This window comes from Heterodontus francisci, chromosome 36, assembly GCF_036365525.1.
Source record: "Heterodontus francisci isolate sHetFra1 chromosome 36, sHetFra1.hap1, whole genome shotgun sequence".
Taxonomy (NCBI): Eukaryota; Metazoa; Chordata; class Chondrichthyes; order Heterodontiformes; family Heterodontidae; genus Heterodontus; species Heterodontus francisci.
The window spans coordinates 24,950,855-25,011,802 of record NC_090406.1 but is presented as its reverse complement, the minus strand read 5'-3'; the positions used below and the strand labels follow the sequence as shown (position 1 = coordinate 25,011,802).

At 42.0% G+C, this 60,948-nt stretch overlaps 1 protein-coding gene across 3 annotated transcripts; it reads left to right on the top strand.

Moving 5' to 3' along the window:
* Positions 1-1,029: 1,029 nt before the first annotated feature.
* hmg20b (high mobility group 20B) lies at positions 1,030-31,458 on the top strand. 3 transcript variants are annotated; one of them, XM_068016371.1, is made up of 12 exons: positions 1,030-1,168; positions 1,345-1,479; positions 4,203-4,306; positions 4,535-4,586; positions 10,481-10,625; positions 13,122-13,331; positions 14,700-14,820; positions 17,139-17,176; positions 18,728-18,806; positions 20,951-21,166; positions 23,151-23,283; positions 23,420-27,472. In XM_068016371.1, the coding sequence occupies exons 4-12, from the start codon at positions 4,549-4,551 to the stop codon at positions 23,442-23,444; spliced, it is 1,005 nt and encodes a 334-aa protein (XP_067872472.1). In that variant the 5' UTR covers positions 1,030-1,168; positions 1,345-1,479; positions 4,203-4,306; positions 4,535-4,548; the 3' UTR covers positions 23,445-27,472. The 3 variants fall into 3 exon arrangements, with proteins under 3 accessions (XP_067872472.1, XP_067872471.1, XP_067872473.1); XM_068016370.1 differs by lacking the exon at positions 1,345-1,479; XM_068016372.1 differs by lacking the exons at positions 1,345-1,479; positions 23,420-27,472 and adding an exon at positions 29,934-31,458 and having other exon boundaries at positions 1,031-1,168.
* The last annotated feature ends 29,490 nt before the right edge of the window (positions 31,459-60,948 follow it).

The window sequence follows — 60,948 nt, the reverse complement described above, 5'->3', positions numbered from 1 at the left end:
TCTCTGTGACATTGTCCTATCAATACCTTCTCTTTTGTTATCTCTTGCCCCACCCCCACTTTAGTTGCTTAAAACCTTTTACATTTCTAATATCTGCCGGTTCTGATGGTCACTGACCTGAAACATTAACTCTGCTTCTCTCTCCACAGATGCTGCCAAACCTGCTGAGTATTTCCAGCATTTCTTGTTTGTGTGACATGAGGAAAGGCTCTTTTACGCAGAGTCTTTAACATCAGGAATGCATTGCCTGAGAGGGTAGTGGAGGCAGATTGAATTGTGGCTTTCAAATTGGAATTGGATTAAGCACCTGAAGGGGAAAATTTGCAGAGCTACGGGGAAGGGGCAGGGGAGTGGGACTAACTAAACTGCTCTTGCAGAGAGCTGGCATGGGCTTGAGGGGCCAAACGCCTCCTTCTGTGCTGTCACCATTCTATGATTCTATAGATATTAAATCTAAATACATTCTACAGCCAGATTTTCAGAACACAGAACATTAAGGGAGCAATAGAAATGGTTGAAACAAGAGCAGCTGACAAGAGAACAGATCAACATTTCAGTTGCAGCTATTGTAAAGGGCCCCCATTGCAAACACTAGCCTATATTTTCTTTCAAAACGTGACGAACCTGCTGTGCATGACTAGCATTTATTGCTTTAAATTATGAGTTGCAACAGAGGTATTTCATTAAAAGCCAAAATACCGCAGTTGCTGGAAACTGTTGTTCCTACAGTGGGAATGGCTGATATGATGCAATTACTTCCGATTAAATTTGCATTTGCTGCTCCACTTGCAGCCTCAGTACCATAATTACAGCAGAAAATGGGCGGGACAGTAGCCCAGGGCTATTTGCATGAAGCCTTCCTATTGGCCCGATATACAACCTAACCTGATAAGGGAATGGATTGTGACGTTTGTAAATGACACGCCGCTTAACCACTCACAGCGAGCGAAAGCCGCCCACAAATTTACATATTTAAATATTTAACGCCTCTGTAGCCAATGAGCACAGAGAGGGGTGGGGATTTCCGTGAGCAGAGTTGGTTGAGAGGAGCCTTCTTACACAAGAGGAGATATCGCGGTGGGGGCTGGAGATAGTAATTGTGTTTTGTTGGAAGAAAGGAAAATCTGCCATTTCCGTTTAACGGCGAGAAATTTTAAAATTAGAGCAGGTAATTTGAACAACGTCTATTTCCAGCAAGTTCTTAACGTTTTCACTGGCGAGGTGCGGTGATTATACTCCGCCAGATTGGATCTAAAATGAGGGGAGGAAATCTGCAAGTTGGGAAGGCTCCGATTTATTTTGTATTTTTCTATTTTTATTTTAAATGAATGTTTGTTTGTTTAGAAATTGCGGGTGGAATTTGCTGCGGCTTTGGGGACGGTGCAGAGAGAAAAAAAAATTAACGGCCAAGCTCGAGTCTGGGGCGGCTGAGAGCGCATGCGTGCGAGCGAGAGAGCGAGCTTGAGGAAGAATGGCAAAGTACAACAACAACTTACATTTATGTAGTACCTTTTTAACTTGGTAAAAACGTCCTATGGTGCTTCATAGGAGGGATGCTAAAATAACACTTGATATTGAGCCACAAAAGGCGACATTAGGGCAGATGACCATGCCAAAGAGGTAGGTTTTTAGCAAGTGTCTTAAAGGAAGAAAGTGAACCAGAGGTGGAGAAGTTAAGGGAGGGAATTCCAAAGCTTAGGGCCTTGGCAGCTGAATGTGTGGTACCCAGTGGTGTATCAGTTAAAATTGGGTTGCTGAGGAGGCCGGAATTGAAGCAGCGTAGTACTCTTGGAATGTTGTAGGGCTGGAAGGAGTTGCAGAGATCGGGAGGGCTGAGGTTGTGGTGGAATTTGGAAATGAGGATAAGGCTTTTAAAATTGAGGTGTTGTTGGACTGGGAGACTGTGTAGCTCATTGAGTGCAGGGGTGATGGGTGAATGGGACTTTGTTGACCGTATCCTAACCCACACTGAGTTTTGGATGACCTTAAGTTTATGGTGGGTGGAATATGGAAGGCTGGCTACGAGAGTGTTGGAATAGTTATTTCTGAACATGACAAAGACTTAGATGAGCAGAGCACAGCCTTTGTCACCCTGGAACTGCCCATCTTTGCTGGTAGTGGTTGTGGAGAGGGGAATGCTATAGGAAGAGATGTGCAAAACCATCAATCTGGAGGAGTTCTTGCAACCCTTAAGTTTTTTGCAATAATATATTCAGATTCAAAGTAACTTTCAAAAAAGAATTGGATAAGTACTTGGAAGAGGAAAAATTGCAGGGCTATGGTGAGAAAGCAGAACTAATTGGCCAGCTCTTTCAAAGAACTGGCATGGACTTAATGGGCCAAAATAACTCTTCTATGTAATATCTATGCTGATTCAGAATTTTGATTTTATTTGAAATTATTGTTTGTAATTTGGGAATTATTGTAAAGCATCTGCAGTTTTACATTAGAAGATTTATTTTTTAAAAGGTGTTAAACTGATTTAGAATCCTAGGGCTGAATTTTATAGGGGCCTTGGCGCCAGGAATAGTGGTGGGGGCACATGAAGATTGCTCTGGATAAAGCCTGCCAATAACCTCTACGCTGTCGAGGCCCATCCCGAATTTGGCAGCGGCGAGGCCTCATGGCAGCAACTCCCCAACCGCTCAGCGACGGGACCGCCATTTAAATATTCAAATTAATTTACGTACCTGACTTAATTGCAAGCCCGCTTCTGGTCCCGTTGCGATCTTTGTGCCGCAAGCCAGCAAACCTGCACCTTCCACTCCCCGTCTGGGGAATCGAGGCGTGATACTGGGTGGGGGGGGTGGGGAGGAGGTCAGTTTTTCTGTGTGGGTGTGGGGGAAATCAGCGATAGTCTTCCCATTTGTGGAGGGGATGGTGGGAAGGAGTTAAAGTTTATAGTTGATGCGCTTTGACAGGGCGGGGGGAAGGTCATTTGGGCTGGAGAGGACAAGTGTTTACTATTGTGGTTATTGAGGTGGGGGGGTGCAGTGAGAAAGGTGCAAAATACCAGTGTTAATCTTTTAAATAAATGTTTAATGGTCTTTTTAAAAATCCCAGAAGGGCTCACAGCCCTTTAAAAATGGTGTCAGCGCCTGCGCACAGACAGCTGACGCCATTACCAGTGACGGACAGGCCGCCCTCTCCTTCTGATCGGGGCGGGCGGCCTGCTCCGGCTATTTAAATGAGTCACCACACTTGTAAGCACGGTGGCTCTTTGGCATGCATCTCGGGTGTGCAGGCCGCCATTTTTCTCGGCCGCCGCAGCCTATAGAATCCAGCCCTTGGTGTGCAAAGCTGACCAGTTGGGTGAAAACTAGTGTTTAATTTTTGTCTGTTCAGTGTTAGTGTTTACTTGCGCTAAGTTTGTTATTTATAGCTCAGTGTAATTTAACTTGAGTGAAACTTCGAGTGCTGCTGTGTTCTGTTTAGTCTGCTTGGTGATTTTAGATCAATTACTCTAACCACAAAATATTGACAAGGCTAGTTTGCAGGCTTCTAACTCTGATCCAGGGACTTTCTTCCTTTGGGCTGATTGTGCAAGCTGAGCATTTTGATGTCTAGTGATACCAAATGGCCATTTGTTACACTAGTAAATAAAGCTACTTGACTATTGGGGGAACTTTGCAATATCATTCCTAAACTAAAATAGGGACTTAATTTAGTTTTAGTACTTGAATTCAACTTGACAGTTGTCATCCATCTTGCTTTTTCCCCCCAATTTTTTTCTTAATATTAACTGCATGAACTGTGTTGAAGGTTTTCTGTCATATGTTGAAAGTCAAATATTGTACACAGAAAGATAGTAGAATAACAAGATAAAAGTCAGGGAGTGAAAGCTATTAGTCTTAAAAACTGACCACCAGTCTGATTTTTGGCAGCAAGCAACTTTCGTTTATTTAATTTTTCTTTCTGAAGTAACTTTAAAATTGGCACACATCTTTTTGTGGATAGTGGCTTCAATTCAGCAAATAAAGCAACACTACTCCAGATCATAATTTCTTTTACATTTTTGCAAGCAAATAGTTTTTTAAAACATTGTTAACTTAATTGTGATACTTATGTGCTATTTATTTTACAACTTTCATTTTACAAAGTTAATATTTTTGACATCCAGTGGTCAGATTTCAGTATGGCTATTTGAGCTACCTTTTTCTTTTAATCCAGTACTATTCCTTCCTTGTCATCCATGTCTGCAGGAAGGCTGTTCTGTGATATGGAACTGACCCAGTCTCTTATGTAGCCAATCCATCTGGCAATATCTACTCTTCTGGTCACTGAATCAGCAGAAGTCTTATATGTAGTAAGTGCTATTTGTCACCTGCTCCAGTTTTTATATGCATTTCGCAGTCACAAAATTCAAGTAATTAATGTAAAAGATGCCATAATGACAATTATTTTTGCACAGTTAGAATATTAAATTGGCATCTAAGAAGGGAAAAAATTTCATATTTCTGATTACTTATTAGCAATTGTTACAGCGCTGATATGCAGGCTTTTTTTAATATTTAAATTTCTTAAATTGTCTTAGATTCTCCTACAACGATGTCACAAAATAATAAAGAATCTGTACTTATGGCTGGGTAAGTAGATCATTTACTTAACCACCCAACTTCCCGGCTCCTAATGCCAGCTGATATTATTAACAGTTCTCTCTCTCCTCGGGTACAGTTCTCGCCTTCATATCTGCCATCATCACTCCTCTCCTCAAAAAGCCAGCCCTTGATTCCTCTGTCCTTGCAAACTACTGCTCTGTTTCCAACCTCCCTTTCCTCTCAAGTCTTTGAAATGTGTTGTTGTCTTCCAAATATGGGCCCATCTTACTCAAAACTCCATTTTTGAATTCCTCCAATCAGATTTCCACTCTGCCACAGTACCAAAACAGTTCTTAACAAAGTCACAAATTACATTCTAGTTGACTGTGACGAAGGTAATCTTTCCTTCCTTTTCTTTCTTGACTTCTCTGCAGTCTTTAACATGGTTGACCATGAAATTTTACTCTTAACGCCTCACCACTGATATCTGGCTGGATGGGATCTCACATGCCTTATTGAATTCTTAGCTATCTAGTCACAGCCATAAAATCACCTGCAGAGGCTTCTCTTGCTGCTCCTGCCTGTTGCCTCCAGCGTCCCCCAAGGATCTATCCTTGGTCCCCTCTTTCCCATCTACATGCTACCCCTCTGTGACATCATCTGAAAACCGTGTCAAATTCCACTTGTATGGTGATGTTACCCAGCTGTACCTCACCTCTATCTCTCTTGTCCCCTTCACTGTCTTTTAAACTGTTAGACCGCTTATCTAACGTCCAGTATAGGATGAGCAGAAATTTCCCCTAACTAAAAATTGGGAAGCCAGAAGCCATTGTCTTTGGTGCTCATCACAAAGTCTATTCTCTTGTCACTGTCTCCATCCCTGTCCGTGGCAACTGCCTGAGGCTGAACCAGACAGTTCACAACTTTGGTGTCATATTTGCCCCCAAGTTCAGATTCCTATCGCAAATCCGCGTCATCACTAAGACTGCCTATTTCCAACTCTATGACATTGCCCGACTCCGCTCATGCCTCAGCTCATTGGTTATTGAAGCCTTCATCCATGCTTTTGTTACCTCCAGACTTGACTATTCCAACGCACTGCTGGCTGGCTTCCCTAATTATACTGTCTGCAAACTTGAGGTTATTCAAAACTATGCCTATGCCTTAACTCCCACCAGACCCCTGTCATGCAGCCCCCCCACCTGCCAAGAATGAAGCACATTAATTTTGTCATATGAACATTGATTTTGAGCTGTTGCTGGAGCGAGAAAGTGACTTGTTGAACAGATCAGCTGTGGCTGGAAAAAACATTTGCATACTAACAGACGGTGCTTGTGTAGACAAAGGACCATTTCCTGATGCATCCACAATGATCACTGGACAGTGAGGGGCTGGTGAAGCGCATTCCAGGGCCTGCTGGGGTGAAGCAATCCACAGGGACCAGGACTGTTGGACCAGCTGGTCACATGACTAACTTCCAGGATTTTTTGAACTAGCCACATTGAATTTGGGCAGAAAGACTGTTTGCTCCTGGACTGTGAAGATTTCTCCTGTTTGCTCCCATCTTTCTCACAATCCTCTGAATCCACTGAAGACACATGAACTCCAAGAGAGAAGTCTCCTACAGTGGACAAGGTTTAAGAAGAATGCTGGGCCCCACCGAAAAGCAAGATCTACCTACAATCAAGGATTGTACAGTGAGCTCGAAGAACCATAACAAAAACTCTTCAGATATTGCCTCAAACTCTTCCACTTTATTTTTCTTCTCTTTTCTGTCTTTATTTGCATGTGTGTATGCATGCTAGCATGGGTGTGTTGTGTATCTGTAAGTGTCAACCAAATTGGAGTTTTAGTATAAGTTTAATAAATTTCAACTTTTCTTTAAACCTAAGAAAACCTGTTTGTGCTGGTTTCTTTGCCTTATAATTGAAAAGCAGTGCACCAAGGGGGAGCTAAAAACACTGTTTAAAAATAAAACCCTGTTACGGTAATGCCAGGGAAGGCTGAGAGGGACCCCTAGACACGTTTCTCACCTGGTCGTAACACCCCACTAACCCATCTCTTGACCTACATTGGCTTTCGGTTAAGCAACACATCAATTTTAAAATTCTCATCCTAGCTTTCAAATCTTCCATGACTTTGCCCGCCTATCTCTCTGATCTCCTACAGCTTTCACCACCTCTTGAGATTTCTGTGCTCTGCCAGTTTTGGCCTCTTGAGCATTCCCAATTTTAATTGTGCCACCATTGGCAGCCTTGTCTTCAGCTACCAAGGCCCTCTCCCTCGCAAGACATTCCTTTAAAACCTACCTGTTTGACCAAGCTTTTGGTCTTCTGCCCTAATGTCTCCTTGTGTGGTTCAGTGTCAAATTTTGTTTGATAACGCTTGAGACATTTTATTATGTTTTAAAGATGCTATATAACTGCAAGTTTTAATGAATTTTTTGGCAAAAATGATGCAAAGTATATTTGAAAAGATGTTTATAATTAGCAATTTAAAAAAAACATTTGTTTTTTTCCAATTAAATGAGTTGCATTTATATCATGACTCAATATACACAAACATCCCAAAACACTTCAGAGATGCTTAATCTAAGTTAATCTGATGCTAAGCTAAAGAAGGAGATATTGGGATGGATGAATGAAAGCTTTCTTGAAGAGATGGATTTTAAAGGAAGAGGGAGATTGAGCAATAGAGCGATTTAGTTAAAGAATTCCACCCAAGTGGCTGAAGGTAAGGCTACTAATGGTGAGATGAATGGAGTTAGGGTTGAATAAAAGGCCACAGTTGGAGGAATGGTGAGTTCAGGGTGGGGTAATTGTAGGGCTGAAGGAGATTAGAGATAGGGAAGGGATTTAAGCACAAAGATGAGAATTTTAAATTTGAGTTGGTGGGGTTGGGGAGTGAAAGATAGGGGTGATGTGAAAACAGAACTTGATTGTGGGCAGCAGAGTTTTGGATGAGCTGAAGTTTACAGAAAATGAGAGGCCAGCCAAGAGAGCACAATAATAGTCAAATCGGGAGGTGAGAGAAGGTTTCAGTGACATTCATCTTGGGATTAAATAGAGCACCGAAGTGGCAAACAAATCAGTAAAAATGCCCTGGTATATAACTTTTTAAAAAGTTGTAAACAGTTAAGAAATCCAGTAATCATCTAATTAAGCGTTTGACTACAACAGGAAGGTTGGAAGTCTGATCTCAACTGGTTGTTACTTGAATTTGTTTACCTCAGGCCAGTTCTGTTGCAGTCTGTTCTGGCTTCCAATCGCAGTTGTAGAGTGTAGCAATCACAAACTACATGAAGTGAGACTACCTCTAGTGAGTAGCTGCAGATTAACTGTAGCCTGGAGGAGACAGCCTGGGAAATTATTAATGCTGCTTTTAATGTTTTTTTTTCTATCTACAACAGAATTGGCATTTAGATGCTTGTGAAAGGAACTCTTGTGTGTGCATTTGTGTTCACAATTCTGCGTAGAGCCGTCTGTCTCTAGGCAAAGAGAAACATAGGAAAGGTGGTTCTGTTGGCCCTGCTTCACTGAAGACGGGTACTGGTCTGAGACTGGTACCAGTTGAATTGTTCTCTTACAATAACAGCGACATGCATTTATATAGTGTCTATAAAGTAGTAAACATCCCAAGGTGCTTCACGGGAGTGTTACTGTGCCGCATGGAGATATTGGGATAGGTAACAAAAAGTCTGATCAGAGGTAGGTTTTAAGAGACAGTTTAAAGGAGGTTAGAGAGATTTAAGGGGCAAATTGCAGAGCTTAAGGCCTAGAAAGCTGAAGGCATGGCTGCCAATGGTGGGGGCGAAGAAAATTGGGGATGCGCAAGTGGTCAGAAATGGAGAAGTGTACAGATCTGAGTGTTGTAGGACTGGAGGTTACAGAGAGGGAGGGGTGAGGACACGGAGGGATTTGAAAACCAACATTAAAATTGAGGCACAGCCAATGTAGGTCAGTGAGCAGCTAGGACTTAGTGTAAGTTAGGATATGCATAGCAGAGTTTTGGTGAGCTCAATTTTATGGAGGGTGCAAGATGGGATGCTGGCCAGGAGAGCACTGGAATAATTGAATCTAGAGATAAAAAAAAGATATGCATGAGGGTTTCAGTAGCAGATAATCTGAGATTGGTGATGTCGTGGAGGTGGAAGTAGGCAGTTGTGGTGATGAAGAGGATAATGGATGGGGTCGGAATCTCAGCTGAAGGTCCGATAAGACGCTGCAATTGTGAACAGTCTGGTTCAGACTCGGACAGTGACCGGGGAAAGCTACGGAGTTTGTGGTGGGGGCGAAAGGCAACGATTTTGGTCTTCCCAATATTTAATTTGAGGAAATTTCTGTTCCTCCAGTACTAGATGTCAGACGAGCCACATGACAAATGCAAGGTTGTGGAGGGGTTGAAAGAGGTTGGTGGTGAGGTTGAAAACTGTCATTGGTATATGAGTGAAAACTGATATGTTTTTGGATGATGTTGCTAATCGTTTAGCATAGAAGTGCTGTGAGTATAGTATGAAGATTATCACTACTTTTCGAAAATATCCATCTGGTGCTGTAGCACTTTAAATCGTCTGATTTGATAAATCTGCAAAGTTTTTTTTGTTGCATATGTATACAGATTTGAAATAATTTCACATTTAGATTGTCTTTATTTTGTATTAAAATCTGAAGTTTAAGATTGATCGGTAGTTGCACTTGAATCCGTCAAAAGAAGGATAAAGTAATGTGTTTTGAACTGACCTCTGCACCATCACCTAAAATAAATGTCTCCCTTCTAAATTTTTGTGGGAAATGCTTCATACTGTGATTTTTAAAACCTAGTTCGCTGTTCAAAAGATTTGTTAATAGCTGTTTCTGTCACTTCAAGCCTTCTATTTTCTAAAATGCTGGTCATAGAGAGATACAGCACTGAAACAGGCCCTTTGGCCCTCTGAGTCTGTGCCGACCTACAACCACCCATTTATGCTAATCCTACATTAATCCCATATTCCCTACCACATCCCCACCATTCTCCTACCACCTACCTACACTAGGGGCAATTTACAATGGCCAATTTACCTGTCAATCTGCAAGTCTTTGGCTGTGGGAGGAAACCGGAGCACCCGGCGGAAACCCATGTGGTCACAGGGAGAACTTGCAAACTCCGCACAAGCAGTACCCAGAACCGAACCCGGGTCGCTGTGGTGTTAACCACTGCGCCACTGTGCCGCCCTACTGTGGTATTTTATAGTGTTCTATCCTTTTTTATTTTAAAAAAAAAATTAAAACCAAAAGCTAGCTTTTTTTTCCTCTCATGGTATCTCCACTGGTAGTTTACTTGAACTCAAGTGTTTATTTACATGTGGGTTACTATTAAACTCATGATGCCGTTTATCCTTATTTATAGCTGCCATTCTGAGTCAGTATTGCAATTTGTAATTCTATAAAATGTTATTTAAAAAAAAACCTTTTGCTGCTTCATTGAGTATTGTGTTGGGTAGAATGGGAAGTACTTTCTAACTGAGGAGAACCAACTGTGGAGGACTTAAAATTTGCATACAAAACTTCTAAGGCTTTGCATGTGTGTTTATTTATATGGAAAATAAACTTGCACTGAATACTTTATACATATAACCCTTAAGCAAATTCTAGTTCTGCAAATTGTTTTTAGAAGCTAGTCACTATGCTTGTTCTGAACTAAATTTGTTGGTTAGATTTTTGAAAATTAGCATTTGGATTGCATGATGTGATAACTCCTATCTGTTCCATTATACATGTATAGATAGAGCAATGGATTTTGGTTTAAAATAAATGTACATCACTTCACTGACACCAAATTGGATAAATCTTTTTGAAAATTAAAACTGGATCACTTCAGACGATATAATGCATTAGAGTGAGTTATATGGTGAGACATAGAATGATTAATGCAAAATAAATGCATTTATCATATTTATACTACAGGAGCCTTGCTTCAAAGGCCTTCAATCACAATGGAGTGTTACAGACTGTTATTAAACAAGAAGTTATTGAAAACTCCAAAAGTCAATCATCTCTCAAGCAATCTGACAAAAATATTGCTGGGGGTGCAAATAATGGTGAGGAAGAGGTAAGAAAATAGTATATGTTATGATTTTAAATTTTAGTCTAGTAATTCTGTCTGTCAAAATCTTGTCTGCCTAAAGTGTGTTTTTAAAAAAAAATTTGTTAATGGGATGTGGGCCAGCATTTATTGCCCCTCCCTAATTGCCCTTGAGAAGGTGGTGGTGAGTTGCCTTCTTGAACCACTACAGTCCATTTGGGGTAGGTATACCCCCAGTGCTGTTAGGAAGGGAGTTCCAGGATTTTGACCCAGCAACAGTGAAAGAACGGTGATATAGTTCCAAGTCAGGATGGTGTGTGGCTTGGAGGAGAACATGCAGGTGTTGAAGGTGGCGGATGGGGTGCCAGTCAAGCAGGCTGCTTTGTCCTGGATGGTGTCGAGCTTTTTGAGTGGTGTTGGAGCTGCACCCATCCAGGCAAGTGGAGAGTATTCCATAACACTCCTGACTCATGCCTTGTAGATGGTGGACAGGCATTGGGGTGGGGAGTTGGAGGTGAGTTACTCACTGCAAAATTCCCAGCCTCTGACCTGCTCTTGTAGCCACACTTTGTTTCTGGTCAGTGGTAACCTCCAGGATTTTGACAGTGGGGGATTCAGTGTTAGTAATGCCACTGAACATCAATGTTGGTTAGATTCTCTCTTGTTTGAGACAGTCATTGCCTGGCACTTGTGTGGCATGAATGTTATTTGCCACTTAAGACCAAGCCTGGATATTGTTCAGGTCCTGCTGCATATGGACATGGGCTGCTTCAGTATCTGAGGAGTCATGAATGGTGCTGAACGCTGCACAATCATCAGCGAACGTCCCCACTTCTGACTTTATGATGGAGGGATGGTCATTGAAGCAGCTGAAGATGGCTGGGCCTTGGACACTACCCTGAAGAATTCCTGCAGTGATGTCCTAGGATAGAGATGATTTGACCTCCAACGACCACTAGGTACGATTCCAACCAGCAGAGTTTTCCCCTGATTCCTGTTGATTCCAGCTTTGCTAGGGCTCCTTGATGCCATACTTGGTCAAATGCTGCCATGATGTCAAGGGCACTCACTCTCTCACTTCGCCTCTGGAGTTCAGCACTTTTGTCCATGTTTTGGACCAAGGCTGTAATGAGGTCAGCAGCTGAGTGGCCCTGGTGGAACCCAAACTGAGCATCAGTGAGCAGATTATTACTGAGCAATTGCTGCTTGATAGCTTGATGTGATGTATTGATATTGTGATGTGGTGGTTTCCATTTGACAGTGTACACAGGAACCTGAGACCAATGTGCCATCAATCTGCAAGTTTAAGTAATTGAAACCCATAATCATGTTTAATATAATTTCTGTTTGGAGACTGAATCAATCTCAAATTTACAATGCATATAGCTACTGCAATTGTTCTCTGCCCATTTGGCACCTGCCCCACTAAATGCTGTCCAAAGAAAATCACAACATACCCATCCATCTTGCATTCACTTGAGCAACCTTGTTTTTTTTTCCTGTCCTTGGTCTGATGCACCTTGCACACAGAAATAGAATCCCACCCGAGAGGTACAGGAAGCCAAAAAATGATGTTGGGACAGGGAAGAGAGAAGCCAAAAACAAGAGATTTTTTTTTTTCTAACCATGCAATTTGTGAGACGACAACATATCCTCTTGTCATCTAGCCCTTCCTCTAGGGTTGTTTTGTGCCTTCAATCTCGTATTGATGTAAATCATTTTTAAACTTTTATCTGCAAGGAGCACCTAGGAGATCCACTAGTTGTGAACGAGTATAATAGTCTTGGCTGCATGCTGCAATGTAAAACACATTTTGCAGTTGTAGATTAATTGAGTAATTTCCATTTCATGAAGCCGAGAATGTGAGTAGGAAAAGTAAAACATTAACACTAAGTATGAAGATACAAAATTCTAATTTGCTGAACTCAATCTGCTCAGACTTAGTAGAAGATTGTTGGGGCAATTAATCATCATGGTTTGTTCAATCATTGTTGGAGGATGTCAGTTATGTTGGAGAAATCTCTACTTGGGTGACGATTACTATTAATTTTAAAGTTGCCAAAAGTCAGAAAAACAAGCTAGATGTTGGCTGTAAATCAAGAAGGGATTTAGGCCAATTGAAGTTTATCTGACATCTCCACACTAATTGTCCTCCTCATCCTCAATTTCCCTAGTTTAGTACTGGTGGCCTTCATTGCTTAATATTTGCAAAAAAAAAATCTTTCTCCATGTAATCTTAAATATGGCTAATAAGGTGCATACCCCTAATTGTGTCTATAACATTAATGAATATAGAGTTGGATTCTTGAAGTGTGCATTCAGATTATATAAGCTACTGTAAGTGAGTTTGTATATCATATTGCTAGTATTTACAGAGGGTGGTGTATGAAGGCAAGCATTGACTGACCTAATCTCCCCTTGTATTCTAACTGAAGGGACAGTGCAGTGATTCTGGATGAATATCTGAATTCTTGTTCACAATTAGTCAGCTTTTCTTAACGTGCACTTGTCTTTGTTTTACAGCAGCGTGTAGTGAAAAAACGAGGTTGGCCGAAAGGAAAGAAAAGGAAGAAAGTTTTACCCAATGGTCCCAAAGCTCCTGTGACTGGATATGTCCGGTTCCTTAATGAGCGTCGAGAGCAAATTCGTACGCAGCACCCAGATCTACCCTTTCCAGAAATCACACGCATGCTCGGAAATGAATGGAGCAAACTTCCTACTTTAGAAAAACAGGTATGTGTTTTTATTTTATTTTCCATTTGTATGTAGACAGAAAAATAGTTGCTTGTTACTATGTTCTTCCATTGTTGGAATTGGGACAGGGAGTATTTTAAGTGGTAATGAGGAAAAGTGACCTGATCTTGGAGCCACAGTATTTATATAATGGACCAGAAACTTGACTGGGCCAATGATGACCCCCAGGATGTTGATGGTGGGGGATTCGGTGATGGTAATGCCATTAAGTGCCAAAAGGAGGTGGCTAGACGCACTCTTGTTGGAGATGATCATTGTGTGGCACAGATGTTACTTGCCACTCAGCAGTCCACGCCTGAATGTTGTCAAGAGTCTTGCTGCATGTGGCCTACTTAATTACCTGAGGAGTTACAAATGGAATTGAACACTGTGCAATCATCAGGGAACATCCCCCCCCCACTTCTGACATATCAATCATAATTCTTGTCTGTTTGTCTGTTTTTCTTGCTGTGCATTTTGCATGTCTTTATTTCTGGGAATCCTGCAGAGTGACTCCCTTGAGTCCCCAAGCCTTTACACTATCTGCAAAGAACAAGTCAGGAATGTGATGGGAAAACTCTCCACTTGACTGGATGACTGCAACTCCAACAGCACTCAAGATGCTTGACACTATCCAGGACAAAGCAGCTTGCTTGATTGACACCCCAGCCACGCTTTTTTCTCTACCTTTGTTTACTAAGGCACTCTACTTTCTTAATGTGTTCTCACTGCTCATCCTAGAAAAAGCTGGTAGCTGATGCTGCTTTTAATTCTGTGATCGGACTTTGCTGTCAGCAGGAGTTTCTGATTTATCAAGTAAAACTTTCATTTGCAGCACTGAGCAGTCTTGGAATGAAATGGAGCTGCAAACTAGGACCAACTGTAAGCAGCTCAGTGATTTTTCCAGGCGAGATCCCTAAGGGCACTAAATCATCTCTCAATACAAACTCCCACTTCAACAGCTGATTTTCTGTTGGTGATTAGTGTGTGTGTTTGCATATCCCTGCCTATGCCACTGAGGAAAATTATAGGTAGTGTGTATAAACATTATAGTTTCATTATTTTAATAGAAACTGAGACCATAAATTAAGTCATTTTCATTTATAATAATTCTTGAATAGAGAGTTTAACAGACTAGTAGTGAAATGTTCCAGTTGCTTTCATAAATGTACTGTTAATCAAGAAGCAACTGTTTACACTACTAAGTACCAGACAATACAAGTATCACACAAGAATATGTTTTAACTCTTTGCAGGGGGAAAAGCCTGGTGTGACGTATTAACTTGAACATGGTCAGAATGAATGATATGCAGACATAAGTTTAATGCTCATGTCATTGATTACTTTTTATTTGCTCTCGTCATTTAGCGTTATTTGGATGAAGCGGAGAAGGACAAGCAACAATACCTGAAAGAACTTAAAGAATTTCAGCAAACTGAGGCCTATAAGCTGAGTACGCAAAATATCCAGGAGAAGAAACTAAAGAAAGGTAAGATCCTGGATTGGAGTGCAGTGCCACCAATCAACATTGCTGAAACATACTCAACATCTTGATATTTAATTAACAATTTTCATACTTGCTCCCTCTTTTTTTTTAAACATGCTTGTTGTCCAAAAATAAGTTTCCATCAGTATTTAAAATGATTATTTCTGCCGTTTTCAGTGAATGGATGCCCTTTTACAACATTCTGCTCCAACTGGAGGATCAGTGTAGACTTCTAAAGCTGTTTCTGCAATTTTCAGATTTTAATTACTTTTTGCCCTGTCTTTATATAAAATTCTTTCATTATGTCCTGATCCACACATTTGTTGTAAATCTGGAACAAAGCAAAGCAGTAGAAGAATACTTTGAAATCTTGTACAAAGCGAATATTCTCATTTTTCCATGCATTAACATATTTCCATATTCTTCCTCCTCCATTTTATACTGTTTTGCGCTGGGTGCTGAGGAACTGCAGTTTTACTCTCATAGTCAACCATATCAAACATGGAGAGGAGGAGGTCAAGGAAACTCATTGTATGGCTATGGCAGTTGAAGGTAGTAGCCAGACTGAAGGGATTGAAACTTGGCAGTTTTAGGAGAGATGTGCATAGAGCTGAGAGGTACCAATATGTTAAAGGATCTTTTAAATGAAAGGGAGGTTCGAGCTGGCAGTAGTTAAAAAGGATGGATGGGTTGAGGGAGAGTTTTTTTTGAGGGAGGATGATGCCAGTGGATTTTTTTTGCAAGGGAATGGGATGGTGCCTGAAGAAAGGGAACTATTTGCAGAATTGCAATGCCAATAAGAATTGAAGCTGGGTGGCAGTTCGGGGGCAGGTAGCTGAGTAGTCAGATGTTGAATGGGAGCAGGAGATAAGTATCATGGACGACATGAACTGGGAGGGAATGAGGAGGAGGAATATGGGGGATCATGGCTATAGTGAAGGGGAGACTATGGGAGGGTTGGAGGCATGGAGTGGAAGAGAAAGTAGCAAAAGAAGTAACTGCATGGGAGATGAAAAAAGAAATTCTTGAGCAGGTGGGTGGTGTATTGAAGAAAAGGAATTGCAGAGGCAGTTAGTTATGGAAAAGAAGATCCTTCTCCTAAGATGTTCCTGGAGAACTAAGTTGTTTTGGCTATAGGGAGTGAACACAAAATATTTCTGAATTGCTTTTAGATTAACTTCTATTCAGTATTAACTATTTTCTGCAAAGTAAGCTGTGGTATTGGGAAACTCTGAACAGACTAAATTGCAAGTTCCATTGTTGCATTGGTGATTGAAAAATGTTACCGCAAGGAATATTTGTAACAGTATTGGCTCAAGTAGTGATGGGATAGAAAAGAGCCTCCTGCTAAGATCAGATCTGACAGTGGGATAACAAAACAGTTGGGTGAGCTCAGGAGTTAAGACTGAAGGGGAGAAATGTATGAGCGGATCTGAGTTGTGAGGCTGCATGTGGAATTTTCTTTATTTTGATATTATTATTGTTGCCCTTTACCGTCCATAAGCTTAAACTCATCCAAAATTCAGCTGCCCCTATCCTAACTTGCAGCAAATCCTGTTCATCATCCCTGTGCCCATTGAACTAGAGGCCTGCTTTAGGTCAGGAAAAAGAACGCGACCGAACCACAGCGAGCCCGACCCCGACCTGAGCCCACCACTACTCTGCCCGACCCGAGCCCGATCCGACCATCCCTTTACTTGCCTTCCTGACACCGAGCCTGCAAGAAGCTGCAGCGCATGCGTGAGACGTCATAGTGACGTTACTCGCTCACTGCACAGACTCTGTTTCGTCCTGGACTCCCAGCTCAGGTTTTTTTTTTTATTTACCAGTAGAGTACTTGCCGTGTGTGTCTGGGTCGGGTAGCAGGCGTCTACATTGACCTAAGTTAGCTCTTGGTCCAGCAACGCCTCTATTTAAAAAAATTTTCATGTTATTCTATATCTGTAACCTCTTCCAGCTCAACAATCCTCAGATCTCTGAACTTCTCCAATTCTAGTGTCTTCTGCATCCCTCATTTTTATTTTTTTAAATATATATAAATCGTTACACCATTTGCTACTGTGTTTTAACTGCCTAGGCCCTAAGCTGTTGAATTTCCTCCCTGAATCTCTACTTCTCTTCCTCCTTTTTTTAATACACTATTTAAAACCTACCTTTTTGACTAAGCTTTTGGTCAGCTGCCTTTAATATCATATGTGGTTTGGTGTCACATTTTGTTAATTCCCCCTGTGAAATACCTGGGAACATTCTAGTATTAATACAAGTTGTTATATGGGTTTTAATTTCAAAGCAACTAATCTATTTTTACTTTGTAATTTTAGAAGAGTTGTGGTCAGGAGCTAATGGACCAGTCCCTAAGGTGAGCTGTGAAAGTTCTTATTAACTCCATTTTGCAATGTTCCCTTAATCTAAGTTTTTAGAATTGTACTGTCCAAATGGTATGGAAGATACACAATATGTTACTCCATTCATTCTCTCTTGGAGGAGGGGGGGGGGGGGAAAACTCCATGTAACATGAATAGGTTTTGTTTTTAAAATATCAAGTGGAGGCTATTAGCAGGCAACTGTTACTACTTCATTTATGTTGAATGAATGGAGTGGTTCCCCCGCCCCCCGGCTATCCAGATGCGACGTGTCAACGGCCTATAACTCCCCATTTCCAGGTTGATTTTTGTTTTAAATTTATAGTCCTATTTACAATTGCTTATATGAGCTTTAATCGTATGAAGCATGAAATGTGAAACAATTTTTCAGATCATCAAATTTGACTTTCCAGTGGACTGTTCATAGCCTGCACTTATGTAATTTATCCAAACTACGATGTCACAAGTAAAGTTTCCTTTCCACAGGAATAAAACTATTAAATCTGTTCCTAACTATCCATGGATATTACTTAGATTTTTTTTTTTTGTATTCCTTGAGTGACATCCTGACTGCTTCCTCACTGCACTGGTCTTTTGATAGCATCTTGTTTAGAATTTGCCTAAACCCACTGGCAGACTGACATGCCAAAAATTCTCCAATTTATGAAGGACTGAGATCTAATGGATTTGGGCTTAAATGAACAATTATCTTGTACACTGTAGAACCCCTGTAATTTTGGAGCTCGTAAGGATATTGCCCAATGTGTAACTGCTTTCTTGATCCTTTCTTTGAAGATACTGGGGTGTGTGTATCTTTCCTGGCCCAGCTATCCTACAGATACAAGTGTAGTCTAACCAAAATCAATACAAGTTTAGCATAATTCTACTCCTTTAGAAATAAACCCTAGTGCTGGGTTTACTTTTGTTATTGGCCTCGTAAACTGTGTTGCAACTTTGATTTGTGTATTGGTACTCCCAGATCCCTTTTTTTTGGTTGCTCTGTTTACCCCATAGATTTATTACTTTCTAAGTGATCGACTCTATCTTTCTTACCAAAATGTAATACCTCAGACTTATCTATGTTGAAATTCATTTACTAAATACCTTTTTCTGCAAGTTTATTAATAACTTGTGATTTATTGTGGCCCTCCTCAGTGGTGACTATCTTTCCCAATTTGGTGTTGTCTGCAAATTTAAAGATTGATTGATTTAGACTTTGGAATCATTGATCTAAATTGTGAACAACAGTAGCTCCAGCACTGATCCTTGTGGGTCCCCAATTTCCACATCTGTCACTCTGAATAGCTATCTTTTATTCCTACTTCTGCTTTCTGTCTTTTCAGCTAGCCATCCATTTCTGCCTATTTTCACAACTCTGTGTGCTCTGACCTTACTCGTCAATCTATTATGTGGTACCTTTCTATTGCAGGCCTTTTGGATACTTAGATAAATTACTTCTACTACATTACCCTTGTCTACACTGTTAAATCTTCAAAGATTTAAATGAAGTTGGTCAGTGTTTCATGTGTCTATGTTTTGCAATTTAGACCACTGATGACTCGCCAGACAGGATTTCCATGTTTGACACCCCAATTTTTACAGAAGAGTTCCTTGACCAGACCAAAGGTATTCTGATACTATTTAACTTTCATGCTGTCTGCTCTTTTTGGAAGTTAAAAACAGTTTTGTTCTGTGGATCGATGCAATGCATGCTACAGTGCTGAGGCATGCAGACCAAGGTGATCTCTGGTTTGGTGTCTGATTTAGTTAGCCAGTCTCTGCTGTGACAGTGAGGTAATACAGTATCTCCTAGGAAGGGAACAGAAAAATCATCACAGTTCCCACTCTTGATTGCTAGAAGGGCCACTGAAAAACTTAGTAACAATGGTAAACGTTTGGAGCAATCTGCAAAACAAGGTAATTAAGACAAAACATTGGATTATTCAAAGTATTATTTAAGCATTTTATTTAAAATTGTTGAGGGGTGCTTAATGTATATACAGGATTGTGTTTCCTGACAGTCAAGTAGTATGCCAAAACCTATATTCCATGCTAATGAGTATGAAAAATGACATTGATTGAACTGCTGAATGGTTTCAGGAGCCAGTGGAGCTTCTGGCGGAAGTCAACTCCAAGTCGGGAGAGCAGCAAATTAGGGAAACAAAAGTTTTTCTCAGTAACTCAACATTAAGTAAATGTAGCAATTAAAATAAGTAATCCCAGCTGATAGGGTAATGCAAGTTACCAGAGCCCATGAGAGTTATTTAGCTGTTCACTTTGATTACTTTAGTCTCTTAGTGGCTCCTTTTTAATTATTTTGACATGAAGTGGTAACAATAGTGAGGTTACATTTTAAGAGCTATTGGTTCATCTTCATGAGGAAACAAGTTAGAATACTGAAATACTTTGAATTACTTTTGCATTAAAACAATTAATGACTGGTACCTAATTTCACCACCCTCACTCCCTGCAGCTTGTTCCTAGAACAGCTGTAGGAGGTTAGGCTGTATATCCTGAAGGGTAGGATGCTTAACAGAAGCTACTGTATGTAGTTGTATGATGGCTTTATGTTGGTAACTGAGCAGATGAATTGCCTATGAGCATCAAGTATTTTTCCCTGGGGGTGGGTGTATAATCCCATCTTTTTGATGCATTCTTTACAGGGCTCCCATACAGCAGCATTAGCGAGCTACTTTGTGAGCCATTGGGGTTATTTTGGATCGGGGATGTCCCTGGCGCATGTTTGCTTCCAAGCGTTGATATCTGTATAATTGGTCTGTTTTTAGATCAGATATTTGAGGCATGCTTTGGTTTTGAGTTTTGCTGAATTCTTCGAACAGTAAAATCTCATCAGGACCTAGAAGAATTAACGTCCACCCTTGATTGGTCTGCTCTGAAAAGGGACTGATCATGCTAATTTAAGAGTGTTAGTTCATGTTGCCACAGTGCATTAATCTTTGGTTAGCAGAATATAAATTCAGTGGCTGGGATTTTACCCTAAGCGGATGGGAGCTGGCCACCGACTGAAAAGTCAGTGGCGAACCCACTTCCGCCTTGCTTGAGGATCCGACCTGTATTTTGCAGGTCACCGGGCTTTAATTGGTGTGAGGCGGGACTTCCACCCGTTTGAGGTAGGAAGTCCCACCTAATAGAGCTGCCGACCAATCAGCAGGCCGGCAGCTTTCTGTCCCAGCAGCACCACCGGCAGTGGTGGCCACTGCTGGGACTGCACCCAGCAGCACAAAGAGGATGTCTGGAACCCCGGAACGCAGGTATGGTTTTTTTTTCCTTCGGCGGGGTGATTGATTGGGCCCTGGTGAGGTAAGGGTTGTTTTTTTTTTTTTGGGGGGGGGGGGGGGGCAGGGGTGGGCATCGGGAGTGGCCCTCTGTCGGGCTTTTCTCTGGTCTAGGATGCCCGCTTGCCGTGCGTAAAATCTGCGTGGAGGTGGCCACTTAAGGCCCTTGATTGGCCTGGGGTAGGCGGGCTGTTTTATGCTGCTGCTGCCCTGTGTAAATTGGGAGTGGGTCAGGAAGGGCCCCCGGAGCCTCCCACTCCATTTTACGCCACCCCACCCCCATCACCATCCCGCTCTTTGTTTGGGGGGGGGGGGGGGGGTGTAAAATTCAGCCCAGTGTTTTAAATGATTAGAATCTGTTCAACGTAGGCAAAATGTTGAGGAAACTATATTCTGACTATTCTGAACTTGTCACCTTTTTAACTCGTGGAGCTTGAAATGTAAATTTAGTTGAGTTTTTGTTTTTCTTTTAAGCTCGTGAATCAGAACTGAGAAAATTAAGGAAATCCAATGTGGAATTTGAAGAGCAGAATGTTATCTTACAAAAACACATAGAGAGTATGAATAATGCCAAAGAAAAACTAGAGCAGGAGTTGGCAATGGAAGAGAGACAAACACTGACACTGCAGCATCAGCTACAAGCTGTACGCCAGGCCCTGACTGCCAGCTTTGCCTCCATTCCCATTCCAGGTGAGAATAGGAAAAAGTTTAAAAGAAAATTGGACTTGGAAAAATTCAACTAGTTATTATCTTCAGGGTGTTCTGAATAACTGGTGCAGTTGGGAGTGTACTTTTGTATCTTCTTTTCCTCCTAACTTTTCTCTGGTCCGACACTCTCAAGATAGGCTCTTCCACCATTGTATTGTACTCGTCTGTGGGGGCCAGAGGTGGTGTTGGTGTAGAACAGTTTGGATTCTTGTCATTGCTTCCTCCTAAGCTATTGTCTTCCCTACTTACCATCGTCATATTCCAAGTGAAGGGACACAGGTGATACATTTTCAGACCTCTGACTGTTGGGTTCTGACTCTGTGTTGCAAAGTGTATGGGTTCATCTTGGTCACTACTCTTCCTCCAATTTCTCCCTGCTCTGCTTGAAGTTTTCCTGCTGTGATGGTGAGAATTGAAAGCTGAACCCGTAATACTGCTGTGCATCATATAATGGTGCTCCTATGTACTGCAGTGCCTCTTTTGGCAGTAATTTAAGCAGAAACATGTGGAGCTTTTAAGATTATGCTATTGACAGTGGGACTGCATTTTACTAAGTTTAAATTTTTGTCATTGAACAAAAATATCACTAGCTTTGAATATTCTGGTGCTGAGAATAAATTGCATATTGTACTCCAGTGTGATAAACTTGCTTAATTTCATTAAAATTGCCTGTTGTATAAATAACATGACCACAAAGTCTCTTGTCCCACTGTCATAGATGGACAATATGACCTGCTGACTATGTTCCATGATATTTATTTCTGTTATTAAACAGCCTGATAACTTTTGTGCAACTGCTTTACTTGTGAATTTAAAATGTTGATTTGGGCAGTGGAAAGAAATGTCTCCTAGTAAATTTGTAAAACAGATGAGGAGTAATTTTTAACTTGAGTGTCACTATGATCTCAAGATTCTATTAATAATTACATGTGTATGATGGTGGATGAGATTAGGAAGCTATGTTGCATAAAGGCACAGGAAAAGATCGGCTCATCTATTGACCCTGATCCATATGATCATGGCGCAATTAAGCATCACGATTCCCTTCACTGCCCACCAGCAGCTGCTTAATTTTCTGGGAGAGACAAAGAAAAAGACATAATATATTTAAAGAAAAGCCCTCTGACAATTCAGGGAAATAAGAAATCTGGGAAACCTCTTTTTCCACCCCCCCCACTGCATCCCCTCCAGTTGGAAAGCGATCAAAATGATTTCAAGGAGACCACTGACCATGAGGCATAAACCCCAACTACCTTTTTATATGCTATGACATCTGTCACAGCCAGGACCTCATCCACTCACTTGAATGCTTGCAGCCAATCCACACTCACTGCATAACCCGGCAACTTGATCCAAAGGTTGATGACCCTCTAATAACAAGCTTAACATCAAACCTATATGTGAGTTCCTTGGTTCACCCTATCCTATTTAATTCAAATTGTCTGTCCAGATGGTTACCGTCTAGTCTTTTTTAAAAAAAAAAAAATTATTTTAACAACTTCAATCAAATCTTCCCGAAATCCTACTTTTATCTAGTGTAAGAAGAAATGTATCACTGTAACTTCCTTATCTAACCCAGGATCTGACTTCCAATCCCACAGGATTCTATCTATTAAAGTAGCCTATTGTATCTTTCAGTGACTTTACGTGTCACTAGGATTTTGGTAAAGTGTAAGGGTGTGCATTGCTGACAGTGTAAATTACTTGTTTTGTTGCATATTTTTTTTTCTGCTCAAATGTATTTTTCACTTGATTTTAACAGTTCCAGAAATCATAACACCCATCATTCTATTTTAGTTTCATTGACAATGTTGTGGACTTTATATAATTTTTTTCTGTTTGGTATTAAATATGGAACACTGATTTTTAAAGAAAAAAATCAGAATGATTTGGGATATCTGCCCAAGAATCTGTTCCTGTTTTCATCCTCAGACCATCACATCCAGTACTGTCTCATTTCTCCTAGGCACTGGAGAAACGCCAACAGAAGGAACACTTGATACATACATGGCCAAACTCCACAATATCATCGGGAGCAGCCCCATAGAATATGAAAAACTAGTTGGAAGGGTGCAGGAGATCATCAGTCAGTTAGATAGGTAAGGTTTGACTAATTTAGATAAAACAAGGAAAACTGCTTTTTGTTTTTAATTCAAATCTTAAGCAACATTGGGCTTGGCTGAAAGCTAGATTTGACTTTTTTTGGTTTTTGCTAAATTAATTCATCTCCATCAGGCTGGTCGTAGCGCAAGATGTTTGACCTCCTCCTAGGATAGAGAGGGGAAGATTCTCCAAGGTTCCCAATCCTTATTGCCATATAACAACACCAACTAGAAGTTTACTTGGATGGATGTTGGGTGAGAAGAAGAATGGGCTCAGTTGTGGTGGCCCCTAAGCTCATACATTAATAGTATCTGAATCTTGAGTGCCTGTGGTGTCATACCTCAACAAGGATTTAATGCTTTCAGGTGAAAGACCATGGGATAAAATTGTTGAAGAAAAAAATCCTAACCAATCTTTGTATTGTAGGCGAATTTTTGAGTTTGATTAGTCATCATGAGGGGGAGATAAAGTTTTATCATTTTGGACTTCTAATGTATTCCTCCTGATTCAACCAAGAAGTAATAACCTGAAATTCCTTCCTCTCGAATTAAAAGTTGGCCAGATTTAAGGGAGGAGACTGTTGGCTTGTTTAGAGAAAATGGTTGAGGGGCTCTCTATCTTTAAAGGCTCTACCTTTCTTAAAGTTAAATTAAACAACTTGAAGACAAATTTGAGTTAAGAGACTTCATCTTTGTTGTCTTGTCAGTTCCTTGATTTGCTTAGATGTATAAAATTCCTATTTTTATCTCAAATTTAATATTCCAATACATTGTAAATTTTTAAAAGGAAGCTGCTTTCTGAACTGATTTATTTTTAATGGAGGAAGTGAGATTGCTGTGAGTTTAAAGAGATGGCTGGGTTTCTTAATGGATATATTAATTAAATCCTAATCAAATGTAATTTGTTTTAAGCTAATGCCTCATTTCGTTCAGGGGCAACTACCTGAACACTTCCAGTGAAGTGGCTGCATTCCTGTTATTTCCTCCATTTTTAATGCATTTGATTTTAGTGGTATTTGAGGTTCCTGTTGGACTATAGCAGGAGTCAACTGATGATTAGTCAACCAAGAAGTTTGACTTGTCCTATCACATCACAGACATAAGGACATCCCCCCCTCTGTCCTGTGACATGCTGCTTTCCGCCCAAAATGGAATTCAAATGAGGCCTGGCTGTTCCTATCGGCCAGGCCTCCGAAGACTCGTGTGAGGGATTGCCATCTGCTCTCACTGGAAGTTAATGCTCTTGAAATGTCAGATGCATATGCAGTTTGCACGTGCTGATTGAATACTTGGAAGATGTTCTGAGCTCAAGAGTTGGGTAATTTTCCAGACAAACAATTAAATTTATTGTATAACTGTGTATTTCTGATTTGTTGTATACATTTTGCTTCTATGTAATTAAAATTGTGCAAATAAATTTGGCCACCAGCTGTAGCCTGAATTATGTAGGCTGACTGTGAATTTTCCAGCTGAGATAGATGATGTGTGGTGAGCAGAATTGTTAGTGCAGGAGGCCATTCAGCCCATTGTGTTTGCACCGGCTGTCTGAAAGAGCAATTTACTCAGCTCCATTCCCCTGCCTTCTCCCCCATACCTCTGCTCATTCTTCCCTTATAACAGTCTAATTCCCTTTTGAATACTTCAATTGAACTTGCCTCCACCACACTCTCGAGCAGCACATTCCATTTCTTATCCACTCGCTGCATGAAAAAGTGTTTCCTCATGTCACTTTTTGTTTCTCTTAACAAATACTTTAAATCTGTGCCCTCTCGTTCTCGATCATTTCACGAGTGGGAACAGTTTCTCTCCATCTACTCTGTCCAGACCACTCATGATTTTGAATACCTCTATCAAATCACCTCTCAGCCTTCTGGATTTCTGACAAATCTTTGTATCCTCATTGGCGACAGGTGAAGTCTCAGAGGACTGGAGAATAGCCAATGTTGTTCCTTTGTTTAAGAAGGGTAGCAAGGATAATCCAAGAAATTATAGGCCGGTGAGCCTTACGTCAGTGGTAGGGAAATTATTAGAGAGGATTATTCGGGACAGGATTTACTCCCCTTTGGAAACAAACAAACTTATTAGCGAGAGGCAGCATGGTTTTGTGAAGGGGAGGTCGTGTCTCACTAACTTGATCGAGTTTTTTGAGGAAGTGACAAAGATGATTGATGAAGGAAGGGTAGTGGATGTTGTCTATATGGACTTCATTCAAGCCTTTGACAAGGTCCCTCATGGCAGATTGGTACAAAAGGTGAAGTTACACGGGATCAGAGGTGAGCTGGCAAGATGGATACAGAATTGGCTCTGTCAAAGAAGACAGAGGGTAACCGTGGAAGGGTGCTTTTCTGAATGGAGAGCTGTGACTAGTGGTGTTCCGCAGGGATCATTGCTGGGACCTTTGCTGTTTGTAGTATATATAAATGATTTGGAGGAAAATGTAGCTGGTCTGATTAGTAAGTTTGCGGACGACACAAAGGTTGATGGAGTTGTGGATAGTGATGAGGATACAGCAGGATATAGATCAGTTGGAGACTTGGGTGGAGAAATGGCAGATGGAGTTTAATCCGGACAAATGTAAGGTAATGCATTTTGGAAGGTCTAATACAGGTGGGAAGTATACAGTAAATGGCAGAACCCTCAGGAGTATTGACAGGCAGAGAGATCTGGGCGTACAGGTCCACTGGTCACTGAAAGTGGCAACACAGGTGGATAAGGTAGTCAAGAAGGCATACGGCATGCTTGCCTTCATCGGCTGGGACATAGAGTATAAAAATTGGCAAGTCATGCTGCAGCTGTACAGAACTTTAGTTAGGCCACACTTAGGATATTGTGTGCAATTCTGGTGGCCACACTACCAGAAGGACATGGAGGCTTTGGAGAGGATACAGAAGAGGTTTACCAGGATGTTGCCTGGTCTGGAGGGCATTAGCTATGAGGAGAGGTTGGATAAACTCTGATTGTTTTCACTGGAACGACGGAGGTAGAGGGGCGACATGATAGAGGTTTACAAAGTTATAAGCGGTATGGACAGAGTTGATAGTCAGAAGCTTTTTCCCAGGGTGGAAGAGTCAGCTACTAGGGGACATAGGTTTAAGGTGAGAGGGGCAAAGTTTAGAGGGGATGTGCGAGGCAAGTTCTTTACACAGAGGGTGGTGAGTGCCTGGAACTTGCTGCCGGGGGAGGTGATGGAAGCAGGCACGATAGCGACGTTTAAGAGGCATCTTGACAAATACATGAATAGGATGGGAATAGAGGGATACGGTCCCCGGAAGTGCAGAATGGTTTAGTTTCGGCAGGCATCAAGATCGGCACAGGCTTGGAGGGCTGAATGACCTGTTCCTGTGTTGTACTGTTCTTTCTTCTCTTATCCAAGGAAAACAGCCCTAACTTCTCCAATCTATCCTCATAACTGAAGTTCCTCATCCCTGGAACTAACCTCCAGTGCAAAATAACTAAAAGAATAAATTGTTAATTCTGTGTCACGCTACTCTCATTTACACCACATATAAGGATGCAAGTTCTGGGTCATGAGGAAATTGGTCTGCCTTTGAGAACTCCATCTTGCTGTGGACACAATTGAAAGTTCAGAGATCGCTTGAACCATAAAAACCTCTTTTCAAGTCTATAAGTAGGTGGTGATATTTGTCTTGTGTTAAATTCTAATTGAGTTGTCCTCGGCCTGAAGGAAAAATGTTGAAAATCCCTCAAAGGGTGTATATAAGGAAAATTAAAATATTTTTAGTTAGGAGTTTGTCATTGATTGTGGAATATCTAGACAGAGAAAAATTACTAGCCTCAAGCCATTTCGGTAATGTGCACTTTTTGTAGAAATTGTACTGTTATTAAACCTTGGCAATCCTATGTTGTATTTGTCTCTGCCATTCTTTCACTTAAAAGAGCCTGTCAGAAGAGAAATCATCTATCAAACTTTGGATCATCTCTAGCCTGTTGTAAATCTGGTGTCCATTCTTACACACAAGTGTGTCTGGATTCCTTGAAGCGATCTGAGAATTTGCATTGCAGCAAAATTTAGCATGTGTTGATCCATTGACCATTCTTCAGTTGCCTTGTTTGTCTTTCAACTCACTACATTAACCCTGATCTTGGAACATCACTTTTTAATGTACCTTTCGGAAATCTGCTGCATTGGTGAGCCTAATTATACACTTGTGTGCATCATGTGTATATCTTAATATATATAAAAAAAATGTTGTCTTCACATACTTCTAGTCAGCTTTTTTCCATTTTAAATTCTTATCTCCACGTTAAATATGTCACTCTGTAATTACATTCTCCATGGAGGTATTGCATTTTCACCACGAGCAGGAGCGTGTCGTTACCCCATGACCAGTTTACATTGAGTGGTTTCTATTTTGAGTGTAGACATAGCAAAGAAAAAAAAACAGGAGTTATAGCTTTATAATGGGGGCTTCTGTATGTCTTTATTTTCCCCCATCTTCTACTACCTGAGTAGAAGACTTTACTTGGTTTTAACTCCTTGGCTGGAATTTTATGCCCCCCCCCCCCCCCCCCCCCCAAATGAACGGGCTGGTCAGAGTTGTGTAAAATTGATTGGGGGGGGGTGCTGTTCCCAACCACTCTGCAATTTTACATGCGGTGGTGGCCATGAGAAACGGCCTGCCCGTCTCGGGCCATTCAAGGCCCTTAAGTGGAATTAACTGGCACTTACGGGCCTCCTCCCACCATGCAGGTATTTTACCTCTGGTGGCCTTCTTGTGGGCTGGGAGGGCCCTCCTGATCAGGTACCCTGTGCCCCACAGAGGGCTGCCCCCGAAGACTCAACCGCCCCAACACACTACACTCTCCCGCCTCCCTCTGTGGTACTGCTGGGACTAAGAGCTGCTGGCACTCTGCTTTGACCGGCAGCTCCATTTGGCAGGATCTCCTGCCTGAAGGAGGTGGAAGTGCCAACCAAGATCAATTAGCGGCACGGGGAACGAAAAATCCCAGCCTCGCTCCCCAGGCCTGGTGTAGGAAGGATCGACATCGACTTTTCGGTTGGTGGACGGGGCCTCCCACCCAGCAAATAATTCCGGCCCTTATGTGCAGTGACACAAAGATTTTACATATGGCTTGTACATCCTGAAGCAGTTTACTCATCACAAATTGATACCACTTCTAAAACAGGATATGCTTTGGCTCACCATGAGTGGCATCACAAGATATTAAAATCCTTATAGGTGCGTGCTACCTGTTTAGCACCCATAATTCCTTTTTTGTCATGATATTTTCATCATACTTAAATTAATAAATTCACCCTGAAACCACCCAGCATGCAATTTGCTTCAGTGCTGTAATTTACTTTGGGACGTCCTGGGGCTATGAAAAGTGATATTAGTGCAGGTCTTTTTTTCTTTCCCCAAGGTAAATGGTGCTGAGCTTTACAGCTATAGTCACCTGAGCCCTTTGGAGCAGTGTTTACATTTTTGGTAAAATCTTTTTGGCCCTCAGTTGGCATCCTGCATGTTCCTCTGCTATTACCATCAGCCTCTCATCAGCTCTATTGTTTCCTCCTCTTTCCATCTTTGATCTATCATATCTCTTCAGCACCCAATCCATTTCTCCCCGACCAATCCCTTCATACATCCATCTGTACACGCACATAACTCCATCCTTTTTAAAATAGCAACTTGTACATTATACCTCAACATCCTGCCTTGACAAACCAACTTTCACTCACTTGCTGCAATAAACACAACTACCTGCCCAGCACACAAACTGACACTTGCAGGAACATAGACATAACAAAGTTGTAGAATTGTATGCACAAAAATCCCATGCAAATTTTATTGAATGTGTAAGTTATTTAAACATTTACTCATTAAATATATATAAATCCACACCATACTATAGCATCAACATAGTCTCACTCAAAGGCTAGCAAAATTACTGCTGCAACTGAAGTTAATGGTCTGAGGTTGATTTAGGGCAGTGTAGTGGGATTCTGACTTTGTATCTAATCTTGAAGTGATTGCTGACACTTGGGGCTGAATTTTCTTGGTGCTGCACATCGTGGTGGCCTTCAGGCGTGGAAGTGCCGCCGCTGAGCTCCTGCGATATTTCGCACGGGGGCTCATTTAAATAGAGGGGGTGGAGTGGCCACCTCTGATGACAGAGGCGGCAGCAGTGACTGGCGCCATTTTTAAAGGGCTTTAATGGCGTTCCGAAGGCGCGCGAGTTGTGGCGGGCGGCTGTAATATCGGTGTGGGACGGCTGCTAGGACCAGGTAAGTTGATTTACATATTTTTAAATTAATTGTAATATTTAAATGAAGGCCACGCTGCAAATGGCGGGGGGGTGGTGGGGGCCGCTGCGAGGCCTCGCCGCTGCTGGTAAAATGTGCGGGGCCTTGGCATTGGAGGTCGTGGCAGGCTGCTCCCTCATGTATTTTATGGGCCCTCCGCCATGACCCCCGATGTCGAGGGTCTGGTAAAATTCAGCCCCAGAAGTCTAATGAGGAAATTTGCTCACAGCTGCTCAACAACTCCCCAAAATAGAAATCTTTTTTTCCTGAATTTTCCTTAAATTTACGTTGAGAATAATATTTGACTCATTTAGACAGAAATGGTTTGGTATTTTGAAATTTGATTTGAAACTGTTTTATTTTCTTAAATTTTGCTTTCCAGTGATAAGCTATGAACATGAGAAGAAAAATCCTCAAAACTGCTAAATGACCATATCCATGGTTTTTGATCAGAGACGGGCTGCAACTTGTGGAACTCGGATTTAAATAGCTAATTTCCACCGCAAACTGTTGGGAAATTATGCACAATGTTAACTTGTTAGTCTGTGTGTGACTGTTGCACACATTTGGTGCACTGGTTTTGATTAATCCTATGATCTGCTGGGATGTCAGTGATTTGAAACATACTGCTCTGTCTTGTATGCACGTTTTATAATGTTTGAATACCTTTTAATGTATGGTAAACTAGGATATATGAATTGAATTATGTACAAAAATAGAAACCTTAGGCTATCCTAGCTATGGGGTTTAGATTATATATATATATATATATATATATATGAATTATTTTCTCTGATTCTTACTGAATAGTTTGGTATTTTGTACAACCATAAACATAAGCATTTCATTTTTACATGATGCACTAGTAGTGATCTTGCTGTTTCAGTTTAAGTTTTCTGACACTATATTTTCAATGAAATTCATTACTTTCCAGTGCAAAAATTGCTAGACAAAAAAGATTAGTGTCAGCAAACATTTACAATATTTAACCCCCGTAAAAATAATATATTCTGGAAGACAACATAAGATAAAAGGATTGAATTGAAGGTGTATTTTGGGGATCTGTGATATGGTGAACAATTAGAATTTCTACCACATTTTACTAATTAAGATTACATTGCACAAATTAATTGGGGAGGGGCAACGTATAGTATAGGACATAGGGAATATGCTTGTTTAATGAGAACAGTGCAGCTGCAGAATTTCTTCATACATTTGGTACAAAAATGCTGCAGTTTTTTTTTAGAAGCTTTATACATAGTTTGTAAATTGTCTACAATTTGTGTTCTGCAATAATCAGAATTGATCCACTAATATTGGCATTATATTATATTCAAATCAAATTCTGAAAATTGCTTTTAAGGTGACATTTGGAAGAGATTCATGGTGGAAGGTGAACAGAATTATTTTTCATGTATAATCTTTTGTTGGTAGTTGGAACTTATAACGGATTCTTCTCTTAGCAAAGCCACATTGAATATTGCTGTTCATCTATCCCTGATAAGAATTGTACGATAAAATCAGTGTTCTGGAATAACAATATTCTCGTTACATCTGTTCTGTTTACTTTAAAATGACCAATTTTCCTTTTCATAAGTTTTTTTCCCCTCCCCAACTTCTAATCTGTTAACTTTAACAGCTCACCTGGGATACTGAGGCAGGAAAGCTAACTCACTTCTGGCACTGGTACAACTATAGAAAGTTCTTTGTAATGAACCAGAGGATCTATTCTCTTCCTCCACTACTGTCCCTGCACAGTTTTATTTTTGAAACTACACCAGTTACTCTTGTCCTGCACTGTGAACTATAAATTAGGTGATATACTGTACTGTTCATTCCTGTGTTGCATTTATATTCATGTAAAAAGCAAGTTGAAATAAACGCTGCTGAACTGAGCTATGCTGTCAGATCACTTGTGATCACTTTTTGACCTGAAGAGGTATTCATAACACTTTGACAAATTTCTGCTGGCATCCTATATTAGTGTCCAGAATAATGTTTGTGTGCACTGTTATATAATACAAAATAATGCTAATTGTACATGGGGAAGGTTAGATACTTGGTAAAGGACCCTGCATTTATACTGCTTTGCTTCCACTGCTCTTTAATCAGGTGTTACGACTGCAGCGGGAGCAATACACTGTCAATTCAGTCCAGTCACTCCAGAAATTGCAGCATATGATTTAAAGTTTCCACCCAACCAGAAAACAGCCAAATTAAACACTCTAGTAACTCCAGAATGAAACTCATCAAACCAGGTATCTTTAGACAACAACAAATTAACTATTAAAATTAAATCTTAAATGCTATTAAGATAAACCTATGTCTAAAGACCTTTATAACTTCTTATTTTAATCGACTCTCCCATTCACACACATACTCAAAAATAACAGTAGTTAACCAGTTTTTGAAAAGTGCTGTTTTTAAAATTTAGCTGTCTCAAGAATAAATAAAATAAGTAAGTCTTTGTGGATTACGTTCTTGGTGGATGAGGTATTCTAATGTGGAAGTAGTCAAAGCGCAGTCGAAGTCTTCACGTGGATTTGATGCGGTAGACAATTCTTAATACCATTCAACTCTTTGGCTGCAGTAGGCATCAACAGTTTATTCAGCAATACAAACGGTCTCTTGAAAAAGGCAGCTTTCTTTTCTTCAGACAATTAACTTGGCCCCGTAGCTCCTTGTAAAATTTCTGCTGAGAGAGATTAAACCGCTCCTTTCTCTTCAGTATGCCTCTCAGGTGAGTTTGGTTTCAGCTGGTTTTTGCCAGTTTTACACAGTTAAGTGGAAACATTGTACCATGGGACCCCTCCTGCTGTCGCCTAGATAACAAAAATGCAGCTGCTGGCACACTGTGCCTTAGAAATTCTAGAACTTTCTCTTCCTTAAAGGTGCACTGTTTTTAACAGGGTCTTAAAGGCACACACTGTTTTTTAATCTGGGGAGGAAATAAATACAAGTCCGTGACACAGGTAAAGTATAGCTCTGTTCACCAACCTCCAAGTAAAGCCTGGCTCGGGTATAAAATTAAAACCTAACCCGACAACAGTCAACCCGAATCCGACCTGGGCCTGAGTTCTTCAAATTTTTCTCATGCCCAGCCTGACCCAAAAATATCAAATATGTTAGTATAGAAAAATAATTGCGTCAAAATGTAGATTAAAACGAAAACAATACAAAACAAAACCTGTTTTGACCACAGCCAACCTGAACCAACTCGAGCCCGGATGCTGGACACAGAATATAGGCCCGACCAGGACCTGACACATAGTCAACTTTGGTTGGGAAGCCAGGGTTTACCTCCAAGCACCAATGAAAAGTTAAAAATGAGAAAAAAAAACAACTATTGACATCATGGGTGCGTACAGTAAATTAGGAAGGCAGGTCAATTAAATGGGTTTTGTTATGCCAGTGTGTTTTGTTGAAAATGTTCTTTAATCCACTGACTCAAGATCTGAATTTGTATTTTTTTTAAAAAGACAAGCTGCCAGCAAAGTTGTCATTTCAGCTTAAGATGATCACCTAGTTTGCTACACTGTATCTTACATTGCAAAGGATTGTGAGGAGGGAGACAAAATGTCTGTTAATTCCCCAGCAAGAACCAAGACCCAGGAAGTTTAAAGGAACTGTTTTTTTTTGCAAGAGTGAAATACTGTTATGTTTTGAATCACTGTTATGTGACCAGCCCTCCCTATCTGTGGTTTTAAGCTGGTGTTTTCTCTGCAGCAGAGGAGAAGCAACTGGATTTTGACATGAGCAGACCCTGAGTGGGGGTCTCTGTTTTTGTGTGTCTCTCCATTCCAGCTTGAAAGCTTTCAAATCCTGCCTGTTGACCGACCACCTTTGCATACTCCAATGACAATCAGAAATCCCGTTGGAGGAAATTATTCGCATCGCTGTCTCCAAGGGCCTCACCGAACCAGTCATCTACTTCAAACCAAAAGCCTCAGGACCAGTGAAGTCAGTGAATCAGCAAACGCCACATAAATTGTACCTTTTGTTTATGGTCTCTAACTCAACCAATCTACCTTTCCCCACTCTGTAACCTATTTGTGTGTAGGTAAACCACTAGTGTGAGCGAACGTTGGCCCATTTATTAGTTCAGTTTAGGTATAATAAAAGTTAACCTCTTGTTAACTCAAGAAACCCTGTCCAATTGGTTCTTATCACAGCAAGTAAGTAATCAAACACCTACTGAATTGGCCAATACATCCACTTTAATAAAGAATTAAACCTGTTTTGGTCTCACAAGGTGAGAGAAAAGAGGGAAGCCCTTCAACCTTTCCTCACCTGACTGTAACAGTTCAGAGAACATCTGTTTCTGCTTCTAAATGTCTTGTTTCTTTAGGTTTAGTTGTGAATTAGTTTTTGATGTTACAAGAGTGACTTTCTCTTTCTCACTTTTCCAATCTTGGCAAGGAAGGTGAAAATTCATGAGACATTTTTAAACATTTTCTTCCCCTGTTACTGTGACTTTCTCTGTCGCCAGTCCCCATTTCTCTTTTGAAGGTGTGTCTTCTAGAATGCATGCAGGTGTGCTCCTACAAGGACTGATTCCTAATCGAGGAGCGTTCAAACCAATTGTAGCACTCGGCTGCCACCCTGACTGAAATTAGCACAACACCCGAGTAGGGGTGCCAAATTTTGCAAAGACCAAAACCGGAGAGGTTATAATAGATGTGCAGGGAGTTGAATTGTGGTTTGAGTTGTAACTTTTTTGCTACTGATTTTTAAATACAAAAAACCTGACTAACTTTTATAACTAATGCCATAATAGCATAGATGCATTTAAGGGGAAGCCAGATAAGTACATGAGGGAGAAAGGGATGCTGATAGGGATGGGAGGAGACGTGGAGAGTTAATGTCAGCATAGACTGTTCCTGTGCTATGAATTCTGCAACACATCTGGAATCAAATCTGGAGTCTTCTGTTTCAGTGCAGCACAGTGGTATCTTGACACACTGAGAACTTAAAATAATGTAAATGTTGCAGTTGGAAGATGGCCTTGCAAATCAATTTGCAAAAAAGTGTTTAGGTAAATTAACAGTGGGAGTAAATAAAGGAAAATAGATTTTTTTTTGGCTAATGACAGGATGTGTTTTAAGCAAATATTTGCCAAAAAGGAATTGACTTTTGAAGATGACCCCATGCTGGGTCCATAATCAAAAAAATAAGAGGACAAAAGTAACACAATAATCATGGGGGACGTTAATCTTCATATAGACTGGACAAATCAAATTGGGAAAAAGATTGGAGGATAGATTTATGGAATGTGTTGGACTGCTTCTATTTCATCTCGTTACTTCAAACACTGGAGTACACATATATGCAGTTATACCAATGTTGAATCAGGTCTTTAATGAGATGTCACACTTCACAATCCAGTATAAATGTTCACGTACATCACCCTTCATGATTCAGGGATGAGTATTCAGGTCTTTATTGAGCTCAAACCTCACAATCCAGTATGAATGCTTGAGTACATCACACTTTACAATTCCAATATGAGTACAGCATAGAGTTTGTGTTTTACCACAACTGTTGGTGCTCCCTTTGCCTTTGTTCCATGACATCTGTCATTTAATCTCCCCTGCCCTTTTAAAAAAATTAATTCATGGGATGTGGGTGTCGCTGGCCAGGCCAGCATTTATTGCCCATCCCTAATTGTGCTTGCGCAGGTGGTGGTGAGCTGCCTTCTTGAACCACTGCAGTCCATGTGGGGTAGGTACACCCACAGTGCTGTTAGTAAGGGAGTTCCAGGATTTTGCCCCAGCGACAGTGAAGGAACGGCGATATAGTTCCTAGTCAGGATGGTGTGTGACTTGAAGGGGAACTTGCGGGTGGTGTTCTTCTGATGCATTTGCTGCCCTTGTCCTTCTAGTTGGTAGAGGTCGTGGGTTTGGAAGGTGCTGTCAAAGGAGCCTTGGTGCATTGCTGCAGTGCATCTTGTAGATGGTACGCACTGCTGGCGCTGTGTGTCGGTGGTGGAGGGAGTGAATGTTTGGGGTGCCAGTCAAGCGGGCTGCTTTGTCCTGGATGGTGTCGAGCTTCTTGAGTGTTGGAACTACACCCATCCAGGCAAGTGGAGAGTATTCCATCACACTCCTGACTTGTGTCTTGTAGATGGTGAACAGGCTTTGGGGAGTCAGGAGGTGAGTCACTCACTGCAGGATTCCTAGCCTCTGACCTGCTCTTGTAGCCAAGGTATTTATACGGCTACTCCAGTTCAGTTTCTGGTCAACCAGTTTCTGATAGCCCCTAGGATGTTGATAGTGGGGGATTCAGCAATGATAATGTCATTGAATGTCAAGGGGAGATGGTTAGATTCTCTCTTGTTGGAGATGGTCATTGCCCGGCACTTGTGTGGCACAAATGTTACTTGCCACTTATCAGCTCAAGCCTGAATATTGTCCAAGTCTTGCTGCATTTCTACACGGACTGCTTCAGTATCTGAGGAGTCACGAATGGTGCTGAACATTGTGCAATCATCAGCGAACATCCCCACTTCTGACCTTATGATTGAGGGAAGGTCATTGATGAAGCAGCTGAAGATGGTTGGGTCTAGGACACTACCCTGAGGGACTCCTGCAGTGATGTCCTGGAGCTCAGATGATTGACCTCCAACAACCACAACCATCTTCCTTTGTGCTAGGTATGACTCCAGCCAGGGGAGGGTTTTCCCCCTGATTCCCATTGACCTCAGTTTTGCTAGGGCTTCTTGAAGCCGTACTTGGTCAAATGCTGCCTAGATGTCAAGGGCAATCGCTCTCACCTCACCTTGAGTTCAGTTCTTTTGTCCATCTTTCAACCAAGGCTGTAATGAGGTCAGGAGCTGAGTGGCCCTGGCGGAACCCAAACTGAGCATCACTGAGCAGGTTATTGCTAAGCAAGTGCTGCTTGATGGCACTGTTGATGACACCTTCCATCACTTTACTGATGATTGAGAGTAGGTTGAAGAGGCGGTAATTGGCCGGGTTGGACTTGTCATGCTTTTTGTGTACAGGACATACCTGGGCAATTTTCCACATTGCAGGGTCGATACTAGTGTTGTAGCTGTACTGGAACAGCTTGGCTAGGGGCACGGCAAGTTCTGGAGCACGGGTCTTCAGTACTATTGCTGGAATATTGTCAGGGCCCATAGCCTTTGTAGTATCCAGTGCCTTCAGTCGTTTCTTGATATCACGCGGAGTGAATCAAATTGGCTGAAGTCTGGCATCTGTGACGCTGGGGACTTCAGGAAGAGGCCGAGATGGATCACCAACTTGGCACTTCTGGCTGAAGATTATTGCAAATGCTTCAGCCTTATCTTTCGCACTGATGTGCTGGACTCCCCCATTATTGAGGATGGGGATATTTGTGGAGCCACCTCCTCCAGTTAGTTGTTTAGTTGTCCACCACCATTCACGGCTGGATGTGGCAGGACTGCAGAGCTTAGATCTGATCCGTTGGTTATGGGATCGCTTAGCTCTGTCTATCGCATGCTGCTTACGCAGTTTGGCATGCAGATAGTCCTGTGTTGTAGCTTCACCAGGTTGACACCTCATTTTGAGGTATGCCTGGTGCTCCTCCTGGCATGCCCTCCTGCACTCTTCATTGAACCAGGGTTGGTCTCCTGGCTTGATGGTAATGGTAGAGTGGGGGATATGCTGGGCCATGAGGTTACAGATTGTGGTTGAGTACAATTCTGCTGATGCCCACAGTGCCTCATGGATGCCCAGTTTTGCATTGCTACATCTGTTCGAAATCTATCCCGTTTAGCACGGTGGTCGTGCCATACAACATGAAGGAGGGTATCCTCGATGTGAAGGCGGGACTTCGTCTCCACAATGACTGTGCGGTGGCCACTCCTACCAATACTGTCATGGACAGATGCATCTGCGGCAGGCAGATTGGTGAGGACGAGGTTAAGTATGTTTTCCCCTCTTGTTGGTTCCCTCACCACCTGCCGCATACCCAGTCTAGCAGATATGTCCTATAGGACACGGCCAGCTTGGTCAGTAGTGGTGCTACCAAGCCACTCTTGGTGATGGACATTGAAGCCCCCTACCCAAAGTACATTCTGTGCCCTTGCCACCCTCAGTGCTTCCTTCAAGTGCTGTTCAACATGGAGGAGTACTGACTCATCAGCTGAAGGAGGGCGGTAGGTGGTAATCGGCAGGAGGTTTCCTTGTCCATGTTTGACCTGATGCCATGAGCCTTCATGAGGTCCATAGTCGATATTGAGGACTCCCAGGGCAACTTCCTCCCTACTGTATACCACTGTGCCGCCACCTCTGCTGGGTTTGTCCTGCCGGTGGGACAGGACGTACCCGGGGATGGTGATGGCAGTGTCTGGGACATTGTCTGTAAGGTATGATTCCATGCGTATGACTATGTCAGGCTGTTGCTTGACTAGTCTGTGGGACAGCTCTCCCAACTTTGGCACAAGTCCCCAGATGTTAGTAAGGAGGACTTTGCAGGGTCGACAGGGTTTGCTGTTGTTGTTTCCGGTGCATAGGTCGATGCCGGGTGGTCCGTCCGGTTTCATTCCTTTTTTATTGACTTCGTAGTGGTTAGATACAACTGAGTGGCTTGCTAGGCCATGTAAAGGTCAACCACATTGCTGTGGGTCTGGAGTCACATATAGGCCAGACCAGGTAAGGACAGCAGATTTCCTTCCCTAAAGCACATTAGTGAACCAGATGGGTTTTTACAACAATGGACAATGGTTTCATGGCCATCATTAGACTAGCTCTGCCCTATCATACACCTTCCTTTTGTTCTCTTTCCACCCCCCCCCCCCCCCCCTTTCACTTGCTGAAAGCCTATTACATTTAGTCATAGAGAGATGCAGCACCAAAACAGGCCCTTTGGCCCAACGAGTCTACGTCGACCATCAACCACCCATTTATACTAATCCTACATTAATCCCATTTTTTCCCCCTCACATCCCCACCTTCCCTCAATTCTACTACCACTTACCTACACTAGGGGCAATTTTTACAATGGCCAATTTACCTATCAACCTGCAAGTCTTTGACATGTGGCAGGAAACTGGAGCACCCGGAGGAAACCCACGTGGTCGCAGGGAGAACTTGCAAACTCCGCACAGGCAGTACCCAGAACCGAACCCGGGTCGCTGGAGCCGTGAGGCTGTGGTGCTAGCCACTGCTAACAGACCTGAAATGTTAACTCTGTTTCTCTCTTCATTGGTGCTAACAGACCTGCTGAGTATTTCCAGCACTTTCTGTTTTTATAACACTAATTCTACCTTTGATCTCTACATTCCATGCATCAAATTATAATACATCAAAGATAGAGCAAATGGCATCAATAACAATATGGAGCCAGCAGCAAGCACTCTTTTCAAACCCTTCTAATCATCCTGGTTATATTACCCTCTTAAGCTCCATGGTTATATTGCCCTCAGAAACTCTTCCCGTCATTTTATTACTATAAACATAAGAGACCAGATTAACATCTTTCAAACCATCAGGACATGGATGAGTGAATTTCACACATTCCACCTCCTGCATCGGAGAAGATATTTCTGTCTTGGGACCACTTACATAATACATTCCATGCTCAGCAGAAAGCTGTTTTAATTCAACATGTGCTGATTCCACAAACTACCCGGGACATCGAGGTACTCGGGTACTGTGAACCCTTGTTCCCACACTACGGGCTGAATTTTTTGGCGACGGCATGGCTCCTGGTGCTAGGTTGAAAAGGCAGGGGGAGTCCCTCCGGCACTATCTTCCATTGTTCAGGCACTTAAGTGCCTAGTGCGGGGCTCTCTGTCCCTTTAAAACTGGGGGTCCCACCCACAGGAGCTGCTGGCCAATCCCAGGGCTGGCAGCTCAGCAGTATCAACAGCACCACCAGGAGCGGTGGCCACTGCCAGTACTGCACAGGACTTGGATCCAGGTCCAGCGCTGCAACCCCGGACCTCAGGTAAACGAAGGAGTGTTGCTGGGGCCAGTCTGGGAAGCCCCGGCAAAGGAGAGCGGGAGGGTGGGCATGAAGTCTGGGAGAGGGGGATCCATGGAGGTGGAGGTTTTGCCGACAGGGGTCCTCCATGGGCCACAGATTGCCCACGGAGGTGGGACCCTCCCCAAGTTTGCAGGGAGGGTGCCTCGTTTAACAAGGTGCCTCCCTGCATGGTGGAGGCACCCCCGCCGCTGGTTAAATCCCAGTGTCAGAGAGAAGAGGCCCTTAAGTGGCCATTAATAGGCCACTTAAGGGCCTCAATTGGACTTTGGACGGGAAGGCTGACGTTGGCCTATCCCGCTCCCCAACAAAATCACTTGGTGACAGACCCTGGCCCCCGCTGCCCATTGAGATTCTATGCCCGCCCCACCCCAATCCTGCCTCAGGAGGGCCTATAAAATCCAGCCCTATGCATTCGAGACAGTTTCCGAGAACAAAACGTTGTGGAAACAACTAGGGTACAGGCTATTTTAGATCTTGTTATGTGTAACGAGACAGTAAAGAAAAAGTAGTACAGAAATCAATGGGACTAAAAGCCGACAAGTCCTCTGGACCACATGGCTTACATCTTAGGGCTCTAAAATGGGTGGCTGCAGAAATAGAGGATGCAATGGTTGTGATCTTCAAAAATACTTTAGTTTCTGGAATGGTCCCAGTGGATTGGAAGGGAGCAAATAAAACACTGCTGTTCAAGAAAGGAGGGAGAGAGAACACAGCCTGATATCGGTTGTTGGGAAGATGCTGGACTCCATTATGAAAGGAAGTGGTAACAGGGCACTTAGAAAATAATATGATTAGCAGAGGCAGTATGGTTGAAAGGGAAATCAATTTTGACAAATCTGTTCGATTTTTTTGGAGTATGTAACTAGCAGGATAGATAAAGGGGAGCCAGTAGATGTACTGTATTTGGATTTTCAAAAGGCATTCAGTAAGGTACCCCATGAAAGTTTGTTACACAAGATAAGGGCCTATGGGGTTCACAGAATCACAGAATGAAGTAAGATATTACATGGGTAGAGGATAGGTTAAAAGACAGAAAACTTCTTCTTTGGCCTCCTTGTCTCGAGAGACAATGGGTAAGTGCCTGGAGGTGGTTAGTGGATTGTGAAGCAGCGCCTGGAGTGGCTATAAAGGCCAATTCTAGAGTGACAGACTCTTCCACAGGTGTTACAGATAAAATTTGTTGTCGGGGCTGTTACACAGTTGGGTCTCCCCTTGCGCTTCTGTCTTTTTTCCTGCCAACTGCTAAGTCTCTTCGACTCGCCATACTTTAGCCCCGCCTTTATGGCTGCCCACCAGCTCTGGCGATCACTGGCAACTGACTTCCATGACTTGTGATCAATGTCACAGGACTTCATGTCGCGTTTGCAGACGTCTTTAAAGCGGAGACATGGACGGCCGGTGACGATACCAGTGACGAGCTTGCTGTACAATGTGTCCTTGGGGATCCTGCCATCTTCCATGCGGCTCACATGGGCAAGCCATCTCATGCACCGCTGGCTCAGTAGGGTGTATATGCTGAGGATGTTGGCCGCCTCGAGGACTTCTGTGTTGGAGATATGGTCCTGCCACCTGATGCCAAGGATTCTCCGGAGGCAGCGAAGATGGAATGAATTGAGATGTCGCTCTTGACTGACATACATTGTCCAGCCTCGCTGCCGGAGAGCAAGGTACTGAGGATACAGGCTTGATACACTCGGACTTTTGTGTTCCGTGTCAGTGCGCCATTTTCCCACACTCTCTTGGCCAGTCTGGACATAGCAGTGGAAGCCTTACCCATGCGCTTGTTGATTTCTGCATCTAGAGACAGGTTACTGGTGATAGTTGAGCCTAGGTAGGTGAACTCTTGAACCACTTCCAGAGCGTGGTCGCCAATATTGATGGATGGAGCATTTCTGACATCCTGCCCCATGATGTTCGTTTTCTTGAGGCTGATGGTTAGGCCAAATTCATTGCAGGCAGACGCAAACCTGTCGATGAGACTCTGCAGGCATTCTTCAGTGTGAGATGTTAATGTAGCATCGTCAGCAAAGAGGAGTTCCCTGATGAGGACTTTCCATACTTTGGTCTTCGCTCTTAGACGGGCAAGGTTGAACAACCTGCCACCTGATCTTGTGTGGAGGAAAATTCCTTCTTCTAAAGACTTGAACGCATGTGAGAGCAACAGGGAGAAGAAGATCCTAACCACTGTAGGTGCGAGAACACAGCCGTTTCACGCCACACAGGATAGGAAAGGGGTATGATGAGGCACCGCTGTGCTGAATTGTGTCTTTCATATTGTCATGGAATGAGGTGATGATACTTAGTAGCTCTGGTGGACATCCAATCTTTTCTAGTAGTCTGAAGAGACCACATCTGCTGACGAGGTCGAAGGCTTTGGTGATATCAATGAAAGCAACGTAGAGGGGCATCTGTTGTTCAGGCATTTCTCCTGTAGCTGGCGAAGGGAGAACTAGAGTAGGAAAAAACAGGTAATTTTCAGGTTGGCAGGCTATTACTAGTGGAGTGCTGCAAGGATCAGTGCTGGGTCGTTAGCTATTTACCATCTATATTAATGACATAAATGAAAGGACTGAGTGTAATGCATCCAAGTTTACTAATGAAATTAAGTGGGAAAATAAGCTCTGAGGAGGACACAAAGAGTCTGCAGTCTGCAAAGGGATATAGATGTGTTGAGTGAGTGGGCTAGAAGTTAGTAGATGGAGTATAAGGTGGGGAAATATGAAGTTACTCACTTTGGTAGGAAGAATAAAAAAGCAGAATATGTTTTAAATGGTGAGAAATTAAATGTTGGTGTTCAGAGGGATTTGTGTGTCTTGTACATGAAACAAAAAAAGCTAACATGCAGGTCCAGCAAACAATTAGGAAGACAAATAGTACGTTGGCCTTTATTGCAAATACAAGAGTAAGGAAGTCTTGATGCAATTGTACAGGGCTTTGGTGAGACCATTAATTGGATTGAAAGTTGATAAATCCCCTGGAACAGATGAGCTACATCCCAGTGTATTGAAGGAGGTGGCTATAGAGATAGTGGATTCATTGGTGGTTATGTTTCAAAATTCTATAGATTCTGGAAGGGTTCCTGCCGACTGGAAAGTAGCAAATGTAATCCCACTGTTTAAGAAGAAAGCGACAGAGAAAATGGAGAACTATAGACCTGTTAGTTTGATGTCGGTAGTAGGGAAAATATTAGAATCTATTATAAAAGATGAGATAACTGGACCCTTGGAAAATAATGATATGATTGGGCAAAGTCAATATGGATTTGTGAAAGGGAAATCATGTTTGACAAACCTTTTGAGTTTTTTGAGGATGTTACGTGTAGCAACGATAAAGGAGAACTAGTGGATGTGGCGCATTTGGATTTTGATAAGGTCCCACACAGGAGGTTAGTAAACAAAATTAGGGCACATGGGATTGGGGGTAATATACTGCATTGGATTGAGAATTAGCTAACAGACAGAGAGCAGAGAGTGGGAATAAATGGGTTATTCTCAGGTTGGCAGGCTGTTACTAGTGGGGTACCGCCAGGATCAGTGCTGGGGCCACAGCTGTTTACAATCTATATCAATGATTTGGATATGGGGACCAATTGTAATATTTCCAAATTTGCAAATGACACAAAACTATGAGGGAATGTAAGTTGTGAGAAGGATGCAAGGAGACTTCAAGGGGATTTGGACAGGCAAAGTGAATGGGCAAGAGCATGGCAGATGGAATATAATGTGAATAAGTATGAAGTGATCCACTTTGGTAGAAAAAACAGAAATGCAGAGTGTTTATTAAATGGTAAGAGGTTTGGAAGTGTTGATGTCCAAAGAGGCCTGGGTGTCCTTGTTCATGAGTCACTAAAAATTAGTATGCAGGTGCAGCAAGCAATTAAGAAGGCAAGTGGTATGTTGGCCTTCGTTGCAAGGGGATTTGAGTACAGGAGTAAAGATGTATTGCTCCAATTGTATAAAGCCTTGGTGAGACCGCACCTGGAGTATTGTGTCCAGTTTTGGTCTCCTTATCTAAGAAAGGATACATTTGCCATAGAGGGAGTGCAACAGAGATTCACCAGACTAATCCCTGGGATGGCGAGATTGTCTAATGAGAGATTGCAGAAACTGGGCCTGTATTCTCTAGAGTTTCTAAGAATGACAGGTGATCTCATTAAAACTTACAAAATTCTTACAGGGCATGGCAGGGTAGATGTGGATTGAATGTTTCCTCTGGCTGGTGAGTCTAGAACAAGTGGACACTGTCTCAGAATATGGGGCAGGCCATTTAAGGCTGAGATAAGGAGTAACTTCTTTACTCAGAGGGTGGTGAATCTGTGAAATTCTTTACCCTAGAGGGCTGTGGAAGCTGAATCATTGAACACGTTCAAGACAGAAATTGATAGATTTCTGAATAGTAACGACATCAAGGGATATGTGGATAGTGGGGAAAAATGGCGTAGAGGTAGATGATCAGCCATGATCTGTTTGAATGGTGGAGCAGGCTCGAGAGGCCGAATGGCCTACTCCTGCTCCATTTCCTATGACCACACCTGGATTACTGTGTTTTGGTCTCGATACCTAAGGAAGGATATACTTTCTTGAGAGGTGGTGCAATGAAGATTCACTAGATCGATTCTTCTGACGAAAAGATTGTCCTATGAGGAGAGATTGAATAGAATGGGCCTATGCTCTCTGGATTTTAGATGAATGAGAGATGGTCTCATTGAAATATATAAGAGAAGGCTTTATAGGCTAGATGCAGTGAGGTTGTTTCCTCTGTCTGGAGAGCCTAGCACTAGGAGGTATAGTCTCAGGATAAGAGGTTGGCCATTTAAGACTGAAATAAGTCTAGACTTAGGGCGCACAGTGGCGCAGTGGTTAGCACCGCAGCCTCACAGCTCTGGGGACCCGGGTTCGATTCTGGGTACTGCCTGTGCGGCATTTGCAAGTTCTCCCTGTGACCGCGTGGGTTTTCGCCGGGTGCTCCGGTTTCCTCCCACTGCCAAAGACTTGCAGGTGATAGGTAAATTGGCCATTGTAAATTGCTCCTAGTGTAGGTAGGTGGTAGGGAATATGGGATTACTGTAGGGTTAGTATAAATGGGTGGTTCTTGGTCGGCACAGACTTGGTGGGCCGAAGGGCCTGTTTCAGTGCTGTATCTCTAAATAAATAAGGAGAACTTTCTTCACACAGTGTTGTGAATCTTTGGAATTTTGTACCCCAGAGAGCTGCTTAGTCGTTGAGTATATTCAAGGCTGAGGAGACGATGGGTCGAATGACCACCTGTACCATAAAGCTTTCTATGTTTGTTTCTGAAATTGATAAATTTTGGACTCTAATGGAATGAAGGGATATGGCGATCGGCAGGAAAGTTGAGTTGAGGTAGAAGATCAGTCATGATCTTTCTGAATGGGGAAGAAGGCTCAAGAGGCTATATAACCCACTCCTGCTTCTCTTTGTTATGTTCTTAAATCTTACTATGGCATGTTGTGAACTGAATTCAGTAATATTTTCAATTATGGGATGACAACAGGGGGGCAATGACTTTTAAAGTTGCTCCATTGGTGTTAAAAACCCAATTGGTTTACTAATGTCCTTAGTAATAGGGAACTGGCTGCCCCTACCTGGTCTGATTTACATGTGACTCCACTTCCACACAATGTGCAAACATTGCTATTTGAGAAGAAGGTTTTTCATCTCACAGTAACTGAATGAAGCCTTCACCCGCATCACCCACCTCCCAAGAATACTTCTTTCAAAAGTTATTTTATATATGAAAAATGTCTGCAGTAGGATTCATCTTGCTATGTACTTCACAACTATGTGCAGCAATGCTATTTTGCACACATTTAAAATCAATACAATTTAATGCATAGCAATGTATACTTAATAGGGGGAGATTACGCAGAAATGACTTTGTTTTCCTATCTGCTCTCCAGGTAGCCAAGTGGGGGAAGAAAAGAAACAATTAAAGTAACATTCAGCCATTGGTATGGTCTGGCAGATTGGTTGAAAAAAGTCAATTTCTTCATGAAAAACAATATTCAGCATTAAATGGCTCAAATATAAAAGCTGAACAAAGAACATGTCTGTTTATACGTAATCAATGAAATTCTCACAGTTACAACTTGATCAAGAATTAATAATTGCTGCCAGTTATTATGTGAGCCAAATTAACATACAGACAAATTCCAACATGAAATATGCTTCCTTTGTTAGACTGACCCAAATTGAACCACCACAGATTAAGTGCTGGCAATATTTAGGCTCCTGCATTAAATGCAAACAGACACTGATGAAATTAGATCTTTTAAGAGACCTATGTCTGAATTCTAATCTTGGCACCAAGTGTTGCAGCACCAGTATTCTGCATTCTGTCTTTTGAAAGTTTCCTACATTACAACAGTGATTATACTTTAAAAATACTTCACGGCTGTAAAGCGCTTTGGGATGTCCAGTGACTGTGAAAAGTGTTGTATAAATGCAAGTCTTTAAAGTCTTTCTTTACCACAAGATGCAGATTTGATTTCCTCCTCTCCATTGATTTTTCCATTCTCATCTACATTACTAACTAGTGGCAGTGAGCAAAGAAGCAAGTTTTGTAATAGTCAATACTTAAAAGGTCAATAGATAATTTTAAACCACAAGTATAAAGATTTGAAAGTGCCCCCAATTTAATAATCATCTTCACCACTAGATGATGGCTACACATCAATATGAATACTTGATTTTTATGAGGGAACAGTAAATGCATTTAACAAAATATACATTTTACATTTAAATTTAGGGTTAAGGTCCTTTTTTCCGAAATCTACTGCTTGGCCTAATCAGAAACTGAAAGGGTAAATGACAGGCAACCTGCTCTGAAAATGGCTGCAGGGTGTTTGTAGAAGTGGGCCAAGAATAACTTTTCTGTAGTTTTTCTTTTCGCTTTCTGTTTGCCGAGCCTGAACCAATATCCCATGTTTACAGAGTTTGTAATTATGTCAAGTAACATATTCTGGTCAAGTTTATCTATGCTGGCTTGTACAGTTAGGAAATACAAAGAATTGTATATGTGAATCTCAAAAACAACATTCCACACCTAATTGTATTGGGAGAAAACACCAGAAGGGAAAATGTGTATTGGCAGATGGAAAATAATGGACATTTATTCTCTTTCAATGAACTTAGTGTCATATTCTCAGTTGGAGAGAAAAGTATGCTTCACAACCGAAGAAAATTAGGGGGAAAGGACAACTGGTTTGTGCATGACAATTTGGTTTATTAAATCAAGGAATACATAGTATAAACTACTTAAGATTTAATCAATAGTTACAGGGGAAATGAGAAAGCTATATGATCCAATCCTCTGGGAAGCATGCAGACCTTTTTGGTTCTTGTTCTTTCCTCTCATGTCACACCACTTGTCATTTTTATACATTTTTAAAACTCATTTTCAGCCACTTGATTCCCTATAAGGAATGTTTTTTCTCACTTTCTAGCCAGGAATATGTACCCTATTTCTAAGTTAAACATGACAGGGTGGATGCTGGAAGAATGTTTCCACTTACGGGCAAGACTAGAACTAGGGGACACAGTTTAAAAATAAGACGAAGATGAGGAGAATTTTTTTTTCTCTCAGAGGGTCGTTAGTTTGTGGAATTTGCTTCTTCAGGGAGCAGTAAATACTGAGTCATTGAATATTATCAAGGCTGCGTTAGATATATTCTTGATAGACAAGCGTGTCAAGTGTTATGGGGGCAGACAGGAAAGTGGAGTTGAGGCCACATTGAGATCAGCCATGATCTTATCAATATGGTGGAGCAGGCTCGAGGGGCCGAATGGCCTACTCCTGCTCCTAATTCACATGTTTGTATGATTATATTAATTCAAACAGGATTAAGTTACCATGATTATGCTAATTTTAATAAGATTACCTATACTTACACTAGAAACTAGGGGATAGAATTTCCATGGAGTTTCTCCCGATCTTCCAAAGTTGCAGACGAAGGTTTGGACCACAGAAAATCTATCCCTAGCTGACTAACAGTTTCAAAAAAACTGACAAACTCAAAAAGCTAACAACTCAAAAACAGCCCTCAGTATATGTCTGTGACCTGTAGTCGCACTGAAAAGGCAATGTGGTGTGGACTTGTCAGAATTTAAACTGAAGGTATACTATCATGTCTTTATAGTCCTTCATTTTGTACAATAAAATTGTGGACTACTGTGAATACATATTGGTGTGAAAACTCTGTTGCAAAATCTGTCCAACTTTTTAAAAATTCCTTCTATGGGATGTCATTGTGTCACAAAGGCATTCTTTTTCCCAATCCCCTAGTTAATGGATACATTCTTCTTGCCATACCTTGCCACAGTTCACAATGCCACTTTCTGTCCCTCTAGGTCAACCTGGTGTTTTCCTCCCTCCCAAATTCCTGCTTGTTCTGTCTTCTGCTTAGTTTATGTTGGTTCTCTTCTCCCTCTCTGTCCAGTTCACGCTGGTACTCTTTTCCCTTTCCCCTTCCTTGTCACTCCAGTTTCTACCCGATGCTGTTGTAGCAGATGGAACTCTGCTATGGGAGAGAATTCCTGAATTGCAAAGTCATCTCAAACATTTCTGCCCTCAGTGATGTCAAATTTGAACTGGGAGTGGTGATGGTGATTTTCATCCATGAAAGTATACAAGTAGAAATTGACCACAATATGCTGACTGTCCAAGTGAAAAAGGCATGGTTTTTATGTAAGGAACTGGGTGTTCCTTCTTCAGCATCCCTATGGATTTATTTGTGATTTGCTGTGATGGATTTGAGAAATCGTCATTCCCACCAGCTCAAAGCAGAAGCTGCCTAAGTTCAAAGGGCCACCACACAGAATCATACAAGGCTTCTATTAATTCAAAGCACTTTATATTTTGTACAATTTCTCATCCAGGCATAATATTTAGAGCAAAATGTCATTATAAACCTACTGTTGAGTTTAAGGACTTGAGTAATTCTACTAATAGCTGTTACCAATAGCAACACTAACCAAAGATGACAACAGTTTGCTACTATCCTTTCATAGAATCATAGAATGATTACAGCACAGAAGTTGAGTCCATGTCGGTTCTCTGTACGAACAACTCAGCTAGTCCCACTCGCCGCCTTTTCTCTATAGCCCTGCAAAAACTTCTTATTCAGATAATTATCCAATTTTCTTGTGAAAGCCACAATTGAATCTGCCTCCTCCATGCTTTAAGGCAGTGCATTCCAGATTCTAACCATTTGCTGAGTAAAAAAGATTTTCCTTATATCACCCTTGATTCTTTTATCATTCACCTTAAATTGGTGTCCTCTGGTTCTCAACCCTTCCACCAGTGGGAACAGTTTCTCCCTATTTACTGTGTCCAGACCCCTTATGATTTTGAACATCTCGATCAAATCTCCTCTCAAGCTTCTCTAAGGAGAACAACCCCACCTTTTCCAATCTATCCATGTAACTGAAGTCCAAAAGGCATTCGAGAAGGTGCCACATAAAAGGTTACTACACAAGATAAGAGCTCATGGTGTTGGGAGTAACTATTAGCATGGATAGAGGATTGGCTAATTAACTGGAAACAGGGGCATTTTCAAGTTGGCAAACTTCAACTAGTGGAGTGCCACAGGGATCAGTGCTGGGGCCTCTACTATTTACGATGTATATTAATGACTTGGATGAAGGGACCGAGTGTATTGTAGCCAAATTTGTGGATGATACAAACATAGGTAGGAAAGCAAGTCGTGAGGAGGACACAAGGTGTCTGCTAAGAGATATAGATAGGTTATATGAGTGGGCAAAAGTTTGGCAGGTGGAATATAATGTGGGAAAATATGAGGTTGTCCATTGGGAGGAAGAATAGAGAAGCAGAAACATGGTGAGAGACTGCAGAATGCTGTGGTACAGAGGGATCTGGGTGTCCTTGTATATGAACCACAAAAAGTTAGCATATAGGTACAGCAAGTAATTAGTTTTAGTTTAGTTTAGAGATACAGCACTGAAACAGGCCCTTCAGCCCACCGAGTCTGTGCCGACCATCAACCACCCATTTATACTAATCCTACACTAATTTCATATTCCTACCACATCCCCACCTGTCCCTATATTTTTCCCTACCACCTACCTATACTAGGGGCAATTGCTAATGGCCAATTTACCTATCAACCTGCAAGTCTTTGGCATGTGGGAGGAAACCGGAGCACCCGGAGAAAACCCACGCAGACACAGGGAGAACTTGCAAACTCCACACAGGCAGTACCCGGAATTGAACCCGGGTCCCTGGAGCTGTGAGGCTGCAGTGCTAACCACTGCGCCACTGTGCCGCCCCATTAGGAAGGCAAATGTAATGTTGGCATTTATTGCAAGGGGGATGGAGTATAAAAGTAATGAAGTCTTGCTACAACTGTACAGGGCATTGGTGAGCCCACACCTAGAGTACTGCATACAATTTTGATCTCCTTACTCAAGGAGGGATATATACTGGCATTGGAATCAGTGCAGAGAAGGTTCACTAGGCTGATTGCTGGGATGAAGGAGTTGTCTTATGAGGTTGAGTAGGTTCGGCCTATACTCATTGGAGTTTAGAAGAATGAGAGGTGATCTTAATGAAACATATAGGATTCTGAGGGTGCATGACAGGGTAGATGCTGAGAGGATATTTCCCCTAGTGGGGGAATCTTGAACCTGGGGGCACAGTTTCAAAATAAGGGGTCTCCCTTTTAAGACGGAGATGAGGAAGAATTTCTTCTCTCAGAGGATCGTTAATCTTTGGAATTCTCTTCCCAGAGATAAGTGAAGGCTGGGTCATTGAATATATTCAAGGCTGAGTTAGACAGATTTTTGATCTAGAAGGGAGTTAAGGGTTATGGGAAGCAGGCAGGAAAGTGGAGTTAAGGCCACAATCAGATCAGCCATGATCTTATTAAATGGCGGAGCAGGCTAGAGGGCTGAATGGCCTACTCCTGCTCCTATTTCTTATGTTCTTATATCCCTCATCCCTGGAATAATTCTTGTAAATCTTTTCTGCATCCTCTCTAAAGCCTTCTAGTCTTTTCTAAAGTGTGGTGCCCAGAATTGGACACAATACTGCAGCTGAGGTCAAACCAGTGTTTTATAAAGGGTCACCATAACTTCCTTACTTTTGTACTCTTTACCTGTATTTATAAAACCCAGGATCCCATATGCTTTATTAACCGCTTCAAAATCTGTCCTGGCACCTTCAGTGATTTGTGCACATATACAACAAGTCCCTCTGCTCCTGCACTCCTTTTAGAATTTTATCCTTTATTTTATATTGCCTCTCCTAGTTCGTCCCCCAAAATGTATCACTTCACATTTCTTCACTAAATTTCATTTGTCACGTGTCCACCCATTCCACCAGCCTGTCCATGTCCTCTTGAAATCTATCGCTATCCTCCTGATAGTTCACAATAATTCCAAGTTTTATGTCATCCACAAATTTTGAAATTGTGCCCTGCACATCCAAGTTGAGGTCGTTAATATAGATCAAGAAAAGCAGTGGTCCTAATACCGACTATTAGGGAACCCCACTATAAACATTCCTCCAGTCTAAAAAACAACCATTCACCACTACTGCCTGTTTCCTGCAATTTAGACAACTTTGTATCCTTACTGCTACTGTTCTTTTTATTCCACTGGCTTTAACTTTGCTGACAAGCCTGCTATGTGGCACTTTTTTGGAAGTCTATCTACACACATCAACTGCATTACCCTCATCAACACTCTCTGTTATCTCATCAAAACACTCAATCAAATTAGTTACATATAATTTGCCTCTAACAAATCGTGATGTCTTTCCTTAATTAATCCACATTTGTCTAAATGATTGTTAATTTTGCCCCACATTATCATTTCTAAAAGCTTTCCGGAGGTTCAACTGACAGGCCTCTAGTTGCTGGGCTTGTCCTTACACTCTTTTTTTGAAGAAGGGTGTAACATTTGCAATTCTCCAGTTCTCTGGCACCACCACTGTACCTAAGGAGGATGGAAGATTATGGCCAATACATCTACAATTTCCACTCTTACTTCCCTCAGTATCCTCGGATGCATTTTATCCGGTCCTGATGACTTATCAACTTGAAGTATTGCCAGCCTTTCTAACAAGCCCTCTTTATCAAATTTTAATCCATCCAGTGCTCAATTACCTCCTTTTTCACTGTGACTTTGGCATCATCTTCTTTCTTGGTAAAGAAGTATGCAAAGTATTCATTTAGTACCTCAGCCATGTCCTCTGCCTTAATGTATAAATCCCCTTTTTGGTCCCTAATCGGCCACAGTCCTCCTTTTACTACTCTTACTATTTATATGCCTATAGAAGACTTTTAGATTCCCTTTTATTTATTTTAGAGATACAGCACTGAAACAGGCCCTTCGGCCCACTGAGTCTGTGCCGACCAGCAACCACCCATTTATACTAATCCTACATTAATCCCATATTCCCTACCACATCCCCACCATTCTCCTACCATCTACCTACACTAGGGGCAATTTACAATGGCCAATTTACCTATCAACCTGCAAGTCTTTGGCTGTGGGAGGAAACCAGAGCACCCGGCAGAAACCCACACAATCACAGGGAGAGCTTGCAAACTCCGCACAGGCAGTACCCAGAACTGAACCCGGGTCGCTGGAGCTGTGAGGCTGCGGTGCGCGCCACTGCGCCACCCTAATGTTAGACACTTGTCTTTTTTCATACTCTCTCTACGCTTCTCATTTCTTTTTTCACTCCCCTCTGAACTTTCTATATTCAGCCTGGTTCTCACTTGTATTTTCAACCTGACATCTGACATAGGCACTCTTTTTCTGCTTCATTTTACCCTCTATCTCTTTCGTCATCCAGGGAGTTCTGACTTTGTTTGATGTACCTTTCTCCCTCGTGGGAATGGACCTCGATTGCACCCAAATCATCTCCTCTTTAAAGGCAGCACCTTGTTTCATTACAGTTTTACCTGACAATCTTTGATTCCAATTTACCTGGGACAGATCTGTTCTCACCACACTGAAATTGGCCCACACCCAATTCATTACTTTTACTCTGGATTCCTCCTTGTCCTTTTCCATAGCTGACCTATATCTTATGATACTATGAACACTGTCCCCTAAATGTTTCCCTACTGACACTTAATCCACCTCATTCCCCAGAACCAGATCCAGCAATGCCTCCTTTCACATTAGGCCAGAAACATACTGATCAAGAAAATTCTCCTTCAGAAACTCTTCCCCTTCTCTGCCCTTTACACTATTACTATCCCAGTCTATATTATGATAATTAAATTCCCCATTTTAACTACTATATAGTTTTTTCAACTTTCTGTAATTTCCTTGCAAATTTATTCCTCTATACCTTCCCACTAGTTGGTGGCCTATAGAATACAACCAGTAGTGTAATAGTACTTCTATTGTTTCTTAGCTATAACCAAATCGATTCTGTTCTTGACTCCTCTAATACATCCTCTCTCTTCCACACTATTATTCTCCTTAATCAATACTGCCACCCCTCCTCCTTTCTTTCCTTCCCTATCTTTCCTGAACACCTTGTATCCAGGGATATTTACTACCCAGTCTTGCCCTTTTCTGAACCAGGTCTCCGTTACCACCACAGCATCATATTCTCACTTGGCTATCGGCACCTGCAGTTCAACAACCTGATTTGCCACTTTCCATGCATTCAAATACATGCACCATAAGCCTAATTTAGACCTTATTTCATTCCCTCTTACTCTGACCCCATCAAATACTTTACTGTTTCTTATTCTAGTGCTATCTGTCTCTCCCAATTCTTTGTGCACCTTGTTTTTCCCCTCTAATGTTACATCCTGGTTTCCATCCCCCGCCACTTATTATAAACCCTCCCCAATAGCACTATTGTTTTTGACAACATTAAATAATTTAAAACGTTAAAAAAATCTCTCCTGCTGAAGATATTGACTCCTGCTATGTGGATAACGTAAACTAATTGGGACAAATGCCTGTTTTAGTGTTGTAATATTCTAAATAATTCTATATAATTAATGAGTGTCATTGTCCCATTAGCCAGACAACTACAGTATTGATTTTGTGCCCAGTTCATTCCTTTTTTGAATTTTTTTTGTAATTGCTGGGATAATCTGCCATAAAGGTCCATTCAGTTGGTCACTAGTCTAAGTGTTTGCTGGAGAAAATATAGTGGGCTAGATTCTATTTATTAAAACTATTGCCAGTGTCTATCTGGCACAGTTCATAGATTTATATACCAGCTTATTGGATATTTTATGTATACTTCTTGTGCAATATCTATCTACTGCAAACCAAACCTTGACCTATATTTAATTAAAAATATGTTCAAACAAAAATATACTATTACCTAACCAGTCTTATCATTGCAGAAACCTTTGCTTAGCAATCGAATAAAGCATCTAATGAAGTGACAGTGTTTCATTAATATGTTTGTGGTGGGAGAATTGACCTTTTTCATTTATTCTAATCAATATATGTTCATTTTTTATTGCATTCATTCTTGGTTACAACATTGTAAATTGTTGGCAGAGGCTGAAGTATATGTGGTCCAATGTCCATGATACAGAGTGATAGGATTGAATCTTGCAGAACAGTTTATGGATTGCCCCCGAGCTGGTTTTTCTGAGTATTAATGGCTTTTTCTGGCGTGGCTGCAGTAACACTGATGTCTGTTGTTATTTTCACTGCATTGGTTATATCTTTGTAAACTGCAACAGCTTGTATTTATAAAGTATCTTTAATGTTGAAAAACATCCTAAGGCATTTTGCAAAGGCAAAATTGAGGTGTAATGGGAGAGTTTGGAGAGGACACTGAAAGCTGAGTAAAAAGATGGCTTTTATAAAGGATTTCCAAGAGGAAAGAAGTAGAGAGGCAGAGTTGTTTGAGAAGAGTGTTCCTGAGATTTGGAGCTGAAGGGACAATAGTGACAGAGTGCAGAGGGATCAAGGGTGCAACAAAGTTGGAGGACCAAATGGAGCAGGAGGGGACATAAGGCTGGAAGTAGCAAAGTTATGTCGGGGAGGTCAAAGAGAAAATTGCAGATGAGGATGAGGAGTTTACATTCATTGCATTGGGGAACTGAGAGCTAGTGTAGTTCAGTGAGGGTGAGGGTGATAGATTAGTGAGACTTATATGCCGCTGAGTTTTGAACAAATCGCATTTATGAAAGCTGGGGTAGGGAGGGGAGGTGCGAATGGTGTAGGAAGCTGGCAAGGCAAATGTCTAAAAGAAAAATCAAGCTTAGAGATGACAGAACCATGACTAAAAGTTTTGTTGGTGGTCAGACAGGGGCATAGCTAATGATATAGATGTATGAATGAATAGAATACAGGACTTGAAACTTAATTCTGGATCAATCAGGGTGTCAAGGTTTCACAGGCATTATTTATCCTTAGTGAGTAACTAGTGAGACATGCTGTTCTCCCTTCGTCAGATACAGGAGAAATGCCATGAACAACAGATGCCCCTCTACATTGCTTTCATTGATCTCACCAAAGCCTTTGACCTCGTCAGCAGACGTGGTCTCTTCAGACTACTAGAAAAGATCGGATGTCCACCAAAGCTACTAAGTATCATCACCTCATTCCATGATAATATGAAAGGCACAATTCAACATGGTGGCTCCTCATCAGAGCCCTTTCCTATCCTGAGTGGTGTGAAACAGGGCTGTGTTCTCGCACCCACACTTTTTGGGATTTTCTTCTCCCTGCTGCTTTCACATGCGTTCAAATCCTCTGAAGAAGGAATTTTCCTCCACACAAGATCAGGGGGCAGGTTGTTCAACCTTGCCCGTCTAAGAGCGAAGTCCAAAGTACGGAAAGTCCTCATCAGAGAACTCCTCTTTGCTGACGATGCTGCTTTAACATCTTACACTGAAGAATGCCTGCAGAGTCTCATCGACAGGTTTGCGTCTGCCTGCAATGAATTTGGCCTAACCATCAGCCTCAAGAAAACGAACATCATGGGGCAGGATGTCAGAAATGCTCCATCCATCAATATTGGCGACCACGCTCTGGAAGTGGTTCAAGAGTTCACCTACCTAGGCTCAACTATCACCAGTAACCTGTCTCTAGATGCAGAAATCAACAAGCGCATGGGTAAGGCTTCCACTGCTATGTCCAGACTGGCCAAGAGAGTGTGGGAAAATGGCGCACTGACACGGAACACAAAAGTCCGAGTGTATCAGGCCTGTGTCCTCAGTACCTTGCTCTACGGCAGCGAGGCCTGGACAACGTATGCCAGCCAAGAGCGACGTCTCAATTCATTCCATCTTCGCTGCCTTCGGAGAATACTTGGCATCAGGTGGCAGGACTATATCTCCAACACAGAAGTCCTTGAAGCGGCCAACACCCCCAGCTTATACACACTACTGAGTCAGCGGCGCTTGAGATGGCTTGGCCATGTGAGCCGCATGGAAGATGGCAGGATCCCCAAAGACACATTGTACAGCGAGCTCGCCACTGGTATCAGACCCACCGGCCGTCCATGTCTCCGTTATAAAGACGTCTGCAAACGCGACATGAAATCGTGTGACATTGATCACAAGTCGTGGGAGTCAGTTGCCAGCATTCGCCAGAGCTGGCGGGCAGCCATAAAGACAGGGCTAAATTGTGGCGAGTCGAAGAGACTTAGTAGTTGGCAGGAAAAAAGACAGAGGCGCAAGGGGAGAGCCAACTGTGCAACAGCCCCAACAAACAAATTTCTCTGCAGCACCTGTGGAAGAGCCTGTCACTCCAGAATTGGCCTGTATAGCCACTCCAGGCGCTGCTTCACAAACCACTGACCACCTCCAGGCGCGTATCCATTGTCTCTCGAGATAAGGAGGCCCAAAAGAACTAGTGAGAGGGATAGAGAAACAAGGGAGCAGAGTTTATGACGAGAGCTTAAGCGATTGCTTCCAGTGTTCAATAAAGAAAATTTTGACACATCCAAAACTTATCAGATAGGCAGTTTGAAAGCACTGCAATTCCTGTAAGGTGTATAAAAGTGGTAGAGAAGCAAAGATGGATGTTGTCAGCATACATGTGGAAGTGGACCACAGGTTAAATTACTGAGGGGTAGAATGTATTGGAAGAAGCAAAGGATAGATTCTTAGGAAACTCTGGAGCCAACTCTGTAGGGTAGGAAGAGATGCCATAGCTGGAGATGCACGGCTTTCATTGGCACAGGCTCGAGTTGAGCAATGCAAAGTCAGAGGAGTGATGCCAGAGGAGGATGGCAAAGTTGACCTGCATTATTGCCATAGAAAGGTTGAGGGGAATAGAAGGATAATGCACTGTGGTCGTGGTCACAGAGATGTTATTTTGGCCAGGAGGCCTTGATGCTGTGAGCAGCTTAGAACAGAGATATAAAGCTGGGAGGCCATGACATGTTCAAGGTCCTTGAACAAGGTGGGAAAGTTAGAATTATGTTAGTATTTGAAGAGAACAAATGGGCCAAGGCAATTGTTTCGAATAAAGGGGTGGTGATGGTGAGTTTTAAAGGGAGAGGAAAAGGAATAGCACCTAAGCAAAGAAGTCATGAAGAGTCACTCCCTGTGGTATCAAGAAACAACTGAAGGCACTGAATACAGCAAAGGCTATGGGCCCTGACAACATCCCAGCAGTAGTACTGAAGACGTGTGGTTAAGAACTACTCATGCTCCTAGCCAAGCTGTTCCAGTACAGTTACAATACTGGCATCTACCCGACAATTTGGAAAATTGCCCAGGTATATCTTGTTCACAAAAAGCAGGGCAAATGCAATCCAGCCAATTACTGCCCCATCAGTCTTGATCATTAGAAAAGTGATGGAAGGTGCCATTTACAGTGCTATCAACTTAATTTACTCACCAATAATCTGCTCACCAATGCTCAGTTTGGATTTTGCCAGTGCACTCGGGTCCAGACATCATACAGCCTTGGTCCAAACATAGACAAAAGAACTGAATTCAAGTGGTGAGGTGAGAGTTACTGCCCTTGATATCATGGCATTTGACTGACTGTGGCATCAAGGAGCCCTAGCAAAATTGAAGTCATTGGGAAAACTCTCCACTGTTTGGGGTCACACCTAGTACAAAGGAAGATGGTTGTGGTTGTTGGAGGCCAAATATCTAAGTCCCAGGATATTGTTGCAGGAGTTCCTCAGGGTAGTGTCCTAGACCCAACAATCTCCAGCTGCTTCATCACTGACCTTCCCTCCATCGTAAGGTCAGAAGTGGAGATGTTCACTGGTGATTGCACTGTGTTCAGTACCATTTGCAACTCCTCAGATACTGAAGCAATCCATGTCCACATGCAGCAAGACCTGGATAACATTCTGGCTTGGGCTGATAAGTGACAAGTAACATTCAGACCATAGAAGTGCCAGGCATTGACCATCTCCAACAGGAGAGAATCTAACCATCTCCCCATGACATGCAACAGCATTACCATTACTGAATCTCCCTCCATCAACCTCCTGGGGGTTACCATTGATCAGAAACTTAACTGGACCAGCCATATACAAGAGCAGGTCAGAGGTTGGGAATTAGATGGCAAGTAACTCACCGCCTGACTCCATTTCAAGGACCATATTCTACTAAAGCATTATAGGAATATCCCCCACAACCACAACCTTCCTGGTATCTCCAGGAATGCATGGTCTGTAGCCAAGAAGATTGGTGGCTGCCTTGCTTTTAGGATTCTGTCAATGATTCTGACAACGAGTCACTAGTAGTCAAAAAACAGTGACCATTGATGATTCTCCTTCTGATTTTGCCCCAATCAGTTTCTTCAGGGAAGGCTGCTGGTTCCCAGATCTCTTCCTCCCAATAGCACCTTAGATTGATGATGTGGAGAACACAGCTACTGGTCCTCACTGTTGCGATGCTGGACATTCATATTCCCGTGTACTGAGGCGTTTTGCCCCCCACACAAAAAAGATATATATATGAATTTTTGACTCACAAATCAAAATCTCCTGGCAGTGCCCTTTAAGTACATAATGTAATTATTTCTGATTTTGGTGCAGAGCACATTTCTTATGGGTAATCCATTTCTTCATTTAACATGTCATCTTGTGTTTTGTATTGTTAATTTAGATACAGTTATAAAATAAATAATTAAATGAGTCACAAAATAATGCAAACTCATTTTTTTACACAGTCCACAAATCCTGATCTATGCATAGCACTTCTAGATTGATTAATTACGTGGTTATAAGAATCCAACTGCTATTAGCAGGTCTACCACCATAACTGAATGGAGAAGGTTGTCATATAAAACATGATTCAATAATTTCAAGTCAGCACATAGAATTTCAAACACATCAACAACAGTCACATGGTAAGTGATTGGCGACCTCTAGTGCAGTGAAGGGGCATAAAGAGCGCAGTATTTGACAAATTCTAAAGTTAAGATTTGTCAGCTCCATTGAGGCGTGCCTTTCAAATGCCTCTTACACTGAAAATGGGAAATAGCTTTTTTTAGGCATCTCAGGCAATGCAGATTTGTCATCACTTACATGATTATTTATAGGGTATTGCAAACAGGGTTTAATTTTTTTTTAAAACACCGTGTTTTAGCTCCCCCTTAGTGAATCCTTGTTCACCACTTTCCAGTTATAAGGCAAAGAAATCAATTCAGACAGGTTTTCTTAGATTTAAACAAGAAAGGTAGAAGTTTATTAATCTTAAACTCAAATCTGTTTAACGACTACGAATATGTGACGCGATCACGGTAGCATGCAAATGCAATAAATACACACGCAGACAGAGACAGAAAAGTAGGAAAGAATAAAGGAAAAGTTTGAGGCAATAGATGGGTTTCTATTTTACTGCCGTTTGAGCTTTCTGTGAAGTCTCTGGTTGCCGGTCAGACTTGCAATTTGTTGGGGTCCAGTGCATGCTTCAACTTATTTTGAGGTCGGAGTCTTTTCTCTCTTGAGGTTTACGTGTGTTCCGTGGGTCCGGTGGCTTGGGAGAAAGCGAGAGAGAGAGAGAGGCTTCCTTGCTCCAGGTTCCAGTTCAAACTGCCTTTCTCTGTGGTACAATTCAAAAACCCCAGGTTGCCCAGCATGCTAGTCATGTGACTAGCTGGTTTGACCACTTCTGTTTGTGGATACTGCCATCTTAGCCGTCATCCTGGAATGTGAGCATCCTCACCTTCAATGTCTGGTGATCACAGTCCATTTTGGGTTAAGTGGACCCAAACACTATCTGTTAGCATGCAAATATTTTTCCAGCCAAGCGTCTGGTGATTTTTTTTTAACAAGTCCTTTCTTCACTCTAGCAACAGTTTAAAATCAATGTTCATATGACAAAATTAATATGTCTTATTCTTGGCAGGTGCGTGTCTGCATGACACCTCCACATCCAGCGGAATGAAATGCATTTTCAAAAAAAGAGCATTTCATTAAAAGGGACTAGAGAGAAGACAAGGACAGGAAGACACACATTCTTCTCTCACATTCATTCAGAACTCTAACAATTGTTACAGTCTGTCTTTTCTTAGTGGCAGTGCTGTTTTAAATGCCCTTTCTGGCATCCCAATAAACATGTGGTTTTTGTGGCAGTTTTTTCAGTTTGCACATTTCCATGACTGCCTCAAGGAGTCTTTGTTCTTGTTGAGGTCTGCAGAGGGGAGAGTTAGGTTTAATTAGCCCTAGGTTGGTATTCTGTTCAGGGGGGTTCCACTCTGAACTCTCTTTCAGTGCCTTGATGAGTCTTGCAAGGGCTTTTCAGCTCAGGGGATGGATGTTTCCCTTTTTTCCTGACTGTGGGGGATGATTCTTTATTAATCTTCCGTTTGTCCTCTGGGACACTTCTACTTGCAGGTATTTGTCCAGATTCTACTGCACGCCCCTGTGGCACTTCAACTAGGTGAGACATCACCCTCATGGTTTATCTGCCCTCTTGAGCACTTTCTTTGTCTCTGCAGGTTCCTGTAAATGCTGTAAGCAACTCTGGTGGGGTGCTTCTAGCGTGTGCATGTACATAGGAGGATTTGGGGTTTAGGTTTTCAAACATTTTGGGGGTGGCTGGCCGGACAGTTGAGGTTTTCATCCGGGATTCCTCCCGGACATCCTTTAACCTGCCCTTTTGATCCTTTTTTCCCTGTTTTCTTTCTAATCTGTTGCCAGCCTTGTGCCTGCCTGTCTCCTTTTGCTCTCAGCAGGAGTCCCTTACAGTTCACCAGCCCTCTGTTGGAGGGTCCTCCAAACACCGATACAGGACTTAGGGATGCAGATTTCACCATAGTTTGGGGTTTCCCCTCAACCTGGCACATGTGGCAACTCCTACAGTACTCCACCACATCTTTGTGGAGTTTTGGCCAGTCAAACTGCTGTCTTATGCGGGCTTTGGTTTTTCGTATACCGACATTGACAGCCACTGCAATCTCTTGGGCCATTCTTACTATTTCTCCCCAGACCCTCTGTGGCACCACTAGCTGGTGAACCACTGTCCACTC

Bases quoted from the DNA above. Each gene is read 5' to 3' on its own strand.
- hmg20b (XM_068016370.1), top strand. From the start codon at position 4,549: ATGTCACAAAATAATAAAGAATCTGTACTTATGGCTGG. The intron at 17,177-18,727 runs GTGAGCTGTGAA...TTTGCAATTTAG, and splicing joins CTAATGGACCAGTCCCTAAG to ACCACTGATGACTCGCCAGA. The intron at 18,807-20,950 runs GTATTCTGATAC...TTTTCTTTTAAG, and splicing joins GTTCCTTGACCAGACCAAAG to CTCGTGAATCAGAACTGAGA.